Below are 72,089 nucleotides of genomic sequence, written 5' to 3' on the forward strand. Positions count from 1 at the left end.
GAAAGACTCCAAGGCAAGATTGATGAGATGGGTGTTACTACTTCAAGAGTTTGATCTAGAAATTGTGGACCGGAAAGGTAGTGAGAACTAAGTGGCGGACCACTTGTCCCGTTTGGAGGAGGAGGGGAGGCCTTGTGATGGCCTTGAGATAAATGATTCATTTTCCGACGAGCAACTCCTTGCGGTGTCAATGAATGGAATGCCATGGTTTGTCGATGTCGCAAATTATCTTGTTACCGAAATCATCCCGTGTGAGCTCTCTTCTAACCAAAGGAAGAAGCTCAGGATAGCTTGGATTTTTATTGGGACGAGCCATATTTACGGATGGTGTGATTCGATGATGTGTCCCGGAGGAGGAACAATTGGGTATTTTTGGAGGCTTGTCATTCCTCTCCCTATGGTGTCCATCATGGCGAGGCGAGGACGGCTTCTAAAGTGCTTAGTTGTGGATTCTATTGGCCTACCTTGTTTAAAGATGCGGGTGATTTTCTCAAGAGATATGATGAATGCCAAAGAGCCGGCGGAATTTTAAAAAGGGATGAGATGCCTCTCAATACAATTCTCGAAGTGGATATTTTTTATGTTTGGGGCATCGATTTCATTGGTCCATTTGTTAGCTCTTGTGGGAACACTTACATTCTTGTGGCGGTAGATTATGTCTCAAAGTGGGTTGAAGCCGGGGCTTTGCCCAACAATGAAGCCCGGAGTGTTGTGGCATTTCTTAAAAAGAGTATCTTCACAAGGTTTGGCACTCCTCGTGCGATCACTAGTGATGGGGGGTCTCACTTTTGCAACAAGGCTTTCGACACGCTGCTTTCTAAGTATGGTGTCAATCATAAAGTTTCTACCCCCTATCACCCTCAAGCTAGTGGTCAAGTGGAAGTCTCCAATAGAAAAATTAAGAGTATCTTGTCTAAAACTGTCAATGCTAATAGGACCGATTAGTCGAAAAAGTTGGATGACGCTCTATGGGCTTATCGGCTGGCTTACAAAACTCCGATTGGTATGTCTCCATATTGGTTGGTGTTTGGGAAAGCTTACCATCTTCCAGTTGAATTAGAGCACAAGGCCATGTGGGCTTTGAGGAAGTTGAACTTGGAATGGGATGTTGCGACAAATCTTCGGGTTGAACAACTTAATGAGCTCGATGAGTTTAGATTCCATGCCTACTCCAGTTCGTCCTTATACAAGGACAAAATAAAGTACCTTCACGATAAATATGCTCCGGGCAAGGAGTTCAAGGTTGGAGATAAGGTTCTCTTGTTCAATTCCCGATTACGTCTGTTTTCGGGTAAGCTCAAGTCAAAGTAGAGTGGGCCATTTGAATTTGTGTTCGTGACCCCATTTGGTGCTCTTGATATAAGGAACAAAAATGGTGAGGTTTTCAGAGTTAATGGGCACCGGGTCAAGCATTATCTTAGGAAATTTGATGACAGCCACGTGGTGGCACTTCTCCATCTAAAGTGATGTGCTGGTAACATGCGTCGTGCCGCGAGGTTAAATCAGGCGCTTCTTGGAAGGCAACCCATGTCTTTTTCTTCTTGTTTTCTTTGATTTTCTCTGTAGTTTAGGTTTGATTTTTGGACTAATTGGTTGTGAGATGTTGCAAGGATTGTGTTGATGCAGTGCAAAACATTTTGGAAAAATTGAACAGTCTCTGAAGTTGCCAGTATGGCCGCATTGCACTTTGTGTGGTCTGCACTGGTGAAGGCCAAGTGAGGTACTCTCTGAAGTTTGCCACCACGACCGTATTCTATTTAGTGCGGTCCGCGGTGGACCTCCGCGGTCGCGATCTGGTTTTGTGCGGACCGCGGAGGTTGCCTACTCAAACTCTTTTTGAACAAACCCAGCGCGGTCCGTGGCCCATTTTGTGCGGCCGCACTGGTAGGTGAGGATGGGTCCTACAAGTTTTCTATAAATAGACCTCAGGGGTCAACATTTACCCTTTTCAAAAATTTGACTCTCAGAGACCTAAATCTACTGTTCATCATCTCTTTTAGCATAATCCTTGCTTGCATTGATTATTTTCATACCATCTTCACAATCTGGTAACATTTCATCCATCTTTCTTTGATTAATTTTATAATTTCATTTTATTTTGCCCAGTATCCATAGCTTCTTCTTTTTCCCGTTTTTCTCTACTTTTTAGCTTAGATTAGTTTGAATTGCTGCCTTTTGTGTGCTTGACGTGCATAATGATTGGGAAATTGAATAGGGACAAGTTAGGTGAAAAATTTGAACAATAATACAAAATTTGAGAACCCAAACTTAGTGCCTGAAATAATCACCCCCCGCGGACCGCAGTAGCTTTTGTATGGTCTGCGGTGCCCTAACGCGGTCCGTTGTACCATTTTGTGCGGACCGCGGTGCTCATGTGTCTGAAAGTTGACTTGTACCCAGTGCGGCCGCATTGCACTTTGTGTGGTCCGCGCTGGCCCACCGCGGCCGCGATACCACTTAGTGCGGACCACGGTGGAGAGATTCAGAGAGGGGGTTTTCTAGACCCTACCCCAATGCGGATCGTGGTGGTTTTTATGCGGTCCGCGGTGCACCCAATGCGGCCGCACTCCTTTTTGTGCGGGCCACGATACACTATTTCTGCAACTTTTGATCTGCTGTTCTGCAAATCATTTTCATCATCTGTTTCACTACCTATGCTTAGACTAACAATGTTAGATGTGTGTGCTCACAAACAATGGTCAAACAAAGAGGTAGAGGTGCAAAACAACCCAGCCGAGGTGACTCCTCCCGGGGAGGCAAAGGAAAACAAGTTAAACACACTCCCCAAGCTAAACATAACATAAGGAAGGCAAGCAAGGCTGCTGATATAGCCGGTGACCAATCGGGAAGTGAGTACATGCCTTCTCAAGACATCTCCTCTGACTCAGTGCCAACTCACTCAGTTCCACCTTCACCCACTGCCCAAGCTCCACAACGTATATCTTCTGAGTCGTCTGAGGGCTCAGCAACCGGCAGCGGTGAGTACTCCACCTCCCCCATAGCTTCATTATTCGGGGAGAGTGCAGGCGGAGGTGATGAGGGTGGTGATGGTAGTGATGAGGAGCTGCCTCAGAGTGGTGTACCTCAGGTTGGGGGTGTTGACCGGACTAGGAACCCCGCAATCTGGGAAGACAGATTTGTCAGCCAGGTGGCTTTCCACAAGATCAGGGTATGGTGGGCCATTACGAAAGTTGATTCTGGAGAGAAGTTTTATTGACAGAGACCTGCTGCCCCTAAACCCAAATGTGCATAGACAGTTTCGAGCTCGAGTGGGTTGGGAACATTTTTAGAATGATTGTATAAAGGCTAATGAGAACATGGTCAAGGAGTTCTATAGCAATGTGACCCACATCGCGAAGGGCACAAAAGTGACCAAAGTGCGGAAAACAAATGTGGTGTTTACTGGGAAGGCACTAAATGAGTACTTGGGGTTCAATGATGAAGATGAGACCCTCTATAATGAAAAGTTTGCAATGGGCGAGGAGGTTCGTCCGTGGTTAGCTATGTACCTAGCAATCCCGGGTACTATTCTAGAGTGGTTACATGCAGGGGTCAGAATACTTCGGAGGACTCTCAATTTTGAGGCTAGGGGGTGGTTGACCTTTGTATGCAGTCGACTTGACCCCACTTTCCATGATCAGACTATTCTACTCGCCCGGGCTGTTCTTATTGCATCTATTATGGCGGGATACCCTATCAACGTGGGCAATGTGATGTCCCACATCATATCTGCAGTAGGGTTGAGCATGACCGAAACTACCCTTTTTCCAACACCCTCACTATGTACTTCTAGGACCTGAAGGTGGAGAAGAAGCCTTTTGATGTCAAGGTCAAACCAGTGGCCCCATTCTTATGGTACAGTTTAAAGGGGCTAGACAACCCCAAGGACAAGAATTACAAGCCACCTGCCTCTACCCCAACTGGCCAGTCTGAAGAGTTGATTGCGCTAAAGCCTTCCACTGAGCCCTCCACTGAGCCTGCATCTACAGTTGCAGACATGCCTCCCAGACCTTCCACTGCTGCTGGTCCATCTACTTTAGCTAGCCCGAGGATTCTATCTTTCCGGGCCCATCCTATCAGTGCCCACCAGCTGAGCTAGACACTGCATAGCTTGAACAACTGGATGGCAGCTGCGTCGTCCAAGTTGTCTACTATGTCTTCTTCCATTTAGGCTCGGTCAGCACCACAGACAGCTCAGATTCTGCAGTCCATTGAGGATATGTTGAAGAAGATCCTGGAGAACCAGGAAAAGATCATGAGTACTCAGACTGCCTTGTCTAAGGTAGTGGATTCACATGGCAAGGCTTTGAAGAAGCTTGCCCAGGAGCACAAGAAAATGCACAAAACACAGGCTTCCAAGGAGTCTATGAAGGAGCTCAAAGAGGATGTGGACAAGCTAAAGGCAGACCAGCTGCCTTTAGACTTGTTATTTGCGGATCCAGCTCCTGCAGCAGCACCAACAGTAGAGCCATAGCAGCAGCAGTCGTAGAGGCTTCCAAGGAAGAAGAGGAAGCTCCCCAGTGCAGATGAGGCGATCATCTAGTTGGCGGACCCACCGGAGGCCTCCTCCAGCCGGCCATAGGATGCTCCTAATATTCAGCCCGTCCAGGTCCAGGCCCGAGTCCCAGCAGCTGAGCAGTAGGAGACCGAGAACCAGTCTAAGGTTCTCGCGCATACAGAGGACCCGGGGACCACTCATGTTCCTATGCAGACTAATGAGGCTTAGGGAGTTCACATATCCTTTCCTTATATTTTTTGGTGCTTATTTGCTTAGTTGGCATTGGGGACAATGCCAGATTTTATTTGAAGGGTTGCGCCCTACATTTTATCTATTGGATAACTGTATATATAGATTGATTTAGTTTATGCTTACTTTTGATTTTCTATTGGTCTGTATATAACTTTACATTTAGTTACTTTTATCATACTTTTTATCTTCTCTTTGGTCTGTATATAAAGTTATATTAGTGTATATATTCATCCCCCGTTGTATATTCTAATACCCTATTGTAAATATTCATTCTATTTTCTATTTTCGTAAAAAAAAATCATTGTTAGCTTCGTAGATAGGCTCGTAGCCCTTTGTTTTGTTTTTGGCACTTTCAATAAGCCTTTGGTTTTCTTAATTCCACGGTTCTTTCCAAAGGTGGAGTAGTGTGTGAACCGGGTGGCTCTTCCCGATGATAGATGGCGTGACAACCTTCTTAAGGGCTTGAGTCCGTTTTTGTTTTTCTTTTGTTTTTGGTAGTTTATAGTTAAGGGTACCTCAAGTAAAGCTTCACTTGGGCCTAACACATTGGCCTTTGATCCCATGGTCAAAGATAAGTGGTTGTGTTTAGTATGGTGAAAGTAGTGACCTTGAGACTCTTGTGTTGACCAAACAATCATCATGTGGTCTTTCGGGACTATTGTGTGCTCAATCATGTCTAAGGTTGTTGTGGGCCCCCGACTCCATGTCTTTAGCAATCCTTGAGTTGTGTGGTGAGAAATCGAATTTTGAGTCCAAGTCCCGAGCCAATGGTCTAGAACTTGCCCTGAATGTTTGTTGAGGCGAAATCTTGAGTGAAATTTGGCTTAAGAAGTGATTATATGCTCTCCTTGATCCAAATGATAGTTGAACAATTTCATAGCCCACCAATGATATAATCCCTAGTTAACCCTTGTGAGCCTTAAACCTTTTTCTTTCAAGAACCAATGCTATAAGCCTATACTCATTCTAAATTATACCCTTTCTTGGCACCCGATCTTTCCTTGAGCAATGGCAAAAGTCTAAGTTTGGGGGGAGAGACAAGAAAGGAAACAAAGTGGTAAAAGGTACAAAAGCAAAAGAAAAGGAAGGCAATGAAAAAGAAAGAAAAGAAAAAGACAAAAAAAAGCCCAATGTGAAAAAGAATAAAAAGGGATTCAAGAAAAACAAAAGAGAAAAAGGTGTGGAAAAAGTAGAAAAAGGAGAAACGTTTTGAATTTCATAAGAAAGAGTGACAATGTGTCTCTCTAACCTCTTGAAAAGAAGTTAGTTACTCAAAGAGTCAAGAGAATTGTACCAAATGAATCAAAGAAGTGCTTAAGGAAAGATGGAACCCATTTAGACCAAAAACCTCTTGGGTCGTATTTTGTTTGCTTGAGGACAAGCAAAGGCTTAAGTTTGGGAGAGTTGATAAGTAGGGATTTTAACATGTTTATGCTCCTACTTGCCTATGCTTTGAATATAATTGTTAAAAAATAGTCCCAAAAGGTTCATAAGTTGTTCTTGATTGCAGGTTTGATCGACAAAGTGACGAAATGTCAAAGATCGGCTCAAAAGGAGTGAAATCTGCTCAAGTATCAAAGACCAAGTAAACTGAGGGCGAACAGGCCTAGTGTGGACCGCACAAAGTCGAATGCGGCCGCACTAGGTGGTTTAGATAGTTGGCAAAACAAGGCTAAGGAAATGCGACCGCGGTACAGTTTTAGCGGCCCACGGTGAAGGCTCTGCGGCCGCACTACCCTTTTGTGCGGTCCGCGGACAAGAGATTCAGAGAGATGGAATTTCCAAATCCAATCCATGCGGTCTGCGGTCCTGATTGTGCGGACCGCGCCAGCTCCCTCCGCGACCGTGGTCCATTTCTACGCGGTCCGCGGAGCCCAAGTTCAAAGAGCCCAGAATTGAAGTCAAAGAGCCTAGTGCGACCGCGGTCCATTTTATGCGGCCCGCACTGACCCCGCAGAGGTATTTTTGTCCAGTTTTTCTAGCTTAGTATAAATAGAACATTTTACCATTTTTAGGTTATCTGTTATCTCCAGTACTGAGCTGCGCTCGTGGGAACTCGATTTGTAGCCATTTTTGGCACCTTAGCTTCAACTTAACGATAGATTGTTGTATTTTCATTTAGTATTTAGTTAATATATCTTGTTCTTCCTGTATTTCTTTATTTTCTTTGTCAAGCATGAGTAGTTAAACCCATTAGTTAGGGTTGTGGCTCAACCCTAGTGTGGGTAATTGATGGGTGTTATCATCTAGGGTTAGATTGATTATGGGTGTTTGCTATTTGGGTTGATTTTATGTTTTAATCTAAGAATTGGTGGTTGCAAACACTAATTTGAATTTTGTAGACTTGACTCTTCTTGAGAAAGAGAGTCTATGTCTCCAAAATTGACACAACAAGTAACTGGGATGGACTCATGAGAAATGATAGTCTCAATTAACGGGTTAAACCTCGAGAGAGTAATCACCCTACTTGAACCCTAGTTGCTTGTTCTAATTTGCCTACCCATTTGGTCTCGAGAGAGTCAACTGGGCAAAATCGCTCTCTCTACCGAGAGGTGTGAGAGTGGGTAAAATTGTGCAACAGTTATAGCATTAGCCCCAATTATGTCAATCAAACCTTAGAAACATCTACCCGTCAATTAGCCACATAGGTGATGTCACGACCCTAGTGCCCTTCTTCCCATTAGATACAACTTTAGCAATCATCTAGTAGCATAATTTAGTTTCAATTAATAGTTTGATAATAATAGTTATAATTGAAAACCCAAAATATGTTGGAAGTGATATTTGGAGTAATTACACATCTCTAGGCTAGATAGATATTCCAACTCCACTACTAGCTCCCTGAGGAATTCGATCCCGACCCTCATATTGGGTAAAAGCTATTGCGACACGCTCTTCCTACCTTGGTGTAGCGATGAGTTAGCAGCGATCACTCTTTTGCTTATGCTGGGGGTATCTTGATTAACAGGTTCTTTTCGAAGTATTTTCAAAGTAATTGAAGGCTTGTGATTTTATGGCGACGGTCGGGCATCCCCGAGTCACGTTAGTTTGGACGGAGCCTTATGACTGTAGTCATTGTATTTGGCTGTAGCCTTTTAGTCCGCGAGTGAGGTAGCCTCAGCATTTATATCGAGGGTATGCCTTTTTAGGGGTCTTACAAGTTCGAATATATAGCCTTGACTTTAAGATAGGGATTATGCCTTTTGTAAGGTCTTATAAATATGAACATGCCTTACTTAAGGGTCTTACAGACAGGTTACTTGGTACAAGTATAATTCATGCCTTACTTGAGGTCTTATAGGTTTGGTATTGCCTTATGGAGGTCTTTCGGGCTCGAGGTTGCCCACTTGGGGTCTTACAGCCTGGAGTTTTTCATAGCTTGATGAGGTGACAATCGGCGACAATCCCCGAGATATCGAGAGTTTTTGTCTCTGGAGCCATTCTTTGATGTTGCCTCATTGAGGGCTTATGAGCTCAAAGTTTCCGGCCCGGAGGGCTTATGGCTTCAAGTTTTTGACGTCAGTTCCCGAGAGTTCGGGAAATTTCTGGCCCTGGAGCCGTTTCTTGTGCAAATAGCAAACTTCTTTGAAGCGCAAAGTATTTTGATGGTAAGAAATCAAAAGATATTCCTTGATTACTTGGTACAAGTATACATAGTTTTCATCGTCGAGAGTTCGATCATTCTATGAGGACACGGTTCTTTCGACTGTTTGGCCCGATATATCATTTTTCTATTGGGACCCTCTTTGGCTCGTCTTGACTTTTTTGGGGAGATGATCTCCCGAGGGGATATCCCCCAGTATTCGAGGTTGGTCGAAGAGAAGCCTTGAATACTTGTTAAGTTCTCCTTAGGTAGCATATAGATGTTGCCTCGTTAAAAACCTTGCCAGTAAAACCCTTCTTGGGATAAAATCCGATCGAAGGAAAAGAGTGCAACGCATGCTTTAAAACCTAAGGTCTTCAAGCTGGAAGGTGTTTCGATTCATCTTAACTAGACGCCTGCACAAAGGTTAGTGTAAGACGTAAACAAAAAGAGAGACGGTTATACCTTAGTTGTGATGGCGTTTGAGTCTTGATATGCTTCAACAGCTCGCTCAGGGAACGTGGTACGGTCCTTCGTTTATTTACTCGGATGTGGCCGAGAATGTAGCTTGCAATTGCTACTTCGATGTTTGCTTATCCTTTGGCTTCTTCGCTGTTGAAGGTGTCGATGTCGATGCCACATCGTGCACCGCGAATATCTCTCTTGCTACATGCTGCTCCCCGTATACAGTTCTTATTCTGTCCTTTGTTGGGAACTTTATCATTTGATAAAGGGTTGATGGTACTGCTCTCATGCAGTGTATCCATGGTCTTCCGAGCAAGGCATTGTATCACATGTCTCCTTCGATAACATGAATCTTGGCATTTTGGGTTGTGCCGGCCACGTTGACCAGGAGGGTGATTTCCCATTTCATTATCTCGCTCGCCATGTTGAATCCATTGAGGACTCGAAAGGCGGACACGATCTAGTCGAGTAGTCCAAGCTGCTCCACCACCCTCGACCTGATAATGTTGGTCGAGCTACCTGGATCCACAAGCAAACGTTTAATTTGAAATGTATTCTCAAGAAAAGAAATTACCAATGCATTGTTATGAGGTTGGGACAGGATCTCGATGTCCTCGTCACTGAATATGAGAGCGTCCTCGGGTATGTACCCTCGAGTTCGCTTTTCCCTGGTGATGGATATTTTTTTTCGTTTGACAATGGGTTCCTGTGGGATGTCGACTCCCCCAAAAATCATGTGGATGACCTGTTGTGGTTCTTCTGTTTCATTTTTCCTATTCGCCTCTCTTTCCCAAAATTGATTTTATGCTCGGTCGTTGAGAAACTCTCGAGGTGCCCTTTGTTAAGCAGTAGGGCTACTTCTTCTCGGAGCTGTCTGCAATCTTTGGTCCTATGACCGTCTGTGCCGTGAAATTTGCACATCAGGTTAGGATTCCTCTGCGACGGGTCTGATATTATGGGTTTTGGCCACCTGGTGTCATTAATTTTACCTATAACTGATACTATGTCTGAAATATCGATGTTGAAGTTGTACTCAGATAACCGGAGTGCCTCCATCGACCCTGTGTATGTGTCGAATCCGGCTCTACTCACGAGTCCCCGAGGATTCTGACCTCGATTTGCCCTTCGGTCGTTTCGGGGTATGTTACACCTTGGGGCGTTTCTTCGATCTTCAGTGTATGTTTGGTACCTTTCCTTGTTTGGCTTTGGCTCCTTTACTAGGAGCCTGCTATAATATACTGAGCCCGAGGGGGCTCCCAGTTGGTCGTTCTCGGCCCTAATTTTTATTGATACCGGTTGTGGACATTCGCCCAAGTCACGGCGGAATATTCAACCAAGTTCTGCTTTAGCTGCTTCGAAGCTACCGAGCTTCGTTCATTCAAACCTTAGGTGAAGGCTTGCACTGCCTAGTCAACAGAGATTGGCGGTATCTCCATTCGCTCCATTTGAAAGTGAGATACAAACTCCCTTAACATCTTGTTTTCTCTCTATTTGATTTTGAAGACGTCGGATTTCCTTGTAGCAACCTTGATGGCACCGGCATGTGCCTTTATAAAAGAATCTGCCAGCATGGTGAATGAGTCTATTGAATTCGGGTATAGGTTGTGATACCACATCATGGCCCCTTTTGAAAGTGTTTCCCCGAATTTCTTCAACAGGACGGATTCAATTTCGTCATTTCCCTTTACGGCACAAGTGTAAGTAGTGACGTGCTCTTTGAGATCCGAGGTTCCGTTGTACTTCGAGAGATCGGACATTCTGAATTTCTTTGGGATGGGCATAGGAGCCACAATTAATAGGATTGGCTTTTGTACGAATTTCTTTGAATCAACACCCTTCAGGATCGGGGGTGCGCCCGGGATCTGATTGACCCTCGAATTGTAGGTCTCCACCTTTTTATCATTATCTTTTATCTTCTTTTTGCCCGATTCAATCCTCTTTGTGAGGTCCTCGGGCATCTTCATAATAGCGGGGTCGACTGCTGACCCATTGTTGCTCAATCTTTCCAGTACCTGTTCGGCTCGAGGAGCCGTTTATGGTGCTCCTATGCTTGGGATTGTTTGGTGGCTTTGTAGTTGAGCAATCACCAGTTGTTGTGCCTGCAACATCTCAAAAATGACATGAAGTCTAACCTCTTGTCCCCCCTAAGCTGGGGTTTTCTGAGCTTTTTATTGGTTTTCTTGGCGTATACTCTCGTTAGTATGGGAGCTTATATCAACGTGTTGGGCATTGCATGAGACCACATCTACGGGGATTGGCTCTAGTGCATCCTCAGGGTTTCGTAGTGGTGCACCGACGCCTCGAACAGCTACACCATTCTCTCCATGGTCCTCAGGACCGTTGTTTTCATGTGCATTTACTGAGTTAGACATTTTGACCTGAAATCAAAGATTCTTGGGCAAGAAAAAGTGTAAAAAATAACTCGTGTTTTCAGTAAACCAGCACGAAAACAATCACTATTATTTTTAGCCCCACGATAGGCGCCAAACTGTTTACCTTGAAAATGGTAATTACGATTAGATTTGATTTTGTGGTTCTAAAAATACGTAATTTATTTTTATGCTAGTTGTTAGGCAATAGATGTTAAGTATGAGATAGGTAAGTAAAGTAAGAGTAAGGGTTAGTATGATTATTCAAACTGGAAGGCCGTGAATTGGGCCCCGAGCTGGCCTCGAGGTCGAGCTAGAGGGCTTGACTGGGGCTGACCGATGAAGGTCTAACAGTTCCAAGGGCCTCAAATGGATCTTTATGATCAATGATGAGTAATAAATGAAGAACAATCAATGAAACACAATAAATGTAAGCAATAAATCAAAGGGAAGACAGTAGAGAGTGTTTAAGTTAGAGAGCAGAGAATGTTCTAGTTCTTGTATTGAATATCATGTGTGCAAGAAATAACAAGGGTCCCCTTTATATAGGAGGGGAAATCCCAACATAGTACATATGCATTTATTACAAAGATATGAAGATGGTACAACTATTTAATGTCACGGTACGGACTTGTACTATTCTTGTAGACCTGGTCAGCTTTAGTCACGTGCCTATTGGAAATTTCCCGCTTGTCTAAGATAACCAACGATTTGAGCTGCCCCGAGGTAGAGCATTGGGAACCCTATGGGTCGAACTTCGAGCTATGCTTCGAGGCTTCTGAGGATGGGCTATGAACTGCCATGTGATAACAAAATTAGACTCTCCAATTTTAGCCATATACAATTTCTAAGTGATTTTGATTTCCAGCATTATGCATAAGCAGCGTTCAGGCAAATCCTATAGGCATGATTTCTAAGTGATTCTGGACTCCAATAATACATGGGCAGTGTAGTGATTTCTAGATTAATGCATAGGCAAATTGAATGTTACGAGTCCTATAGACATGATATCTAATCGTTTACATAAAAGTTAGTGAAAACAATCATAGTTCTGAATTACTTATGATGGTTTCATAGGCATGTCTTTTAAACAGGCGACAAAGTAATAGAAAACAATGGGAACGGTCGATTAGAATATTAGAACCCTATAGCCATGATATCTAGATGAGCAGTACACTAAAAGTAATTGAAGTAATTGATAGACTGATTATTCGAAGTCCTATAGGCATAATATATAGATAAGTGAAAACATTGCATTGTTGCGCCCTAAGACATGTTATCTAAGAGTGTTGAATAATAGATATGGAAATAGGTATAGCAAATACTGTAACTAACATGTCTTGACAAATTAAGTGAGGTATGTGCGGGACTCCTATAGGCATCATATCTATCAGTGTACAGAAATAAAGCATGCTAAACAAAAAAAAATAATTAGAGCACATAGATCCTATAGACATGTTCTCCACCCTTTCATGCAAGTACTACAATACCCTTTCTACCCCAATTTCACTAAATCCTCAATTGTTTGTTTACAAATTATTACAAGCCCAAGAAGAAATGAAAATAAGCCTCAGTATTACAATATTGAAATAACTACAGGCCCCACAAGTAGAGCAGGCCCAAGAGACAACCCAGGACTGCCCGAGCCTTCAACGAGCTTATTCTTCGCACTAGCAGCAAACCCAGACCCAAACGCAACTCGAGATTAAAGTATTCCAATTACAAACTTCAAACTCATATATAGACCCATACCAAGCAGAAGTGGAGAATTTACCCACCCAATAGTGACAGATGAACAACTTAACCAAACAAATACTTACTGAATTAGTTAAGAAAACACTAAATCCACACACTCAGTTCTTAGCAGTTATAAGCCAAAGGCACATAGATAGGACAACAGTAAATTGGAAGGCACATGAGACATATATGAGGCAGGTTCATGTTTGTATTTCCAAAAAATAAAGTTTAAAGCGACAATATTGAGCAGCATGAGCTAGCAGGCCATTCACACAGAGTGTCAAGATAAAACATGATTCAGAACCAACCTAAAGAACTTCAAATGACAATCTAGCATAATTATAGGCAGGAAGCAAGTTTAGCACAATTTTATATGAAGATTTTAACATGACAGTCTAATCAGCATAACAACGTACTAGTGGCACAGTTTGGCCGACATATCATTTGGTTGAAGATGAAACTCAACATGATGAGAATTGATCATAGCACAAAGATTCTAGAGAAATTTATGGCAGGTAAAAGAACATATCAGCTATACACTAAGATGACAAGCAGACATCAGGACTCCTGCCTGTTGATCACACATAGGAGAAGAAGTGGAATATTTATCCTAGAAGTATTAGGTAATGCTAAATATTACATTCATCAGGATTGCAAATAGCAAAGAAACATGTTTAGGCTAGATATTAAGACAGTATTGTATCACAGGATCCATATAGTTATGGCCAGTTTGTCAAGAATAATTTATTAAACACAAAACTCGGCATAAAGGAATTCATTCAAGCAAAGAGATGATCACCTAAGAGTTTCAATATAAGAAACCAAGGAAAGGCATGAGAAGGGTCTCATAACAAACAATAGGTGATCAAAACAGTCAAAGTCATTAAAATTGCACACATATAATAGGCATGCGTCGAAGCTTAAAGCTCAAACAGGTTCAGATGCTAGAAAACACATAGGCACATAATTGATTCCAAAGGAAAACAAGAATACCAACAGAGACGAACAACAGCACATTGATTCACAAAGGCCTAAATTACATGAGCATGAAAAGCATGAACACAAGCAAAAAATAAAATTATAAGAGTCTCAGTACTCACCAGTGTGCAGAAGTAATGAGCAAATATGGTAGAAAATTAAATTCCAACAGCACTTTAATCGTCAACAGCAAAGAACAACAAAACCTCCCAAAATTCCAGTGCGACAGAGTTCCCAAGGGTTTCAGGTGAACCCCGGGCAGTGCTCGCATTGAGAAAGAGCAATGATCGATTTTTTGGTGGCCTTGGCTTTTAGCCGGCCAAGGTCTCAAATTTTAAAATAGTATAGAATGAGAGAATAAGAGAGAGTGACAATCGTTAATTTCAGTGAAAGGTCCCTTTTAGGGGAATTAGGGGAGGGGTATATATAGTGTTGAAATTGAACAAACAAACAAGGAAAAGAATCAATTAAATATAAATAAGGAAAGAAAATATCGCATACAATCAGTAATAGAGCCAGCAAAGGAAGAAATCGAATCCCAAACCCTAATTGGGGATTGACGTTTGAAATCGGCCAACTGGCGTGAGGAATCAAGCCTCTCTTCATGTATATGGACGAAATATTGTCCAAATCCCCAAGATCAAAGGTGATCTAGCCCGATCTTAGAAAGTCACACTAACCAAAATTGCACAAGTACTCAAGTAATTCCACATATGTGTTCATAATAGCGAGGTATTACAAGTAAGGTAAGTGAATCACGAGATGATTACATTTCCCTGTCGGAATCGGAGAGAGATTGGTAAGGTGGTTATTAGGGATTCACAGAAGAGAGAAGAGGAGGATTTGGGGGCGTCTATTTAGGGGAACTCTCTCTAGGGTTTAGGGGTAAGGAATATAAGGAGAGTGAGGGGTTTATTGTGGGTCGTGGTCATTTGAGATCAACGGCCGAGATTAGAGGGTGCTAGGGTCAGGTAAAGCGGGTCGTTGATGGGGCAGGTCTGTTGGTTTGTTTGGTTTTGGGCTTCATGGGTTTAATCGAATGGGCTAGGTGCCTTGGGCTTGAATTTGGTTCGAAAATTAGCCTAAAATTGGGCTATAAATTAAAATATACGAAAATTGTTAATAAAATAATTTTTAAAACTATTTAATAGATAATAAAATATTACGCGTGCAATAAAGTGATTAAAACAATAACTCATTATTATAAAAAATATAAAATGCTATTTTGGTACAAATATTGTAATAGAGAATGTAATTATGCATGAACATAGGCTACTATTGCAAAATTATGCAAATAGCTCAAAAATACAAATATGCTTATATAAAATAAAGTTAAAATATTCTAGAACATATATGTAGATGCAAATAATAACATTGGGTAATTAAATCATCACAAAATAAATTAAGGGGTAACTAATTTAAATGCAAGAAATTTAATTTTAAAACCCTAAAAATTATGAAAAAATTATAAAAATATTGTATAAATATTGTAAATTAAATAATGATGCAAAATGATATTTTAAAAATATATATACTATTTGAAAAAATATGAGGGTAAAATTTGGTAACAACTACCCCTTAGCATTTGGGTTGATTGTATTATTTGTGTTATGTGAAAGTCTTGTATGCAAGGTGAGGAGTGGTATACGGGCTATATGTGGTATTTGACTGGTTTAGATTATCTAGACTCCTTCCGTGCCTTTAATTGAATTGTCATAACATGTCATATCTTTCATTGTTAATATACTCTTATATGCTCTATTTGACGTTGTTAGCACTTATTCTACCTCTTACTTGTTATTTTGCTCTTATATACTTTAGTTAAAGTTATTTCCTTCCTTATTGTCTTGCTACCTCTTAATTGTTGAATCACTTTTAATTGAAGTTGTTATTTCATGGAATATCATCTTTTTGAGTTATTGGTGTTGAAGTTGTAATAATTGTCATCACATCGAGGCGAAGTTGTTAATTGTTGAGATACCTTTTCTTGTTGAGAATTCTCATTCATTGTGTTATTTTTGAAATTCTTTTACACACTGTGGTTGAGCCATGGCTATTTATTGTGAAAATATTGGTGTTGTTGACTTTGTGGAAAGTTGTGGCAAGTTGTGGCATATTGGCACTTATGGTGTGAGTTATGATTGTGTTGTGAGATTGATATGCGGTGGTATAATGCTAGGTATTGATATGCATGCGGTGAGATATGGTGGGCTTAATACGCTTGTTTCTAGTAGGGGAACTACTTGAAGCCACGCGGTGAGAGAAGATGGGCTAAAACGCGTGTAGCTATTTTGACAAAAATGATTTTCAAAACTAAATGTAAGGCTCACGCGGTTATATAAAGAATGATTGTGATTGAACTAGTGAAATGTGAATACAAAGTGGTACCTCGGTTGTGATTTTCGTTGTACATTCCATGTTGGAACAACTTGTTAATTTGAATGGTCATTGTTCTTCCTTCAATCATCCATCCGCATTTTGACTGTATTTAGTTATGCGTTCTAATCTTGGTGTTGGAACGATTGTGGATTCATGTGTGAGTCATGCTTTCTAAGCGATTTGTTGTGTTGCTTTAACATGTCAATCTGTGACTCTGTTATAACTTGGTGAATTGATTGTCAATATGAATTTAATTATGTGGAGTCACTATATCATATTTTGTTGAGTTGTTGGTAATATAATGGTTTGAATAAAAGAATTATTAACATGTTTTATTCTATGTGCCTCTTAAGATAGAACTCGTTATCTCACTCGATGCCTTATTATTCTAAATGGTTATCGCACTTTCACTATAATTGGCTTCTCAAATTATACTCATCTCCCTATTAGATGTTACCTTACTTAAAATAGTTACCGTGTTTTTATTTAACAAGTTCTATATTTAATTCGTTACTTTAACTTATGTTTTTCTTTGTTTAAAACTCAACTCATCTTATACTCTGTTTCGTACAAATTGTATATTATTTTACTTTATTTAATTTTTAAATAAACTCATTATTTTATTTGACACCTTACCTTATTCAAGATTATTATTATATTTTTGTAGTGTCTAAATAAGTCTTTCGTTCATCTAAATTAATATTTATCACGGTTGCAAAGTACATGGTAGGACGTGGGCTTTGTTGTGCGAAGGTGATTGTTATTGTGGGCACGAGGTGCCATATGTGTAAGATTTGAAAATTGTAGTTAATGACTTCTGATTTATGAGGCGTGATGCCTCGGATAGTTCTTATTGTAAGTCCATGCGTTAGGAGTGATTTGATTATTTGAGTTGTCAACCGTTTTTTCCTTATTTGAATTCGTTTACATCTCATCGATGCTCTGATTATGTTGTTTATTTATTACTAGCTTATTACTTGCTATAATTTATGTTTCTATTACTTTATTATTGGTTGTAAATCAATAATTTTTCCATTGTTGGTCTTACATTGATGTTCTTTCCATTGTTAGCTTATGTATATCTTGAACAGGTTTCTATGTCTAGTAGGTGTCTTAACATGGCCTCGTCACTACTCTACCGAGGTTAGACTTGCTACTTATTGGGTCCTGTTGTGGTGTACTCATGGTATGCTTCTGCACATTTTTGTGCATATCCAAGTATTCTGATTGTGTTGTTGAGAGTTGTGTCTGCGCGGTGAGAGACTTCAAGGTATACCTGCTTGACGTTCGCAGGCCTTGGAGTCACCATCTTACTTCATTATGCTACTGTTAAATTGTAATTCAAAATAGTATTGTGTTAAGAAATTCTATTGTATTTTAGTAGTGCTTATGACTCCGTACTACCGGTTTTGGGAAATGTAAAACTATTGGCCGCTTGCGGCTATGTATGTGATTTAATGGTTTATGATAAATGATAAATAGCTCAATTCTGTTATTAAATCAGCATGTGTTACGCTTACCTAGTCTTAGAGATAAGGTGCCATCACGACATCCTAAAGTGGAAAATTGGGGTAGTGACACATGACATGATACTAATAACTTATAAAGCAAGTGACTCAACACATAACAAATGTGTGGCTTTTCTTTGAAAAGAAGATTCCAATAACATTGAAGACAATACTGCTTGCTTATCTCAATTGAAAGAAGGATATATCGGAGGAGACAGAATAAAGCACATTTCACTAAGTTCTTTTTCAGACGAATGATCTTCAAAAGAATGGTGATATCAATGTGCAACAGATTCGTTCAATTAATAATATGGCTAATTTGCACCAAATCTCTATCGACGTCAACCTTCAAGAAGCTAGTGTATAAGATTGGGATGCTCAGGCTCAAAGATATGAATTGATGCTCTCATTAGGGGAAGTTAATACGCGTTGTACTCTTTTTTCTTTATTAGATTTTGTTCCATTGGGTTTTCCTTGAAAGGTTTTTAAGGAGGCAACCAAAAGATGTATTTCTAAACATGTGTACTCTTTTTCTTTCACTAGAATTTTTTTTCCCACTGGGTTTTATTTTAGTTAAGGTTTTAACGAGACACATTATCTGTTGAATAGACATTCAAGGAGAAGCGTTATAAATAGAATTGTATTTAAGGTGTATGTCTATCTTTTAGAGAGTTTCTAGAATTTGTTACTTTGTGGCTAAGTAACTTTTCTCATATAAATAGAGAGGTTTTATCTCATTGTAATTGATCTCAAACCAATAAGAATTCTCTCTCTATTTCTCTTCTTCTTTTATTGTTTTATATAACATATAGTTAAATGTTTTGCTTTAACCTCCTCACGATGCCAAGGTTTTTATTATTGCAAACACAAAATAGAGACTAAAAATATCAAAATAAAGCCAAAGACATTTAGGAAAATGATAAATCCTTTTGCATCATAAATTAAGAATGCATAAATCTAAAATGAGACAGTACGTTACAGCTTCCAAAACTTAACTGTAATGATTCGATCTTAACTTCGAAGAAATAATGTGCCTTTTCGAGACCATCCTTTACTTTCTTTACTCTACGTTAAAACTAATTCTTCAAATAAAATACATTTCTCGGAAAAAATTCATCTCATATTGTATTCCCAAGAAAAGAATGGTGAACTTGAAAAACTATTTATTTCCGTCTTTGCTGAAAGATTTGAGTTATTGGCTTATTGGTACTTCAAAGCTTAGGGTTACTCGGGTTCAAGCCCTCAAAATGGAGAAATTGATGGTAGGGAGCGCTTCCCCCGCAAAGCTGGATTGGCTGGCAGCGGCGGAGGAGGAGGGGGGGGGGGGGCAGTGGATATCGAATACTAAATAATTAAAATAAAAAGAAGCTTAGGATTACAGGTATCATTGTATCACAGGTACATTAAGGTCTTCATGAAACTAAGACCAGCTTTTATCTAAGGACGAGAGATCGTTTCAAATTCACAATATTCTGAACACAGTATGGAAGAAGATCTAAAAGTCAAAGACAGAAAAAAAATCATAAGTTTCCTCTGTTTATACACGCAGCTTCTTTCCAGGTTGTATTTCACCGTCCTCAAGCATTTCACCTTTCTCCTTCTCCGTCTTCTTTCTGGTGAGTATTTTGTTTATCTTATGCAGCTCATTGGTAAGTTTCTGCTCTTTGTTTTGTTTCCTGGTCTTCCTACCATCCTGCATTTTCACTCCAAACTGGAATGCAGCTTTTGGCATTGCTTCCTTCTGCTCATTGTACGTTGCCCACTCCTCCTCTGTCTCAAAGTCCCATCGGTGAAGCCGACCCTTTGCCTGTAGAAAGATTAATCTTTTATCAAATACTATCCATCACAACAGAGGTTTCTGACTGACACCACCACGTTAAGTTGCAGTTGATTTCTCTGACAAGTGTTATTGATCAAGCAGATACAACTAAGAAGCGCCAACAATTTTCAGGCTTGTGAGGCAATAAATTCTTACCCTTTACACTGATCAAAATTTTTAACACATAATGTAGGTTCAAAAGGTGGCGGAAGGGGTAAACCAAGGAATGACGTGCAAAATTAATGGACTTGATCTTCAGCAAGAATAGAACATCACTTACACGTCCACCCATGTCCATTTTTGACAAATCAGCTTCATCATCACTGTCAACAATCTCACGATTGTACTCTTGGTAACCAGGATAGCACTCAGAATAGCTTTCAGAAATGAAATTAGGATCCTTCTCTCTGGCATCTCTCTCTCTCAGCTGTTGAAGCCTTTGATCATCCCTCTTGAATACTGAACCTAGCCCTCTATCCTTTTCCTCTTGACTCATAAATCGTGGATCCTGTAGAACACCATCATCAGCTTGCATATCATAATTCTGCTGGAGATATTGCTCGGGATAAGCCAGCTGCTCAGAATACTGATAATCTTGCCATTCTGGTTGGTAAACACCAGCTAGTGCTTGTGCTTGCATAGCATCATATCCATTCTGGACAGAACAAACAGATTCAACAATCAAAAGATGAATATCAGTTGCAACACATAGAGCCATCTAATTAAGGTAGTAATTACAGGAAAGTCGATGCTGGACAAATATGACGACAGCATCCAACTTCATCTTTTCTTCAGAGAAATGCAGAACAAAGATTGAAGCATGCAAATTTTGTTAGCAAATATTACGAAGCCTTTTTAACAGGAAAGGTCTAATTATGCTCTAAGACTCAAAACTGACTCACCGCCTGTTGCCAATCATGAGAAGGCTCAGATGGCGGGACTGGGCCATAGGCAGGTTCACTGAAATATGAGGTCCTCTCTTTGTTTCGAGGAGATTCTTCCATATCCTCCGATACAGGGCTTTGACCCATATCTCCAGCAGGAATAGAGTAGTCAACACCTTCCCCTACAAAGATATCTTCCTCTTCAACTCTAGCTACAGCAGGTCCCTGATTCTCTTTTCTTTCTAAATGGTTCTTTTTAGGAAGCGGTGCAGATTGAGGCACAGTTTCTGTATCATTTTGGCTCTTTGATGCATCAGACTTCGATACTTCGTCGTAACCATTGGATATAACAGTCTTCCCTGCACAATATTAAAAATTATTGTCAGAACAAGGGAACCGGAAGCACATCCCTTCATCAATTAAGAGAAGAGATAACAAAACCCCCCAAAAGCCAAAAGTACAAAGCCCTGCCCTTTACCAATGAATAGGAGACCCCAAAAGCCCAAATTCACTTCCGAGAAACACATAATAGACTCCAGCGAACCAAATGATTTTGTTTAATCTCCATGGAAATACGGAATAATATACCTACATATCTAGTAATCAACTACCGTTGTGCCCCACATGACATTCCTCTAATTTTTACCCTGTGCCCTAGTAATCAAAGATGAATAAAGCAACATTCTATCCCGCCTACAAACATTCTACTTCTTTATAGGAAACCAGGCCCAAATTCACTTTTGTGAGCAAGAATATAATAGATATACCAAAAGCATGCAGCGGCACCAATCAGAAATCAGAGAAAAGGTTTTCACCAAATAAATTGGATATATGAGAATCTACATCACATTCAGACTATGAGCAAATGTTCAGAAAATACAAGTAAAGGTTAAGAGGCATGAATGCTAAGCACCTTTGCCATCTTTTTCCTTCTTCTTCTTCTTGAGAACTTTTCCTGATGATCCAAGGCGGAGATAGGACATGATTTTAGCTATTCGGTCTAGAACAGAACCATCAACACTGACTGTAACCATTTCCTGCAAAAAAGAGGTGAGGTAACCCATTTAGATGGAAAAGTAAGTCATTGCCTGACAGCAGTGGAATATGGGGAAAAAAGAAACACCTCAGGGACTGGACAGTCAGCTTTGCTCCTGTGTAGAGTGGTCGGAATATCAGTGTTGTATCCACTCTCCTGCCAGACAAACATGAACCATAAGCATGAGAAGAAAAAGAGACCACGAAAGAAAAAACTCTCACAGTAAATGCAAGCATTAAAATAACAGAATAGTTCACAACTTTTTCACCATGCAGATTACACATCTGTTCACCATGTATTTTAGCATTAAAATGATGCTACTTCAATGATTTTAGCATTTAACTCCCAACAACCCCCCCCCCCCCCCACACACACACACACACACGCAAACACACAAACAAAGAAAGAAAAGACCTTCAGCATATACTTGACAAGGACAAGACAGTACATCCCAGCCATAAGAAACAAACTCTAATTTCCCTACAGCATTTTCCCTTCTTTTACTTGGGAAAGCGGGGTGGGTAAAGAGGAGCTGTATGGATAAAATGGCTGCACCCTTTTGCAAAACAATAACTATGATTGAATAAAGAACTTATCAAGCTTCTCAGCTAGCTACCACAAGCACAAAATTTCTTTTACTATTATCATGTCCAACCGCCATATGAAAAAGATCTTAGGGCACAAAGCAGTATAAGAAAACTCAATCAGTGGTCTGCGAAAATGATCCCTTCTCGGGCAAATAGAATCCTGGAATCACACAAATAAGAGGAGAGGAAGTAAAAAAGAGAAACATACCATATTAAAAATAAAAGACATCCGTCCAGGAAGAAACATTTCATTGGTCTTTATAACAGTCTGAGGCTTGATCATCCATTGGTATACTGACTGCAACCCAAAGCTTACCAATCACTCTATTGAAACATAATAACACCTAGCAACAACTATAGATATTCGAGACTCTGAAGCAATTAAAGAGCTAATGCACCTTGGCAGTTGCAGTACGGAATGACATCTGCTGATCTTCCTTTGATGCTCTGCTAGCAAAAGAGATGGAATGGAATAATTAAACAGAACATTATCCGGACCAATTGCTTCTTAGACATGGTATAGAAAAAAACATTTCACAAAAAATGCTTGTTAGTTCATAAATAAACAAAAAGATGTTATCAAGTCACACAAGCATCTCATGATAGTGGTCATAAATCAAGGGTAATGCAAGGAAAACCTATAGGAACATCTACAAAAAAACCTCGTATCTGAAACTATTGTCTTACGCATGGAAACTACACATGGATCAACTTTATTAGCTCAAAATTGCATCAACCATTCCAGACAAATTGACAGGCCCTTAGACTGTCAGTTGCTTATGCCTTAATTTTAAAGTCAAGGAATCTTGCATCCAGTTAAGCGACAAAGCAATCAGTAGTTACCTAGGTTTTCCCTCATACTCATCTCCAGCATCTGGCTTCTTATCTATTTCACTTCTCACTTTGTGAAGTAAAGCATAATCTAACCCTTTAACCAAATGTGTGTGTTCCACATCACCTGATACACGATCAGTCAAAAAAACGGTTGGTCAGCTGAACAGAACAGCTAAATCAATTAGAACATATATCAAGAAAACCGAGCTGAAAATAAGCCAACTCGTTTGGGCATACAATTAGAAATATACCCTTCCATAATAACACGAGGAAACTCTCTTCTTTAAGTTAGCTGTTCTATAATATCTTCTTAATTCCAAAAGCAAGCTGGAAAATCAGAAATACTCTTTACGTATTGTATAGAAACAGCAGTTTAGCAGGCAGACTAACCTCCAAGATACTTGCTCTTCTCAATAGATAATTTGTGAGCATCAGCAGACCTGCCAACAAGTTTTAAAACATGAAATGTGTATGAAAATACTCTTTTACCGTCAACTATATCCAAGGCAAAAACTACAGCAACTTCTAATGTTGCTCCTTTGGTGACCTAGGTCACAAGTTCAAGGCACGGAAACATACTCTTTGCAGAAAACTGATGGCAAGGTTGCGCACCATTTTTGCCTAAAAAATTTCCTTGCGTCCAGTGTTTGCACCAATTCAATAAATACATGACACGTGTCTTCATATACACTCTAATAATACATATTTTCGCCTTAATTTATTACTTAACCATACTAAATTAGAATACTTTGGTGTAAACACCGGGTGAAGGAAGTTCTTCCCCCTACCCTGCACTAGCACCGAAGCACTTCGTGTGCAGGGCAAGGCCCCTATATAGCTAGCTCTCAAATAAAGAGCTGGAAAAACAAAAAGGAATATACAAAAAAGAAAAAAGGGAGTTGAGAGATATTACAGAAGATCAACATTGCCGGGAGGAGCGACAGCATGAAAAGCACCCAATTCAGTGAGTTCATAATCCGGATTTTGGTCTTCTCTCCTTTCTTTAGCTCTGTCTCTGTACTTTGGTAGTTCCGGTTCTTCCGCCTTCTCTTCTCTGTAATAAAACTTCTCACTTTTCAGCAATAGTTACCAAATTATGGAGCTATTCAAATTCCACAGTTCCAAATTCAATTGAGATTTTTACAAAAACTCACACAACGCCATAATAATAGAAGAAATGAAGAAAAGTTAAATTTAAAAAAAAAATGGATATCAGAGAATGGAAAACGAACTTCTTGTGACGAATTATCTTTTCCTTGTGATTTCGTTTGGAGGAAGACATGGTTTTGAAAGCTTATTCCCCAAATTGCAGATTAGGGCGAAGAGCGAGGAGGAAGACGATGACTATAGAGCCTATAGATTGGTAAAGAATTGAAAAGACAAAAACAACCTTCAGCTTCTGTATAAGCGTCATTAAAATATGGGCCTACCCGAACAGTGTAAAAGGCTTTTAATGGATTTCACATTTGGGCCACAAGGAGGGTGATTTGCAGGGAGAAATTTAAAAATAGCCAGATTTACAACTGATCATTCAAAAATAGCCCAGTTTCAAAAGTAATTAAAATTTAGCCACTTTTCATGTAAAGATAAATCTGAGCGAAAACACTGTTTAAAACCCCGGAAAATACGCCCGTATATTATACTGGAGTTCCAGCATAAGTATGCTTGAACTCCAGCATATTATACGGGAGTTCCAGGATAACTATGCTGGAACTCCCGCATAATATGTTGGAGTTCCAGCATAAGTACACTAGAACTCCAGCATAATATACTGGAGTTCCAGCAAGTATAAATGTCCAGTATAATATACTGGAGTTTGGAGCACCGGTGCTCCAGTCTTCCGTATATTATACAGGAGTCAGCAAAGTATATCGGTCCAGCATAATATGCTGGAGTTCGTACACAGATGCACCGAACTCCCGTATATTATGCGGGACCGATCTCTGTTGCAGCAAAATAGTGGTTATTTTTCATTGACTTCGTAAACCGTGGCTATTTTTGAATGACCAGTCCGAAAAATGGCTATATTGTGCTATTTTAACTGATTTGCATGAAGTGAAAATCTTAGTTTTAAACATTTTAAGCCCAAACTATTTACTTTTTAATACTCAAGCCTAAACTATTTGTTTTTCATATCCATGCAATCCAGACTATTTTTGCGGCCCACCCATTAGCAGATTCTCATACCCAGCTCAAGCTATTTCACCTAGCAGCCCACACAATTAGCGAATTCTCAAACCCACCATCATTTAATGCCTCATTTAATTTGTCTTCATCCTTTATCGCTATAGACTTAGTTTCAAAACCTCCATAGCCAAATCATGGGAACCCATATTTCACCCAGCATTTACTGATTCTATTTTTGCATTTTTCTTTAGATTTTGTTCCATCTCTTCGTCTAATAGTAATTTTTGAGGGAAATTTTTGGATGTGAAAGTACATTTTAGTGAAAGTAATTTTCAAAATCATAGAATGTTTGTGTTTTTCTTTGTACTTTTGTGAATCAATGTGTGTGAGTTATTGTTTTCACTATGGGTCGGAAGCATTGTTCGCATAGATGGTGGCGTCGTGCACACACATTATTCTTCAACCCAAGTAGCTGCTGAATATGTTCCTCAGTCATGCCCGGTCCTAATTTTTTATTATTTTCTGATTCTCTGGCGGTGTTTAGTCCTAACCCAGCAGTATGCGTGTTGAAAACGTAATTGAAAATATAGAATTAGAAGGGGGCAAGGCAACAATATTGATGCTTCGTCAGTTGATGAAACTCCCTGTCAGTAATTACCCAAAATAAATTCTGAACTAGTCATAGCTGGTATTGCGGTGAATGATAAGGGAAAAGCTAAAGTTGTTGAGGATTCTGAGTTAGGGGAAAGCTAACGTGAATCCATGCCTGAAATAGAGACTCAACCAATCGATGTTGATTGTAGTGATGGTTCTTAAGTAAAGAAGAAAAAGATTGGTGTCGCATCCAAGAAGGTAATTTTCTTAAAATTAGGATATGTGCTTTTGAATATATAGCACATTGTTATTTTTTGATTTCCTAGTATACTTTTATATTATATTATAGTTATACTTAGTTGTGGAAACTGGAAATGAACTCATACAATTGTATACCTGGTTAGTATAGCTATATAATACATTGGTATCATATGTTTGTTGGAACCTCAGTTGCGGGAACGACCCCATATAACTATATACCCTGTTGGTATAGCTATATACTGTATTGCTATTATACCTTTTTGGCAGTATTAACTTCCTTTAATTGGCACGCTATCTGATTTTTCTTTAATAATAGTAGTAGTACCGTACAATATCTTAAAATAGTATATTATATTAATATGTGGTACACTATTTTTTGATTTTTCACTTTATTCATATGTGTTATGTAATAGTAGAATAGTCATACATAGTTGGCGGGAATTAACCAGTAGAACTATATAATATGTTGGTATAATTATATGTCATATTGGTATCATATGGTAGTTGTAACATTTTTTTGCTTGTTTTAGCTATATTTTTAAGTGAATTCTATTTCTAAAATTATTTATATGCTCATGTTTTGCATTGTTGAGATTCCCTTGTGCCTATGGACATAGAGTATATGTATGCAATAGTTTTTATAGTTATAGGCAGTTGTTGGAACAACCCCGTACAACTATATACCATGTTAGTATAGCCGGTCATTTTGATATATTGGTGTCATATGCTTTTGGATCCTTTTTTGGTTGTATTGGCTGCATTTAATTGGTACACTATTTATTTTTCCTTTAATAATAGTAGTATCGTACAGTATCTTAAAAATACTTAGCTGCATACCTTTTTTATTTTTCTCTTTATACATGTCTGTTATGTAATAGTAGTATAGTCATTTATAGTTGTCGGGAATTAGCGAGTAGAACTGTATACCATGTTGGTATAGTTATATATCATATTGGTATCATATGGTAGTTATATCATTTTTGGTTGTTTTAGTTGCATTTTTAAGTGAATTATATTTCTAAACTTATTTATACGAACATGTTTTGCGGTGTTGGGATTTCCTTGTATCTATGGACAAAGATTATAAACCAAAGGTAGATTGGATACCAACTGCAATGCCATTCGTCTGTTGAAAGAGAATTTAACAAAGACGCAACTTCGAATGTTTAAGAAAACATGCTTTGGATATTTTTTTGATCTGCCACCAGTTACTGTACAGATTCGGGTTATGCACCATTTACTTATTAGAGAAGTACATCATGAGGTGAAAAATGAGATGCAGTTTCTAGTGAATGATTTTAGGTTGCACTTTGGTTTGGGTGAATTTGCACTCGTTATTGAGATGAAATATAAGGGTGATACAGGTACAGAGAGCGTACCAGAGAATAGATTGATTTCAAAATATTTTGGGACAACATCTACAACATTGGTCAAACTAGTAGACTATTTTACGAAGAAGAAATAGAAGATAAATGATGATGTGTTGAAGATAGCAGTTCTTTATTTTATGAACAACTTCTTGCTTTCTCTACTCAAAACAATGGTTATTTTACGATCTTACATTGACTTGGTTAAGTCCGGTGATTTTAATAGTTATTCCTGGGGTATAGATGTTTATAACGCCACAATCGACTTGTGTTCCAACAAGTTTCAAGATAAGCCTTCTTTTAATAGACTCGGTGGCTTCCCGTTGGCTTTACAAATTTGGTTGTATGAATGCTGCACAAGTTTGGATGGTCACTTTGTTGATCATATTGGAAACAACCTTCCACGAATTCCGAATTGGATAGTCAAAGGTCAAATACAGAATGAGCGAGTTGCTTTGCGAATGTTTAGCTTGCAATACGAACAATTAATTTTCTCATTATTTTATTACATCTTTTAATGTTTTGGTACATTAGTTTAGTCACAGGTAGTTGTAGCAATATCCAGAGCAATGATATACTCTGTTGGTATACATGTATACCATATTAGTATCATATGGTAATATGAATCTTTTCTGCTACTTATACTTTTATTGCTACTTATACTTTTAATTCTCATACTTTTATTGCATTTTTTAATATTTTTGTACAGTAGTTTAGTCACAGGTAGCAATATCCCAGAGCAATAACATACTCTATTGGTATACATGTATACCATATTGGTATCATATGGTAATAGGGATCTTTTCTGCCACTTATAATTTTATTGCTACTTATACTTTTAATTTTCTCATACTTTTATTGCATCTTTTAATGTTTTGGTGCAGTAGTTTAGTTACAAGTAGTTGTAACAATATCCCAGAGCAATGATATACTCTACTGGTATACATGTATACCATATTGGTTTATCTTTCCATGCTTTATTATAACTTCTATTTCTAACTTGTGTCATTAATAAGTAGCTAAAGAACAACACCCTAACTGATGCAGAGAAGCAACTATTTGATGTGTGCGGTCTAAACTTTGAAATTGAAGCTGATTGCATAGACAGTTAACCTGATAGCTTTCAGATTTTTGGCACTCAATTGCCAAAGAAACAAGTATGCATAAAATTACTGGAGGTGATTCCAAGCCTACAAATGCTGAGGTAATAAAGGAGTTACAAGGTTTGAAGCTTTTTGTGGAGACCAAGTTTGAGGAGGTGCTTGCAACTATTGGTAGGCAGTCAATGAGACCAGAGGGAAATTCAGCGATATTGCTCTTTTATATAATATAATTCTGTAGTATATTGTTCAAAAATGCAATATATGCTTATAGGATATTATTCCATTCTTTACTTTTAGTGCACATAGTATTCTTGTAATATACATAATAATAAAATTGTTATTTTCTCATTTTCAGCATAAGCAACAGGATAATAATCCTTACTTTGGTGAGATGCATAAAGATTATGATCAGTTTGAATGGGGCGACAGTGGAAGGATCCTGTAGTTACTGGAGATAGCACACCCAAAGCGCCTTCTAGTATGTAAATCACAAATTTTGTTTTTTTTTTTAAAATAGTACTCTTCATTATACTTTTTTATGTTTAGTGTTTGGTTTTGGTAGGGTTGGTCGAGAAGGCGGTGTCAGTGGTGCCAATATGAATAACGTCACAGCAAGGCATGACCGAAGTTAATGATGATTTGCGTTGTGATAAGATGTTGCATATGCAATTTTTATTTCTTTTTTATTTATTTAACTATATGTATTTGCGTTCACTAACCTTTTTTAACTTTTTTCATCCCCTTTTGTAAATGAGCATGATCTTGGGTTGGATTCTAACTTTGAACTGTATGCATATGTAATTGATCAAATCACCGTCATTACATAACATAAAAAAAATAAGCAACCATCTCATGATGTTAAAAAGTGTGGGCCTGCTCCGTTGCCATCAGAAATTCCTGCACAGACACGACCATATATTGTTATTGAATCTAAAACTCCTTATTTACAATAAAACACTACTCTACAGGGTACGATTGTCGATGTTACTAATTCTGAAGTTGGTATGTAAATGAGAGATTTTTAATAGTTTTTTTAAAATTTAATTAGTGATGTTGATAATGCTTTTAGGTGTTCAACATCTCGGGTTGATGGTGTTGGTCAAGCGAATGACGGTGGTAGTGTTGATACCTAATTTTTTCTCTATATATTTTTATATAAAAAATACTTTCAAAATAGCATGTACATGCATATATAAATATGACGAAGAGTTTTGGTATTTTTCCCTAATTTTTAGAGATTTTAAAATTAATTTATTGTCTATTTTGTAGTACAAAATCCAATAATTATTCCCAAAATTATTCTTTTGGTGAGTAATTTATTTCTATTCTCATATTTACACCAAAATATAATTAATTTAATTTTTTTTATATTTGTACAAATTTATTTGGTATTTTTAAAGCTAAATTGCATATAATTGCAATTATAGCCTATTTTTACGGTTAACAACATTTTACAGTTATAAAATTATTTCCAATATTTTAAGATTAATATTTATATAATATTTGATGGTTCGGTATTTTTAATTCACTTTGAAAATCATTATTACTCTTTTATAAAAATAAGAGGGGAAATGGGCTATTTAACACATAACCCATTTCTATTTCAATTACAACCTTATTTCTTTTCAATTTTAGCCTCAATTTGACCCCAATTCCGCCCCAAATCAAGACCAGCCCAATTCCAATTTTAACCCAACCCACGACCCGATTTAAAACCCACCCGGCTCCCCTTTAATCTAGGTCGTTGATCATTTTGATCAACGGCCGAGATTCCCCCTTTCCATTTTTAATTCCTAATACCCCCTTAACCTAGCTCATTCTATCTGAGACGCTGCCTTTGAAACCCTCTTCGTCTCTCAAACTCTCTCTAGCCTCTCCGAAACCCTTGTCGTCTCCCACCTCGTTCTACCACGATTCCGCCGGAATCCATGGTATTCCAGGCCATGGATGACTTATGCTCACCCTATCTCACCATTAAACCTAAGCTACTCATGGTTCTGAAGCCCGACTTTGATGGCTCTCTTCAGATCCTCTCAAGATTTGTAGACCTATGGCGGCTTCGGCCATTTTCCGGTATTTTCAAGCAATATGAGTCTTTTCGACTTAGGATCTGACTTTCCTCAAGACCTTTCTCATTTCTAGGGTTTTCTCTATAACCCTAAGCTAGTCGAGGTTCTTTCTTTGTTTGTTTTCTTAGATCTGTGATGTATTTGTGTTCTACTGGACATTTTAAAGGTTTTCCCCAAATTTCCTCTTTAAAATCGTTCAAATTCGATTTTAGGGTTTCTGAAAAGGTTTCTTCAAATATTTTTGATTCTTTCTGTTGTCTCTTCATGTGTGTTTATCTATGCTTTCTTTTCTACCATGCTTGAGTTTGCTCTCTTGTTTCTTTTCTGTTATGCAAGACTTTTCTGTTCTTTGTTGTTACTCTCATGCTCACATATGAATTTGTGTTGTTTTTTTTACTCTTTGCTATACGTATTTATGGTTGAGTTCTTTGATTTTGCTCACTTTACTAAGTTCTGTTCGTGTTCCTACTAAGCATATTTTTCTCTACTGTTGTTTAAAAACTCACATCATCTCATGGTCTCATGACCTTGAATCAGTGTTCTTTTATTATGTATGCTTGTCTCTCATAAGTCTTTGAAAAAGACTTCTGAGCCTCTTTCAATGACCTCGTTTTCTCACCTCTATGTCTAACTCTATTCAAGGCCCTAGGTCTTCGGGGTTTTCTTTGACAAGTGGTACTAGGGTTCCACTTTGGGACCCTAGGCTTTCAGACTCACTGTGAGTCTGTAATTGAACTTGGATCCCTTTTGCTTGTGGCTATGAGACTTTCAGTGTTAATTCTTTTTCTAAGTAATCTAATGACTCTTTTGTTTGATCTGTGTGCTTTATATATGAGAAAAATTTCTCTTTCAAAAGTTTTCACCAACTAAGTGATTGATTCTGAAATCCCTCTAATAAGGCTAATGATTTGTCACTGATTTTTTCTTCGATTGGACCTCCTTTACCCTTCTTGACTTGGTTCATTCAAATTGAACTTGTAATTTTTGGTTTCATGGCTGTTTAATTGATTCCCTTACCATATTTGGCACAAACCGTGTACCATTGATTGTTTTCCTTAAATAACTTCTATGTACTTACCCTTTTTGTGCTACTTTGAAAGATTTTAATCAAATTTTCTTTCCTTAACTAATTTTCACCCATTGGAATCAAAATCCCTTAACCAAAGGGAGTCTGATTTCAATCATATTTCCTTGCCTTTCTTACTTGTTTCTCTACACTATAAAAGGGGCCGCCCTTCTGCACTTTTAACACACTTCCAATTCAATACTTTCATCCACACTTTAAGTTCAATACCTTAGAACTGCACCTTACACTTTACGATTTTCATCTTCACACCACCTTCACTACTAGTCTTCCAATTCAGTACTGGCACACTTGCAAATACTGTTTTGAATTCAACACTCTGCTTTGCTTGAGACCTTTTGGAACTGCTTTGCTTGCAACTTGGCTTTTCAAAGACTACTGTTTTCTTACTTGTTTTTCCCTTGAAGCTAGTATGTTTTTCATTTAGTTTTCTGCCTCACCCCTATGTGTTTACTTTACAATTCCAGCTTTCTTGTTTACTTTACTGTTCATGTTCAATGATTTATGCTAATTATGTGCTTTCTTTGCATCTGTTTCTATTGTGAATCCCTACCCCTATTCCCTTCTATATGTTTGAGTTAAGGTTCTTGGTCTGGCAGTATCATAATTGCTGCCCAGGCCATAACCTGATCCACGATGGATCTGAACTCCTAAGTTGGCTAACAGGCTAGTCAGGGGTGTGCCAGCATTCCCAATTGATGGGCATGACCACCAGCCTGCCATGGCCTCTCCCTGATTCCTCTCTATGCACTTACACTTGTTCTTAGATTCTTAAGTTCTGCCCCCTCTTATTAGCCTTGCTTTGGGACCTTGAGTTCCCTCTGAACTTGGACATCTGAGGGCTGGCATTTTCACACTGCACTATGATCTTAATTCTGCAATATGTTTGGGGTGTAAGTATTTCCCGGAGCCCTTGAGACTTTTGGGAACTTTAACACATCCCAAATGTGAGAAAGTCTTTTGGAAATCTGATCCTGGAAGTTGGTTTATCTCATATTGTTGGACTTTGAGTCTGAATTAGGCTGTTTGGATGTAGTTGGAACTTTTGATGTAAGTTTACTTTTCTTTTCTGATTCATTTGGGTCTGTAATAATTTGTAATAACTATTGGGGATGGGTAGTGGAAAGGGATGGGGATGAATGCATGCAAAGGGTAGAAAACTTGCCTATAGGTTATTTATAATTTCTGCATTCTGCACTTTAGAACTCATGCCTATAGGTTTTCTGCACTCCTACATTTTAGAAATTATGTCTATAAGTTCTGCACTTCTGCATTTTAGAAATCATGTCTATAAGTTCTGCACTTCTGCATTTTAGAAATTATGCCTATAAGTTCTACATATAGAAATCATGATCTTAGGTTTCTGCACTTCTGCATATACATGCCGTTAGGCAAACAATCGTAGGTTTAATAAATAATCAACTTCATTCTAGATACCATGCCTATAGGACTCTTACATTTATGTAATCGTTTAAAACCAATGACGCTTAGAAATCATGCCTATAGGAGTAATTAATTGAACTAGCTTCGTCTATTTCGTCTATAAGTCTAAAATTAGTCATAAGGTCGTTAAAATTTGCAGATCTTTTGTTTATATAACCAGCAACCTTTTTTCCTTAAAATCAGTATGCTTTGTTAGATGTCATGCCTATAGGTCTCACTTAGGCAAATTATTAGGTAATTAATTAACTGTGTCAGTTTTTGATAACTACATCCAGACAAGGCTAATTCGGACTCCTCATCTGAGAAATATGTGATAAATCAGCCTATCCTATGCTTTAATTTAATTCAGACCAAAACCACTGTTTGAAGTCATGCTATATTTGCTCTTTTAAGTGAGGAGGCCAGTGTGAGCCTTAATTGCTATTTGTTTCCCCCTAACTGTTTATGTGTTTTTGCTTGTCACCTAGACTTTAATCCTTTTAAAACTCTGAAAAGCCCCGACTCCCTTCCCTTTAGGACTAGTAGTCTTAATGCCTCCGGGACTGATAGGATTGAGACGGGTAATAGCATGCAATAAGTAACGATACTATCCCGCGCTTTAATACCTTAACAGGGTGGGAAGGGTAGATATAGATATGATGACCGATGCGCTAATACCTCATGTAGCCCCTCTCCTGAGGAGTGATTACTGGGTATTGCATTGACGTGATCCATATTAATCATAAACCTCAGACCCCCTCCCTTTTACGTGCTTTCGTCTTTTTTTTTAGAATTGTTTAAATCTTTCATAAAATTTCTGCCCTCTTTACCTTTCCTCAAGTTTCAACTTATTTGCAATGTTGTATGCGAATCCCTCCTATTTGAGCCCTTAATTTCTTACTTGATTATGTGAAGTCACAATTATAATATGGCCAGGAACCACACTAGTGGATCTTGAAGGGTTCCTAACACCTTCCTCTCGAGATAATTTCTAGCCCTTACCCAAACTCTGGTTCTTCAAACTCAAACCTTTCTTAGTGTCCTAATGCACTTAATCATTAGGTGGCGACTCTTCAAACTCCAAAACCCAATTCCCGAAAGGGAACGTGTTGTCCTCCCAAATGTCATAAACCCGATTATGCTTTTAGAAAAAGGGGGCGCAACAGCATGGCGACTCTGCTGGGGACTCTTTAAGGCTTTTACTATTTCATATTATTTGTGACTTTACTGCTTCTTTATTGCCTTTATTTAATGTCTTTACCTCTTTTCTGCTATGAAACTGACTTGGCTCTTTGTTTCTTTTCTTTAATGCTTTCTTTTACCGCTTTCCTTCAATACTGTTGTAATTATGAGCAATTATTGTAATCATTACTTTATGAACGTGCAAATACATGAAAATTTGTTTCATTCTTGTAATTGCATATTCAACATCATATTCCACTCGTGCCAAACAAAATACCATAGCAACGCTTATAATGAGTGGTTAAGCCCTTTCAATATTATCAACCCCTAAATTTGGCAAAGGCGTATTTGCGGTAAAACCAGTCGATCAGCGGTGCAGTTGATAGTTCCGTGTCTTTCCCTCTTGAGTTGTCCGCTCAAGGTTACCGGTCTAACACATAGAAACCTTACTCTGTTCAATTGTGCATGCATCACTGTCAAACCTAGTCGAGTCAGTTATGTTGTCCGCATAATGACTCTTTAAGATAGCCTTGTCCAAAGTCCACTGGGTTTCCCTGAAACCCAAACAGACGCTACTATGTCTGTGCATTTATTTGGACAACTAAATGTTGCTCATGCTAATTGTTGATATTTAAATAGTCGAGTCCGACGGGGGTAAGGGTCTAACACTTTGTTTTGCAGAAAACGAGGCACGAAGTCCCCAAATTCGGCATGGTAACCAACATTCACCCAAGGTTGCTAAGCTGGTGGGAAGACCTTCACTCTAGTGATCAGACCCTCATCCACAAATATTTGGGAAATCTGCCTTCTCTCTTGGAAATTCAACCCGTCAACAAAATCATAGAGGCTGCAACTCTATTTTGGGATGGGGATAGATCAGTGTTCCACTTCGGGGACCTTGAAATGACACCTCTGCTCGAAGAAATAGGAGGATTAGCTGGTATTCCATGGGAGACTCCGGGTTTACTTATGCCAGAAAATCGCAAGGGTAAGGGTTTTCTCAAAATGATGGGACTAAAGAAGAACAAAGACTTGACCTGCTTGAAAGATTCCTACATTCCTTTCGACTATTTGTACAAAAGGTACGGCCATAGCAAGTCTTACCACACTTACCCAGATGAATTCGCCCTCACCTCATTGGGGCATATCCACAGAAGAGTCTTCATCTTTATGTTCTGCTTTTTGGGGATGATACTATTTCCTATGAAGAAGGCTAGGATCCATACCAGACTGGCCATGGTCACTAAGACTTTGATGGAAGGAATTGGCGGGCAACCTTTTAGCATAGTATCTATGATCGTTGTTGAGATATACCGAGCCCTGAAAAACTGTCAACGAGGGGCCAAATACTTTGAGGGTTGTAACTTACTGCTCCAACTCTGGCTCATGGAGCACCTCCAAAAGGGTGAATATCGGTAAGAGATTCTTCGCACAGACTGGGATGATCATATCGCCTTCCATCTGCCAAGGCGAATGAACTATATGCCTAACATGTTTGCTCAAACAGAAGATGCTAAAGAGTGGGTAGAGTTGTTCGAAAATCTGAAAGAGGACCAAGTGCAGTGGATGTTCGAATGGTTCCCTACTGAAGAGTTCATTGTCCGATCTCGGGATGCACCATTTCTTATACTCATTGGTCTGAGAGGAACTTATCCTTATGTCCCTATCCGATTCATGAGGCAGGCAGGAAGAAAGCAGGTTATACCAAGGTTCGACAAAATGAGCCACTTCAGGGTCGACTTTCATGACGACGATAGTCCATACAAGTGTCAAGCTCAACACATGTGGCATTGCAAAATCATCCTGGGAAAGGATTCTATAGAACCAGATAGGTGTCATGCTGGTTATACTCCATACTATCCAAGTTGGTTGGAAGACAATCATAATGGGTTAGGACAACCCGGGCTTGTTCGAGGTCACAGAATCATCGACGAAAAGGCTGAAGTACAGGTTAAGTACAACCAATTATGCAAGATGATCTGGGAATGCGAATTACGAGGACCTTTGTATTCATCCAGATGTCAAACTGTCCGAGGGGTACAAACCTCCCAAGTTCGAGATGTTTGATGGCACAGGGGATCCTAGAGTCCATTTGAGGACATATTGCGACAAGCTGGTTGGAGTAGGAAGGGATGAAAAGATTTGAATGAAGCTCTTTATGAGAAGTCTGAAAGGGGATGCTCTATCTTGGTACATTAGCCAAGACCCAAAGAAGTGGTCGAACTGGGTAAGTATGGCGTCCGATTTCATGGACAGGTTCAGATTCAACACGGAGAATGCGCCGGATGTGTTCTATATCCAAAACTTAAAGAAGAAACCCACGGAGACATTCCGCGAGTATGTTACTTGTTAGAGATCAGAGGCTGCCAAGGTCAGACCGGCTCTGGAAGAAGAACAAATAAACAGGTTTTTCGTCCGAGCTCAAGACCCACAATATTATGAGAGGTTGATGTTGATTGAAGGCCAGAAATTTTCCGACATCATTAAGCTAGGGGAAAGGATCGAGGAAGGTATTAAAAGTGGTATGGTCACAAACTTTGAAGCATTACAGGCCACCAACAAGGCTCTACAGTCTGGTGGCACGTCCAAGAAAAGGGATGTGAGTGCCGTGATGGTTGCACAGAGAACAAAGTCCCCAATCAAATACCAAACCTACCCATTACCTCCACTCACATATCAGCCTACCCTAAATTACCAAACACCCTCACCCTCTTACCAAACTCCACCACCTACTTACCAATCACCTCCACCATCCACATATCAGCCCACTTCACCCAGATACTCTCAACCCGCACCTGTCTACCAAGCTTACAACACTCAACCCTCTCGCTATCAATCACCTCCCACTCGCCAAAATTTCCCTAGACCCCGACCAAACTTCGACCGTAGACCTCCCAAACAATACACCGCCATTGCCGAACTGATTGACCAGCTATATAAAAGGCTCAAAGCTGCTGGTTATGTCACCTCTATCCTTGCCATAAATCCTGAGAACCCCTCCCAATGGGTCAACCCAAACAAAACATATGCATACCATTCCGGCATGAAGGGGGCACACCATTGATGAGTGCCGCTCTCTGAAGGATAAAATCCAAGCTTTAATTGACAACAAGATTATTGTCGCAAAGGAGCCTACTCCAAATGTTCGCAACAACCCTCTGCCTGACCACAAAAGGCGGAGGCGTTCACATGATTGAGACAGAAGATGATTGGGACCCTAAAGGATCGATCGGATTGATCACTGAAGGTGACGAGCCAAAGAAACCAACAGTCACACTTAATCCGATTGTGGTCCAGATCTAGCCTTCTAGGGACGGTGAAGTGAACATGTCCATACCACTTGAGTTCAAAGAACCTTCTTCTGTAAAGACGCCAGAACCAATTGAGGTCGAGTTTGGATCCCCAAAGGCACATGTACCATTCGAAGTGGCTGTGTTACCTTCCAAAGCAAGAGTACGCATTCCAGTGGCTATGTAAGCCATAACACCATTCCATACGAAAGCCATCCCTTGGGATTACACAGCCGAGGCAAGGAGGAAAGGGAAATCCAAATTCAAAGAAGCAATCACAACACAGGGTTTGACAAGAACCGACAGGGTTTATACTCAGGAGTATCTAGCTGAGTCTAGTAAGCAGGCCTCCGGACGACCAACCATCACTGAAACTGGGCATGATGATCTCTGGAGGAAGATACAAGCAAAGAAGTACTTAGTCATCGGTCAGCTGAACAAAACATCATCACAGATCTCCATCTTAGCTTTGCTGCAAAGCTCTGATGCACATAAGAATGCCTTATTGAAAGTGCTGAGCGAGGCATATGTGCTCAATAACATAACTGGAGGAGAAATGGAAAACATGGTAGGACAAGTGTTGGAGAGCCACAAAATCACTTTCCACGAAGATGAGCTGCCACAAGAAGGGCTAAGCCACAACAAGGCATTGCACATCACTGTGCAGTGCGAAGATTATTTCATCACCAGGATTCTGATTGACAGAGGGTCCAGCCTCAATATTTGTCCATTGGTGACTCTCAGAACATTGGGAAAGAGCCTGCATGAGATCAAGGATGGAGCCATCAATGTCAAAGCTTTCGATGGTTCCCAAAGGTCCACTATTGGGGAGATCAGTTTGTGTCTGCAAATGGGACTGACTTGGTTCGACGTTGACTTTTAGGTGATAGACGTCCCAATATCCTACAACTTGCTGTTGGGACGACCCTGGATCCATGCTGCTGGTGCTGTGGCATCAACCCTACATCAGGTAGTGAAATTTGAGTGGAATCACCAAGAGGTGATTATTCACGGCGACGGTACCCCATATACAGTCGCCAGTCCATCCCAGCAATCGGAGGAAAAAGGAAGATAGGCGAAGAAACTTACCATCACATTGAGTGAGTCAATGCCGTTGATAAGGACAAATGGTGGGATAACAAAATTGAAAATATACTGAACTGGTGTGGGTATGAGCCTGGCAAGGGACTCGACAAGAATCTTCAAGGGATTGCTAAGCCTATCAAGCTGAAGAAACATGGTACCACTTTTGGTTTAGGATATGAATACACTTGGGATGAGTTCAACCACTGGTCGCCACCATAGCGCAGTCCCCACTACCGCTGGAGCATCCGATACCTTGCTTGGAAGCCGATGTCATATATGGGTCGGAAGAAGAGGAAGCACTGGCGGCAATGAGGAACTTGTTTTTGGAAGATGATAATATGGACTGTTGTGTCATTTTCGAGGAGGAAGGGGAGGAAGGCCCTTCTATACAAGCTGTGAGTCGAGGAGAGCGCCTCAACAATTGGTCCATCAGAACCACCAGGGCCCGGAGAGCTTCGGGGTAGCAAGGCTGAACAAAGCACCATGCATTATCTTTATTTTTCGCTAGTTGACTTTCATTCTGCATTTTTAATTCCGAAATAAGAGCTCCAATTTCAAAACAATTATGAAATTTATCAAAGCATTTCAGTTTCTTATAAATCTTGCTCCTATTACTTTTTATCGTTTACTTTATTTTACACAGTATTACTATTACTTATCTTGATAAACCGACGATTGTGACTTGCAATGAGACAACGCAACAAACAGATATAGACTCAAAAGAAGATGACATACCAGAAGAGTTTGTTAAAGAGGTTGAGGATTTTGAGAATAGACCTAAGTCTAACCTGGACGAGACCGAGGTTGTCAACTTGGGAGATGCAGAGAATGTCAAAGAAACACGTATCAGTGTTCATCTATCACCATCAGATAAGAAAGAGTACACAGAATTTCTAAGGGAATATGAGGACATATTTGCTTGGTCGTATGATGACATGACTGGTCTCAGTACATCTGTTGTAGCTCACAAACTGCCAACCGATCCGACATGTCTCCCGGTAAAGCAGAAGCTCAGGAAGTTCAAACCTGACATGAGTTTAAAAATTAAAGAAGAAGTCACCAAGCAAGTCAAAGCCAAGGTTCTCAAGGTAGTAGAGTATCCAACATGGTTAGCCAATATTGTGCTAGTACCGAAGAAGGACAGGAAAGTTAGAGTCTGTGTCGACTATCGGGATCTCAACCGGACCAGTCCAAAAGACGACTTCCCCTTACCAAACATACACATTCTAATTGACAACTGCGCCAAACATGAACTACAGTCGTTCATTGATTGTTTTGTTGGGTATCATCAGATATGGATGGATGAGGAATACGCGAAGAAAACGACTTTCATTACACCGTGGGGGATGTATTGTTACAAGATGATGCCGTTTGGGTTAAAGAATGCTGAGGCCACCTACATGAGGGCCATGACTATTATTTTTCATGACATGATACACAAAGAGATCGAGGTGTATGTAGATGATGTCATCATCAAATCCAAGAAAGCCACTAACCACATGGAAGATTTGAGAAAGTTCTTCAACAGACTGAGAAGGTACAATCTGAAGTTGAATCCCGCCAAGTGTGCATTCGGGGTTCCTGCTGGAAAGCTACTTGGGTTCATTGAGAGTCGCTAAGGAATACAACTGGATTCGTCAAAGGTTAAGGCCATTCAAGAATTGCCACCGCCAAAGAACAAGAAAAAGGTTATGAGTTTCTTGGAGAGACTTAACTACATTAGCCGGTTCATAGCTCAGTCCACTGTCATTTGTGAGCCAATCTTTAAGATGTTGAAGAAAGACGCCGCTACCAAATGGACTGATGATTGTCAGAAAGCCTTCGACAGAATCAAGGAATACCTGTCAACGCTGCTAGTTTTAGTTCCGCCCGAACCAGGTAGACCCCTACTGCTCTACCTTACAGTATTAGATGGAGCATCAGTTGTATTCTAGGACAGCATGACGAAATGGGGATAAAGGAACATGCCATCTACTATCTCAGCAAGAAGTTCACCCCGTACGAGGCCCAGTATTCTCTATTGGAACACACCTTTTGTGCTCTAACTTGGGTAGCTCAAAAACTGAGGCACTATTTATGTGCCTATACTACTTATGTCATATCAAGAATGGATCCGCTGAAGTACATCTTTCAAAAGCCCATGCCCACTGGCAAGCTGGCCAAGTGACAAATCTTGTTAAGTGAATTTGACATTGTTTATGTGACTCATAAAGCAATCAAGGGACAGGTATTGGCAGATCATCTTGCTGAAAATCTCGTGGACGGAGAATACGAACCCCTAAAATTGTATTTTCCTGATGAGGAGGTATCCTTCATAGGAGAAGACATTGTAGAATCCTATGATGGTTGGAGAATGTTTTTCGATGGAGCAGCAAACTTCAAAGGAGTTGGCATAGGAGCAGTCCTAGTATCAGAAACTGGCCAGCATTATCCAGTGTCTGCCAAGCTCAGGTTCCCGTGCACCAACAACATGGCCGAGTACAAAGCCTGCATCTTAGGGCTCAAGTTGGCCATTGACATGAACATTCAGGAACTGCTAGTGATCGGGGATTTAGACTTGCTCATACATCAGGTCTGAGAAGAATGGGCAACCAAGAATTCCAAGATACTCTCCTATCTGCATCATGTACAGGAGTTGAGGAAGAGATTCACAAAGACAAAGTTTCAGCATGTCCCCAGAGTACAGAATGAGTTTGCCGACGCATTGGCTACCCTATCATCTATGATTCAGCATCCAGATAAGAACTTCATAGATCCTATTCCGCTGAAGATTCATGATCAACCAGCTTACTGTGCTCGTGTCAAGGAAGAAGCAGATGGAAAACCTTGGATTCATGATATCAAGGAATATTTGGCAACATGAGAATATCCAGAACTTTCAAACGCTACCCAGAAGCGCACACTTCGAAGATTATCCAATCATTTCTTTCACAGTGGAGGAATCCTGTATAGAAGGACTCCAGATTTGGGGTTGTTAAGGTGTGTCAAAGCAAAGGAAGCATCCAGGCTATTGGAGGAAATTCATGCAGGGACCTGCGGTCCACATATGAACGGCTTTGTGTTAGCCAAGAAAATACTCCGAGCAGGTTATTTTTGGATGACTATGGAAACGGACTGCATCCAGTATGTCTGAAAGTTCCATCGCTGTCAGATACATGCAGACATGATAAGGGTGCCTCCAAATGAGCTTACTGCAACAAGCTCGCCATGGCCGTTCGTCGCTTGGGGAATGGATGTTATCGGACCAATCGAACCGGCCGCATAATGGGCATAGGTTCATCCTAGTAGCGATTGATTATTTCACCAAATGGGTCGAAGCAGCATCATATAAGCCAGTGACTAAGAAAGTCGTGATAGACTTTGTCCGTGACCGTGTCGTTTGTCGGTTCAGCATCCCAGAGTCAATCATTACTGATAATGGTTCCAATCTCAACAGTGACCTGATGAAAGTGATGTGTGAAACATTCAAGATCAAACACAAGAATTCTACAACCTATAGGCCTCAGATGAATGGAGCTGTAGAAGCGGCCAACAAGAATATCAAGAAGATACTAAGGAAGATGGTAGAAAAGCATAAACAGTGGCACGAAAAGCTATCATTTGCTTTATTGGGATACCGTACCACGGTCCGCACATCAACCGGGGCAACTCCTTATATGTTGGTTTATGGTACAAAGGCAATCATTCCCGCCGAGGTAGAAATTCCCTCCTTGAGAATCATACAAGAAGCAAAACTCGATGATGCAGAATGGGTGAAAAGTCGCTACGAGCAGTTAGCTCTTATAGATGGGAAAAGAATGAATTCAGTTTGCCATGGTCAATTTTATCAAAGTAGAATGTCCAGAGCCTTCAACAAAAGAGTCAAGCCGAGACAGTTTACACCGGGGCAGTTGGTGTTGAAGAAGATTTTTCCTCATCAAGATGAAGCCAAAGGAAAATTCTCTCCCAACTGGCAGGGTCCATACATGGTTCACCGGGTTCTGACAGGAGGAGCCCTCATACCTGTAGAAATGTATGGAGAAATTTGGTCGAAGCCGATCAATTCAGATGCAGTCAAATGATACTATATGTAGCATTTACGATTTCCTTATATGATGTAATTTGAACTACGCCCGACCTAATTCCCGTTTAAGAGGGGATACGTAGGCAAGCCTTATGTGTTTGGTCACAATTCAATAAAAAATTTCATTTCCCCCGCCATTGGAAACTAGGGCAGAATTTTGAGAAGGACCCTCAAAATTCCGAAGTAAATTTCAGCCATTTGTCGCATACAGTCATCAGAAGCAGCAACCTAGTAAACTGGGGCAGAATTTTGAGGAGGACCCTCAAAATTCCGGAGCGAGAGAGGTTGCAATGTCTTGAACCGCGCCGCAGTCGTCGGTTCATCAAAGGAAAACTATTTCCAATTATGTATTTTTTTACATTTTTTTACTAAATCATGCATGACTATTATCAAAATTGCTCTGTTTAGCAACGCTACCCCAATGATATGCAACGCCAAGCAGGACAAGCAAAGTTCATGGGGAAACAAACTAACCTTCCCCCTTTTACAAAACTCACAATTTTTCTTTGGATGCAGGCACCTAAGGCATAAATCATCAAATACGATTACACACTCGTACTTTTTCAGGAACACGACTCTCAAAATCATTACCTATTTACAATTGCTATCCGCACACAACATCCCCAGCAACCACAATATCATAATCATCTATCAGCTATCATCTATCAGCTAAGAGATTTCATTACTATTCGCCTTTATTTTCTGCATTGCATAAGGCTACCATTTTGCCTTCCGAGGTTAAGCTCTACATCCATCTGCATTTTTCTGCATTGCATAAGGTTACCATTTCGCCTTCTAAGGTTAAGCTCTACCCCCATCTGCATTTTTCTGCATTGCATAAGGCTACCTTTCTGCCTTTCGAGGTTAAGCACTACCTCCATCTGCATCTCTGCATTGCATAAGGCTACCATTTTGCCTTCCGAGGTTAAGCTCTACCTTCATCTGCATTTTTCTGCATTGCATAAGGCTACCATTCTGCCTTCCGAGGTTAAGCTCTACCTCCATTTACATTTCTCTGCATTGCATAAGGCTACCTTTTTGCCTTCCGAGGTTAAGCTCTACCTCCATCTGCATTTTTCTGCATTGCATAAGGCTACCATTTTGCCTTCCGAGGTTAAGCTCTAACCCCATCTGCATCTTTGCATTACATAAGGCTACCATTTTGCCTTCCGAGGTTAAGCTCTACCTCCATCTGCATTTTTCTGCATTGCATAAGGCTACCATTTTGCCTTCTGAGGTTAAGCTCTACCTCCATCTGCATTTTTCTGCATTGCATAAAGCTACCTTTCTTCCTTCCGAGGTTAAGCTCTACCTCCATCTACATTTCTCTGCATTGCATAAGACTACCTTTCTGCCTTCCGAGGTTAAGCTCTACCTCTATCTACATTTCTCTGCATTACATAAGGCTACCTTTCTGCCTTCCGAGGTTAAGCTCTACCTCCATCTGCATTGCATAAGGCTACCTTTCTGCCTTCCGAGGTTAAGCTCTATCTCCATCTGCATTTCTCTGCATTGCATAAGGCTACCTTTCTGCCTTCCGAGACTAAGCTTTGTCTCCATCTGCATTTCCTGCATTGCATAAGGCTACCTTTTTGCCTTCTGAGACTAAGCTCTGTCTCCATCCCGCATGGCTAAAATATCGCCACTTTATTTCTCTTGCATGGCTGAAATACCGCCACTTTATTTTTCTTGAATGGCTGAAATACCGCCACCTTTCATTTACGTTTTGCATCGGCTGAAATATCGCCACCTTCTGCATTTCATGGGATGAAAGATCACCAAATTGTCCAAAGGTGTCATTGTTCGGAGGAACCATTTTCATAGCCTGAGAACGCCATGCCATGGCCTAAGGACCCCATTTTATCTTTTGCATATCATTATTCAAAGGCATCATGCTCATAGCCTGAGAACATCATCTCATAGCCTGCGAATCCTTTATCATACACTTCATGGCCCAGGACGTCATCCTAACCGTCCGAAGACAGCATTCATGGTCCAATGGGAACTTGCATCACGTTTAAATTTACGCACAATATATGTTAGTATTATTCATTTGCAGGTACCCTGGCTAGAAACGGCCGTCTCAGCAGGAGAGATCCCGCTCCCATTCCCGCAGCCTATCAGACTCTGACCATCCTTCTCAACCTGAACATCGCGTCCACTTTTCGAAAATCTCCATTGGCATGTTCCGCCAATGGACCCTGAACTACATATGGCCTGATTCCTGTAAGACCAGGGATATGTAGGCAGCTCAGGAACCAGAGCTCGGTCAAAATTCTTCAAATCGTTTCATTCGGTCAAAATTGGCCATCATATCTTTACCCGACAACTCTTTCATCCTTCCCGGGTAAAGAGGGGCAGCTGTTGATACCCAATTTTTACCTATGCATTTTTATATACAAAATACTTTCAAAATAGCATGTACATGCATATATAAGCATGCCCAAGAGTTTTGGTATTTTTCCCTAATTTTTAGAGATTTTAAAATCAATTTATTGTCTATTTTTGCAGTACAAAATCTAATAATTATTCCCAAAATTATCATTTTGGTGAATAATTTATTTATATTCTCATATTTACACAAAAATATAATTAATGTGATTTTTTTATATTTTTACAAATTTATTTGGTATTTTTAAAGCTAAATTGCATATAATTGCAATTATAGCCTATTTTTATGGTTAACAACATTTTACAGTTATAAAATTATTTCCAGTATTTTTAGATTAATATTTATATAATATTTGTTGGCTCGGTGTTTTTAATTCACTTTGAAAATCATTATTACTCTTTTATAAAAATAAGAGGGGAAAATTGGCTATTTAACACATAGCCCATTTCTATTTCAATTACAGCCTTATTTCTTTTCAATTTTAGCCTCAATTTGACCCCAATTCCGCCCCAAATCAAGACCAGCCCAATTCCAATTTTAACCCAACCCACGACCCGATTTAAAACCCACCCGGCTCCCCTTTAATCCAGGTCGTTGATCATTTTGATCAACGGCCGAGATTCCCCCTTTCCATTTTTAATTCCCAATACCCCCTTAACCTAGCTCATTCTATCTGAGACGCTGCCTTTGAAACCCTCTTCGTCTCTCAAACTCTCTCTAGCCTCTCCGAAACCCTAGTCGTCTCCCACCTCGTTCTACCACGATTCCGCCGGAATCCATGGTGTTCCAGGACATGGATGACTTATGCTCACCCTATCTCACCATTAAACCTAAGCTACTCGAGGTTCTGAAGCCCGAATCTGATGGCTCTCTTCAGATCCTCTCAATATTTGTAGACCTATGGTGGCTCCGGCCATTTTCCGGCATTTTCAAGCAATATGAGTCTTTTCGACTTAGGATCTGACTTTCCTCAAGACCTTTCTCATTTCTAGGGTTTTCTCTGCAACCTAAGCTAGTCGAGGTTCTTTATCTGTTTGTTTTCTTAGATCTGTGATGTATTTGTGTTCTACTGGACATTTTAAAGGTTTTCCCCAAATTTCCTCTTTAAAATCGTTCAAATTCGATTTTAGGGTTTTTGAAAATGTTTCTTCAAATATTTTGGATTCTTTCTGTTCTCTCTTCATGTGTGTTTATCTATGTTTTCTTTTCTACTATGCTTTAGTTTGTTCTCTTGTTTCTTTTCTGTTATGCAAGACTTTTCTGTTCTTTGCTGTTACTCTCATGCTCACATATTAATTTGTGTTGTTTTCCTTACTCTTTGCTATACATGTTTATGGTTGAGTTCTTTGATTTTACTCACTTTACTAAGTTCTGTTCGTGTTCCTACTAAGCATATTTTTCTCTACTGTTGTTTAAAAACTCACATCATCTCATGGTCTCATGACCTTGAATCAGTGTTCTTTTATTATGTATGCTTGTCTCTCATAAGTCTTTGAAAAAGACTTCTGAGCCTCTTTCAATGACCTCGTTTTCTCACCTCTATGTCTGACTCTATTCGAGGCCCTAGGTCTTGGGGGTTTTCTCTGACAAGTGGTATTAGGGTTCCACTTTGGGACCCTAGGCTTTTAGACTCACTGTGAGTCTGTAATTGAATTTGGATCCCTTTTGCTTGTGGCTATGAGACTTTCAGTGTTAACTCTTTTCTAAGTAACCTAACGACTCTTTTGTTTGATCTGTGTGCTTTATATATGAGAAAAATTTCTCTTTCAAAAGTTTTCACCAACTAAGTGATTGATTCTGAAATCCCTTTAATAACGCTAATTATTTGTCACTGATTTTTCTTCGATTGAACCTCCTTTACCCTTCTTGACTTGGTTCATTCAAATTGAACTTGTAATTTTTGGTTTCATGGTTGTTTAATTGATTCCCTTACCATATTTGGCACAAACCGTGTACCATTGATTGTTTTCCTTAAATAACTTCTATGTACTTACCCCTTTTGTGCTACTTTGAAAGATTTTAATCAAATTTTCTTTCCTTAACTAATTTTTACCCGTTGGAATCAGAATTCCTTAACCAAAGGGAGTCTGATTTCAATCATATTTCCTTGCCTTTCTTACTTGTTTCTCTACACTATAAAAGGGGCCGCCCTTCTGCACTTTTAACACACTTCCAATTCAATACTTTCATCCACACTTCAAGTTCAATACCTTAGAACTGCACCTTACACTTTACGATTTTCATGTTCACACCACCTTCACTACTAGTCTTCCAATTCAGTACTGGCACACTTGCAAATACTGTTTTGAATTCAACACTCACCTTTGCTTGAGACCTTTTGGAACTGCTTTGCTTGCAACTTGGCTTTTCAAAGACTACTATTTTCTTACTTGTTTTTCCCTTGAAGCTGGTATGTTTTTCATTTAGTTTTCTGCCTTACCCCTATGTGTTTACTTTACAGTTCCAACTTTCTTGTTTACTTTACTGTTCATGTTCAATGATTTATGCTAATTATGTGCTTTCCTTGCATCTGTTTCTATTGTGAATCCCTACCCCTATTCCCTTCTATATGTTTGAGTTAAGTTTTTTGGCCTGGCAGTATCATAATTACTGCCCGGGCCATAACCTGATCCACAATGGATCCGAACTCCTAAGTTGGCTAACAGGCTGGTCAGGGGTGTGCCAGCATTCCCAATTGCTGGGCATGACCACCAACCTGCCATGGCCTCTCTCTGATTCCCCTCTATGCACTTACACTTATTCTTAGATTCTTAAGTTCTGCCCCCCTCTTATGAGCCTTGCTTTGGGACCTTGAGTTCCCTCTGAACTTGGACATCTGAGGGCTGGCATTTCCACACTGCACTATGATCTTAATTTTGCAATATGTTTGGGGTGTAAGCATTGCCCGGAGCCCTTGAGACTCTTGGGAACTTTGACACATCCCAAATGTGAGAAAGACTTTTGGAAATCTGATCCTGGAAGTTGGTTTATCTCATATTGTTGGACTTTGAGTCTGAATTAGGCTGTTTGGATGTAGCTGGAACTTCTGATGTAATTTTACTTTTCTTTTCTGATTCATTTGGGTCTATAATAATTTGTAATAACTATTGGGGATGGCTAGTGGAAAGGGATGGGGATGAATGCATGCAAAAGGTAGAAAACTTGCCTATAGGTTATTTATAATTTTTGCATTCTACACTTTAGAACTCATGCCTATAAGTTTTCTGCACTTCTGCATTTTAGAAATTATGTCTATAAGTTCTGCACTTCTGCATTTTAGAAATCATGTCTATAAGTTCTGCACTTCTACATTTTAGAAATTATGCCTATAAGTTCTGTATATAGAAATCATGATCTTAGATTTCTGCACTTCTGCATATACATGATGTCAGGCAAACAATCGTAGGTTTAATAAATAATCAACTTCATTCTAGATACCATGCCTATAAAACTCTTACATTTATGTAATCGTTTAAAACGAATGATGCTTAAAAATCATGCCTATAGGAGTAATCAATTGAACCAGCTTCGTCTATTTCATCTATAAGTCTAAAATTAGTCATAAGGTCGTTAAAATCTGCAGATCTTTTGTTTATATAACCAGCAATTCCTTAAAATCAGTACACTCTGTTAGATGTTATGCCTATAGGTCTCACTTAGACAAACTATTAGGTAATTAATTAATTGTGTCAGTTTTTGATAACTACATCCAGACAAGGCTAATTCGGACTCCTCATCTGAGAAATATGTGATAAATCAGCCTATCCTACGCTCTAATTTAATTCAAACCAAAACCAGTATTTGAAGTCATGCTATATTTGCTCTTTTAAGTGAGGAGGCATGTGTGAGCCTTAATTGCTATTTGTTTCCCCCTAACTGTTTATGTGTTTTTGCTTGTCACCTAGACTTTTATCCTTTTAAAACTCTGAAAAGCCTCAACTCCCTTCCCTTTAGGACTAGTAGTTTCAATGCCTCCGGGACTGATAGGATTGGGACGGGTAATAGCATGCAATAAGTAACGATACTATCCCGCACTTTAATACCTTAACGGGGTGGGAAGGGTAGATATGGATATGATGACCGATGCGCTAATACCTCATGTAGCCCCTCTCCTGAGGAGTGATTACTGGGTATTGCATTGACGTGATCCATATTAATCATAAACCTAGGACCCCCCCTTTTACGTGCTTTCGTCTTTTTTTTAGAATTGTTTAAATCTTTCATAAACTTTCTGCCCTCTTTACCTTTCCTCAAGTTTCAACTTATTTGCAATGTTGTATGCGAATCCCTCCTATTTGAGCCCTTAATTTCTTACTTGATTATGTGAAGTCACAATTATAATATGGCCGGGAACCACACTAGTGGATCTTGAGGGGTGCCTAACACCTTCCCCTCGAGATAATTTTTAGCCCTTACCCAAACTCTGGTTCTTCAAACTCAAACCTTTCTTAGTGTCCTAATGCACTTAATCATTAGGTGGCGACTCTTCAAACTCCAAAACCAAATTCCTGAAAGGGAACGAGTTGTCCTCCCAAATGTCATAAACCCGATTTCGCTTTTAGAAAAAGGGGGCGCGACAGGCAGTAATGTGAATTTGCGTTTTGGTAACGTCCTCTATATATAACTTTTCATTTTTTTTTAAAATTTTTCTTAACTTTGTATATTTGTTCATTCACTAACATTTTGTAATTTAAGCTCTCTGTCGACACGAGGGTGATATTGGCTTGGATTCTGATTTTGAATATATTGAGTCTCAACATGATCTAATTGCTGCTATTACACAAGGAGAGAGATGTAATATAAATCAATCTGGAAATGAACTGACAACTCGTGATGTAAATGAGTCTAAAACTAATCAGTCGATATCAAGAACTGTTGTCTAGACACTAGCAGATGTTGAAGAAACTCTTACAGTGTTCACACAGAGAAGGCACCCGACAATTGTAAACAGTCGCAGTATAGGACTGACTGGCAATCTGGTGTTCGTGCAGTTAGGGATTCCTTGGAGGCTATCAAAGAAAGATTTTTATTTGTAAATGATATTTCAGTGGTTGTTAACTATAAGCTTACGATTGCATTCTCAAACTTTGTTGAAGCAGACATGCAATTGGGAGAGTGCGTATTTATTTCCATGTACTTCTGTTTTCCTTAATTTTTGTTGATGTATTTCTTATCCATATTTTTTTACGAAATAGGGAAGTGTATTTACATGGTGATCGGAAGCTGGGCCCTTGTTTTTACTTTGAAGTTGAACAGATTGATGATAAGACGTATTTCCTCACATTAACTATTCTGGCAGGCCGCTGTCTAGTTCGGTATGTGTACTATTTTTTATTTTTGTTTTTGTATTTGTTCATGCATATTATTAGTGTTAGTCATGTTTTCTTCCTCTTTTTTTTTGCAGCACTTGAATATTATATTCTACTATCTTAGGAAGAAGGCAAAATATGAAATTAATATGCCAATCAAAGTCACAACTACATATACTCTTTTTAATAATATTATTCAAAGGGTTTACACAGAATTTGTAAAATATGGAAACAAGATCATTTTGATTGATAGATCAGACAATATCATGGAGTACATGAAAGGATTTAGATGCATTGCAACACTTCATGTCACCAGGTTGATCATGTCCTCTTTTCAATTAATTTAGCAGAAATGTGGCATTGGATATTGGGGTGTGTATCATTCCATAAGAGATATTTTTATGTATATGACTCGCTACGTAGTCGAAATCTCAAAGAAGCTATTCAAAAGGTGGCAGAGGCATATGCTGTGTTGATCCCTCTGTTTCTAGTTAGCATTGAATTTTATAACCAAAGAAGTAACATTGTAGTAGAAAATGGTCTACACATGGGAAAGAACTTGACTGATCGATTTGAGATTGAACTGATTACAAATCTCCCAACACAGCGAAATTCGTAAGAATAATTATTTTTTTTTATTTTCCTCATTCATATTAATATTTTTCACTAATAATCAATTTTTATATTCTATTTATTTGTTTTATTTCAGAGATTATGGAGTATATGTTGCATGCTTTTGCTGAGTACATTAGTGAAGGTCTTCCAATTCCTGTTATTAATTTTGATGTGGATGGTCTTCGAGCTAGTTTTGGTATACTAATGAGGCACTATGGGAGGAACAAGCAATTGCATGGTGAATCAAGTGAATCTGAGGCTCCATTAATAACAAAAAAGACTCGCGAAAAAAGCGCAAGAAGTAGTATAAGTCACTTTTTTTTAATTGATCGTAACATGAAAACTTTATAGGATTTTAATAGTTTTTGATGAAGTATGGTATTTTGCATTATTAGATTGTAAAAACACTAGCTTTTAAAAGTGTGTTCTAGTAATACAATTGTAATAGTACAATATGTTGCTACAACTATTTTAATATTGGAATGTATCTTCAGCTTGTTTCATTTTGGAAAACTATAGGAGTTTTAATTACTAGAATTAGGAGTAATAAAATTACATCTTTTTTCCTCTCGAGGATTCAGATTAGCTGCTGAAGGAGAGGAAGAGTCGAAAGAAAATAATTTTCCTTCATATTTGGTAGATTTTGTTCTTCCATAGTGGGCAATTTTCATTTTTCTTTGAACTTGAGCGGTTGCAACTTGTTCCCTTCTTGCTACTGCTATGCTTCCTGGAGCCTCCACTACCAACGAGGATGAATATTTAAATAAAGAATTCTCCAAAGAAGAGGGTGAAGTTATTTTTAAAATGAATTTTACGTTCCGAGGGTTTAAAAACCTCTTCTAGCATTACTTCGATTTCCGTGCGCAGTTTGGACGCGTAATCGGAAAGCTTATATGTGAAAATATGTGAAAAATAATAATTTTTGGCTATAAAATGAATTAATTTGACTTCGGTCAACGTTTTGCGTAAACGGACACGGACCCAGACCCATGATTTGACGGTCCCGAAGGGTCCGTAGGAAAATATGGGACTTTGGTGTATGCCCAGAATCGATTTCTGAGGTCCCAAGCCCGAGAAATGAATTTTTGAAGAAAATTATTTTCTGAAATTGTTTATAAGGTTTGGAAATGAATTTTGATTAAAACTTGATAGTATCGGGCCTGTATTTTAGTTCCGGCATCCGGTACAGGTCTTATATATGATTTAAGATAATTCTGTAAAGTTTGGTAAAAAGCGAACTTGAAATGGCGTGAATCGGATAGTTATTGAGAAAATTTGGTAATTTGAAGTATTGAGAAAGTTTCATGATTTTGATGCTAAATTCATAGTTGTTGATGTTATTTTAGTGATTTGAATGCATGAGCGAGTCTGTATGATATTTTTAGGGTGGTGTGCATGTTTGGTTTGGAGCCCCGAGGGCTCAGGTGAGTTTTGGATAGGCCACGGGGTGAAATTTTGGACTTAAGGAATTGCAGACCTGCATGTTTCGCATTTCCCAACCTCCCTTCGCAATTCCCAGTTCGCTTTTCCCAACCCCCCTTCGCAATTCCCAGTCGCATTTCCCAACCCCCCTTCGCAATTCCCAATTCGCATTTCCCAACCTCCCTTCGCAATTCCTATAACTGCAGCCTGCAATTTTTTATACTTAGTCGAAAAACAACCCCTCTTCATATCTTTTCAAAACAAAAACTCCCTAGGGCGATTTTCCAAGAACAACTCTTCTTCCAAATCGATTATAAGTTCATTTTAACTCATTTCCTTCAATCATTAACATCTTTTAACCTGATTTCAATTTAAAATCAATGATTTTCATGGAAAAAATTAGGTGTTTTGGGTAGAACCTAGGTTTTTTTATAAATTAGAAATTTGGACCTCGATTTGAGGTCCGATTTCAAAATAAATTATATATGGGTACGTGGGGGAATGGATAATCGGGTTTTGGTTCGAACCTCGGGTTTTGACCAAGGTCAGGGGGTGATTTTTTGACTTTTTGGATAAAATTTTGGAAAACTTATTTTTATGCATGAGGGTTGATTCATTTAGCATTTATTTATGTAATTAAGTAACTTGTGACTAGATATGAGCGAATTGGTGGTGGAATCAAGGGGTAAAACTATAATTAAATCGTGAATTGTGTTCGTGGCATCGAGGTTAGCGTTTGGTCTAACCTTAGCTTGAGGGATTAGGAGTTGTGTATATTTTGTGGAGTACGACGTATAGGCATGGTGACGAGTATCTATACGTCCGTGTCAAGCATGCCCGTAGGTCTTGTGTTATAAATTATTATGACCCCGTTGTGGTTAATTGTACCTCACATGTTATTATCATCATTGTTTCCTTGCCGGGATATTTTTGAAATATTATTGTTCCCTTGTCGAGATCTTTGTCTGATATTATTGTTCCCTTACCAGGATATTATTGAGATATCATTGTTCTCTTACCGGGATGTTATTGAGATATCATTGTTCTCTTACCGGGATATTTGTTTGATATTATTGTTCCATTGCCGGAATTCCTTGTGATCATTGTTGGCTTGTAACTGGGAGTGAGTGGTACGCCTACCACAAGTTAAAATGAAATGGGAGCGGGTGGTACGTCTACCACATGATAAAATAAAATGGGAGCGGATGATATGCCTATCACAAGATACAATAAAATGGGAGCGGGTGGTACACCTACCACAAGATATAATGAAATGGGAATGTTTGGTATGCCTACCAAAAGACAAGTGAAAAGGGAGCGGGTGGCAAGTTTGCCACGAGATACAGGAAGTGGGATCGGGTTGCACGCCTGCAACAAGATGTGAAAAGAAAGTGAAATCTGCCTTTGTTTTCCTTATTCTTGTTAGTGGTTGGATTTTGATTCCTTAATAATTTTCTTGATATTCTGTTTTTACCTGTTATTTCCCGAAGCATGTTTCCCCCTCCCATCTTTATTTGTTATTTATGCTTTACTTTCCACTGTATATTATATAACTGCACAGGTTTATTTGGTAGTCTGGTCCTAGCCTCGTCACTACTTCGCCGAGGTTAGGCTAGACACTTACCAGCACATGTGGTCGGTTGTGCTGATACTACACTCTGCACTCTTTTATGCAGACCCCAGTGTTGTGGACTTCAGACCGCTGTGAGATTGCTGATTCTTGATCATCAAGCGACCCGAGGTAGTCCTGCAGGCGTCCGCAGACCTTGGCATCTCCTTCTATCTACTATTCATGTTTCTTTCATGCAAATCTAGAGACATTGTTGTATTTATTTCTTTCAGACCCTTTATTTGTAGTATTCTTAGATCGTCTGTGAAACTGTGACATCAGTTCTGGGTAGTCGAGACTCAAACAGTTGTATTAGATATTCATGTTCAGATAGTTTATTATTTTTTTTATTCTGCTTATGTTAATTTCCGCTATTTAAATGTTATTACTTCGAAATTATTAATGAATATAAAATGGGTAAAAAGGTAAATTGTGCAATTAATTGGCTTGCCTAGCTCGTATTAGTAGGTTCCATCACGACTTTCGAGGATGAAAAATTCGGGTCATGACAAGTTGGTATCAGAGCTCTAGGTTACGTGGGTCTCACAGTTCACAGACAAGCTTAGTAGAGTTTGAGGGATTGGTACGAAGACGTCTGTATTTATCCCTAGAGGCTATAGAGTTAGGAAAACTTCACATCTACTCTTTCCTGTCATGCGATTTTGATCTCTCAATGCTAAACTGAAACCTCTACTCTTGTCCTTTCATGAATGGCGAGGTCACGTACCACTTCTTCAGTTGAACAGCAGCACAGACCAGTGATAGATCAGCTACGTCTTCGGAGGCTTTGTGGAGATTGGAGAGGTTTCACCAAGCTCATCACTACTACTTTCAGCAGTGTATCTTCTGAGGATCCCCAGGATTTTTTTTGACAGCTGTCACGAGGTTCTCAGGAACATGGGGATAGTTGAGACCAATGGGGTCGATTTTTCTACCTTTCGCTTGTTTGGATCTGCCAAGACTTGTGGGAGAGATTATTGTTTGGATAGACCAGTTAGGTCATTAGCTTTGACTTGAGAACAGTTCATGTAGCTATTTCTGGGGAAGTTTCTCCCCATGACTCAGAGAGAGGCATATCGGAGGCAGTTTGAGCATCTCCAGCAAGGTTCTATGGCTGTTATCCAGTATAAGACCAGATTCATCGACTTGGCTCTTCATGCCCTTATCATACTTCCCATCGAGAGAGAGAGAGAGAGAGGGTGAGAAGGTTCATTGATGGACTTATTCAGCCGATTCGTCTTCAGATGGCTAAGGAGGCTGGGAGTGAGATATCTTTCCAGGAGGCGGCCAATGTGGCCAGGAGAGTGGAGATAGTTCTGTCACAAGGAGGTGGTTATGGGTCGGACAAGAAGCCTCGTCATTCAGGCAGATTCAATGGTACCTCGTCTGGAGGTATGGATTCGTATGGTAGAGGCCATCATCCTAAGCCTTTTCAGTCGTCACTCCAGGTTTCTCACGGTGCTTCAGGTGGTCGTGGCCCTCAGATGCAGTATTCTGATCAACAGTCCTACAGTGCACTACCAGCTCCTATCAGTGCACCGCCGCTTCAGAGTTTTCGAGGTGGTCATTCAGGTCGTCAGGGCCAGCAGTCTCAGCAGCCGAGGGCTTGTTACACTTGTGGTGATATGGGACACATTTCTAGGTTTTTCCCTCGAGCACTGAGTAGCTCTCACCATCAGGGTTCCTATGCCATGGTTCAGGCACCAGGTGTTCTAAAGCCTACCCAGCCAGCTAGAGGTGGGGGTAGATGTGCTAGAGGTGGAGGTATAGGTATTAGAGGTGGAGCTCATGCCGCTAGAGGTGGAGGCCAGCTAGCAGCAGGCTGTCCTAGAGATGTAGTTCAGGGTGGTGGGGCCCAGCCTTGATGTTATGCTCTTCCAGCTAGGCCCGAGGCTGAGGCTTCAGATGCAGTTATCACAGGTATAGTTCTGGTTTGTGATAGAGATGCTTCAACATTATTTGATCTAGGGTCTACATACTCGTATGCGTCATCTTATTTTGCACCATATCTGGTCATGCCTAGTGATTCTTTGAGTGCTCCGGTTTATGTGTCTACACTGGTGGGTGATTCTATTGTGGTAGATCGAGTCCATCATTCATGTATAGTTGTGATTGGAGGTCTTGAGACTCGTGTAGATTTGCTTCTTCTGGACATGGTCGATTTTGATGTCATATTAGGGATGGACTGGTTATCACCTTAACACGCTATCTTGGACTGTCATGCCAAGACTGTGACCTTAGCCTTATCAGGTTTTCCTCATTTAGAGTGAGAGGAACTCCTGGTCATTCTACCCATAGTGTGATCTCTTATGTGAAGGGTCGGTGTATGGTCGAGAAGGGGTGTTTGGCCTATTTGGCATATGTTCGTGATTCTAGCGCTAAGGTTCTTTCTATTGATTCTGTGCCCATTGTTCGTGAGTTTCCTAAGATTTTTTCTTCAAACCTGCTGGGTATGTCACCCGATAGGGATATTGAATTTTGCATTGATTTGGCTCCGGGCACTCAGCCCATTTCTATCCCGCCGTATCGTATGGGCCCGCCTGAGTTGAAAGAGTTGAAGGAGCAGTTGCAAGACCTGCTTGAGAAGGGTTTCATTAGGCCGAGTGTTTCTCCTTAGGTGCGCAAGTGTTGTTTGTTAAGAAAAAGGACAGATCGATGAGAATGTGTGTTGATTACTAGTAGTTGAACATCATTACAATCAAGAATAAGTATCCATTATAGAGGATTGATGATTTGTTTGATCAGCTTCAAGGTGCCAAAGTATTTTCGAAGATTGACTTGAGATATGACTACCATCAATTGAGGATTAGGGCATCCGATGTCCCTAAGACACCTTTCCGCACTCAGTACGGGCATTACGAGTTCTTGGTTATGTCATTCGGGTTGACAAATGCCCCAGCAACTTTTATGGATTTGATGAACTGAGTATTCAGACCCTATTTGGATTCGTTCGTGATAGTCTTCATTGATGATATTTTGATATATTCCCGCAGCTGGGAGGAGCACGAGTAGCATCTTAGAGTGGTTCTTCAGACCTTGAGGGATAGTCAGTTATATGCTAAGTTCTCGTAGTGTGAGTTCTGGTTGAGTTCAGTTGCATTTCTGGGTCATGTTGTATCAGCAGAGGGTATTCAGGTTGATCCGAAGAAGATTGAGGCAGTTAAGAACTGGCCTAGACCAATATCAGCTACAGAGATTCAGAGTTTCTTAGGGTTGGCAGGCTACTATTGTCGGTTCGTAGAGGGGTTTTCATCTATCGCAACCCCGATGACCTGGTTGACCCAGAAGGGTGCCCAGTTCAGATGGTCGGACGAGTGTAAGGCGAGCTTTCAGAAGCTCAAGACAGCTTTGACTACGGCACCAGTGTTGGTTTTGCCCATAGGTTTAGGGCCTTATATAGTTTATTATGATGCATCTCATATTGGGCTTGGTGTAGTGTTGATGCAAGATGGCAAGGTCATTGCCTATGCTTTACGGCAGTTGAAGATTCATGAGAAGAACTATCTGGTTCATGATTTGGAGTTGGCAACCATTGTTCACGTGTTAAAGATTTAGAGGCAATATATGTATGGCGTGGCATGTGAGGTGTTCATAGATCACAAGAGTCTTCAGTATTTGTTCAAGCAAAAGGAGTTAAATTTGAGGTAGAGGAGGTGGTTAGAGTTGTCGAAATATTATGATATCACTATCTTATATCATCCGGGAAAGGCCAATGTGGTGGACAATGCTTTGAGTAGGAAGTCAGCCAGTATAGGCAGTCTTGCTTATATTCCGGTCGGTGAAAGATCACTTGTTTTGGATGTTCATGCTTTGGCCAATCAGTTCGTGAGGTTAGATGTTTCTGAGTCTAGTCGTGTGTTAGCTTGCACGGTCGCTCATTCTTCTTTATTGGAGCGCATCCGTGATCGGCAGTATGATGTTCCCCATTTGTGTGTCCTTAGAAACACGGTGCATCACGGAGGTGCCAAGCAGGTTACCTTGGGTGATGATAGAGTTTTGAGATTGCAGGGTCGAGTTTGTGTGCCTAATGTGGATAGACTTCGAGAGTTGATTTTAGAGGAGGCCCATAGTTCCCCATACTCTATTCATTTGGGTGCCGCGAAGATGTATCAGGATTTGCGGTAGTATTATTGGTGGCGAAGAATGAAAAAAGATATTGTTGCATATGTGGCTCGGTGTTTGAATTGTCAGCAGGTTAAGTACGAGCATCAGAGACCCGGTGGTTCATTTCAGAGGATTGAGCTTCCCGAGTGGAAGTGGTAGCGGATCACTATGGATTTCGTTGTTGGACTCCCACAGACTCGGAGGAAGTTTGATGTAGTATGGGTTATTATTGATAAGCTGACCTAGTCAACGCATTTCATTCCTATGGCAGTCTCCTATTCTCCCGAGAGGTTGGCTGAGATATATATCCGAAAGATTGTTCGCCTTCATGGTATGCCCGTGTCTATCATTTCGGACCGAGGTACGCAATTTACCTCACGCTTCTGGAGGGCAGCTTTGCGAGAGTTGGGCACATGGGTTGAGTTGAGCACATCATTTCATCCTTAGATGGACGGGCAGTCCGAGCGGACTATTCAGATTTTGGAGGATATGCTTCAAGCTTGTGTCATTGACTTTGGAGGCTTGTGGGATCAGTTTTTGCCTTTAGCAAAGTTTGCCTATAACAACAACTACCAGTCGAGTATCCAAATGGCTCCGTATGAGACTTTATATGGTAGGCGGTGTCGGTCTCCGGTTGGATGGTTTGAGCTGGGAGAGGCTCGGTTGTTGGGTACGGATCTGGTTCAGGATGCCATGGACAAGGTCAGGATCATTCAGGATAGGCTTCGTACAACTCAGTCCAGGCAAAAGAGTTATGCCAACCACAAGGTTCGTGATTTGGCATTCATGGTCAGTGAGCGGGTATTGCTTCAAGGGTCGCCTATGAAGGGCGTGATGAGATTTGGGAAAAAGGGCAAGCTTAGCCCTAGGTTCATTGGCCCGTTTGAGATTCTTGATCGAGTGGAAAAGGGTGGCTTATAGACTTACATTTCCACCGAGCTTAGCAACTGTGCATCCAGTGTTTCATGTGTCCATGCTTCGGAAATATCACGACGATCCATCCTACGTGTTAGATTTCAGCACTGTCCTGTTGGACAAGGACTTGTCTTATGAGGAGGATCCAGTAGCTATTCTAGACTGGCAGGTTCGTCAGTTGAGATCAAAGAGTTATCCTTCTGTTCATGTTCAGTGGAGAGGTCAACCTCCTGAGGCATAGACCTGGGAGTCCGAGTCCGATATGCGGAGCCGTTATCCCCATCTTTTCCCCGACTCAGGTACTTTCTCCTTCTGTCCGTTCGAGGACGAACGATTGTTTTAGAGGTGGAGAATGTGGGTCATCACTTATTTTTAAAATGAGTTCTACGTTCTAAGGCTTTAAAAACCTCTTCTAGCATCACCTCGATTTGCGTGCGCAGTCCGGGCGCGTAGCCAGAAAGCTTATATGGGAAAATCTGTGAAAAATGATAAATTTTGGCTATAAAATGAATTAATTTAACTTCAGTCAAAATTTTGGGTAAACGGACTCGGACCCATGATTTGACAGTCCTGGAGTGTCCGTAGGAAAATATGAGACTTGGGTGTATGCCCGGAATCGAATTCCTAGGTCCCAAGCCCGAGAAATGAATTTTTGAAGAAAATTGTTTTCTGAAATTGTTTATAAGGTTTGGAAATGAATTTTGATTAAAACTTAATAGTATCGAGCCCGTATTTTGGTTTCGGCGCCCAGTACATGTCTTATATATGATTTAAGATAATTCTGTGAAGTTTGGTAAGAAACGGACTTGAAACAACGTGAATCAGATAGTTATTGAGAAAATTTGGAAATTTGAAGTATTGAGAAAGTTTCATGATTTTGATGCTAAATTCATAGTTGTTGATGTTATTTTAGTGATTTGAATGCACGATCGAGTCTGTATGATGTTTTTAGGGTAACGTGCATGGTTGGTTTGGAGCCCTGAGGGCTCGAGGTGAGTTTTGGATAGGCCACGAGGTGAAATTTTGGACTTAAGGAATTGCAGGCCTGCAGGTTTCGCATTTCCCAACCTCCCTTCACAATTCCCAGTTCGCATTTTCCAACCCCGCTTCGCAATTCCCAGTTCTCATTTCCCAACCCCCCTTTGCAATTCCCAGTTTGCATTTCCCAACCTCCCTTCGCAATTTCCAATTCGCATTTCCCAACCTTCCTTCGCAATTCCCATAACTGCAGCCTGCAACTTTTTATACTTAGCCGAAAAACAACCCCTTTTCAAATCTTTTCAAAACAAAAACTCCCTAGGGCAATTTTCCAAGATCAACTCTTCTTACAAACCGATTGTAAGTGAATTGTAACTCATTTCCTTCAATCATTAACATTTTTTAACCTGATTTCAACTCAAAATCAATGATTTTCATGGGGGAAATTGGGTGTTTTGGGTAGAACCTAGGTTTTTCAAAAATTGGGGATTTGGACCTCGATTTGAGGTCCGATTTCAAAACAAATTATATATTTGGGTTCGTGGAGGAATGGGTAATCGGGTTTTGGTTCGAACCTCGGGTTTTGACCATGGGGGCCCGGGGCGATTTTTTGACTTTTTGGGTAAAACTTTGGAAAACTCATTTTTATGCATTGGGGTTGATTCATTTAGCATTTATTGATGTAATTAAGTAACTTGTAACTAGATACGAGCGAATTGATGGTGGAATCAAGGGGTAAAGCAATAATTGAATCCTGAATTGTGTTCGTGGTATCGAGGTAAGTGTTTGGTCTAACCTTAGCATGAGGAATTAGAAGTTGTGTCTATTTGCTACATGTTAATTGTGGAGTACGACATATAGGAATGGTGACGAGTATCTATACGTCGGTGTCAAGCATGCCCATGGGTCTTGTGTTATAAATTGTTATGACTCCGTTGTGGTTTATTGTACCTCACATGTTATTATCATCATTGTTTCCTTGCCAGGATATTTTTGAGATATCATTGTTCCCTTGTCGGGATGTTTGTCTGTTATTATTTTTCCCTTGCCGAGATATTATTGAGATATCATTGTTCCCTTACCGGGATGTTTGTTTGATATTATTGTTCCCTTGTCGGGATTCCTTTTGATCATTGTTGGCTTGTAACTGGGAGTGGGTAGTACGCCTACCACAAGATATAGTATAACTGGGAGCGGGTGGTACGCCTACCACAAGATATAATGAAATGGGAGCGGGTGGTATGCCTACCACAAGATATAATGAAATGGGAGCGGGTGGTACGCCTACCACAAGATATAATGAAATGGGAGCGGGTGGTACGCCTAACACAAGATATAATAAAATGGGAGCTGGTGGTACGCCACCACAAGATATAATGAAAGGTGGTACGCCTACCACAAGACAAATGAAATGGGAGCGGGTGGCACGCCTGCCACGAGATATAGGAAATGGGATCGGGTTGCACGCCTACAACAAGATGTGAAAAGAAAGTGAAATTTGCCTTTGTTTTCCTTATTCTTGTTAGTGGTTGGATTTTGATTTCTTAATAATTTTCTTGATGTTCTGCTTTTACCTGTTATTCCCTGAAGCATGTTTCTCCCTCCCATATTTATTTGTTATTTATGCTTTACTTTCCGCTGTATATTATATAACTACATAGGTTTATTTGGTAGTCTGGTCCTAGCTTCGTCACTACTTCACCGAGGTTGGGCTAGACACTTACCAGCACATGGGGTCGGTTGTGCTGATACTGCACTCTGCACTCTTTTGTGCAGATTCCAGTGTTGTAGACTTCGGATCGCAGTGAGATTGCTGATTCTTGATCATCAGGTGATCCAAGGTAGTCTTGCAGGCATCCGCAGGTCTTGGCATCTCCTTCTATCTACTATTACCGTTTCTTTCATGCAATTCTAGAGACAGTGTTGTATTTATTTCTTTCAGACCCTTTATTGTTAGTATTCTTAGATCTTCTATGAAACTGTGACACCAGTTCTGGGTAGCCGAGACTTAAACAGTTGTATTAGATATTCATGTTCAGATAGTTTATTGTTTTTTTTCCGCTTATGTTAAATTCCGCTGTTTAAATGTTATTACTTCGAAATTGTTATTGAATATAAAATGAGTAAAAAGGTAAATTGTGTAGTTAATTGGCTTGCTTAGCTTGTATTAGTAGGCTCCATAATGACTTCTGAGGGTGGAAAATCCGGGTCGTGACATCTTTTCTTAGGCTTCTTCAATAAAATTGTTGGTTTATTACCAGTGCCTTTTGGTGACAAAATTTTCTCAGCACTTGAAGTCAAGCCACTAGGATCAATATTCTTTCTTTTGATAGTTGGTTGTCTAGGCGATTTCATTTTAGGAGAGACCGGTGAAGTTTTTAATGAAATCTTAACTTTAGTACTGCCATTTGTAGTAGGAGTAGCACTGTTAGTTCGTTGTAATACAGCAATAGAAGTTGTTTATTGGAGGTGTCTTTTTAAGGGAGTTACGACGTTCAAAAAGAGGAACTATGTTTGGTTGAAGAATAGGGCGACCATGGATTTGAATGAGAAAAAATATTTTTAGAAAGCGAATTGATTTTGGATTTGTATTGAGAGCAATTTTTAATGGTAGTTGTATCTAAGAAATTCTATGCAGATTTTGCTTTGGTGCACCAGTTGTATTTTGCAAAGATTTTTATGTAGGTATATTAGTGCAATAGAACTCAGGTATACATATCTACCATTTTGGTATCACGTTGTATTTGAGTACAATTTTTCCTGCAACAACTATGTCACAACCCAAGTTCTCCCTCCGTAAACTGTCGTGACGGCAACTAGTCTGTACGACTAGGTAAGCCTAATATTTTGCGAAAATTAAACAAGGATATGAAAGCTAACAATTTAACAGATAAATATAATAAAGAAGTTTAAAATGCCGCTCGACATATACAATAAAACACTCTCGAACTAAACATAAGCACTCCCAAAACCCGGAATCTCATGAATCACAAGCTAAAGAAGTACATAGTGTGTCTAAGCTCCAGAAATCTATCAATGAAGAAAATACAGGAAGTTTATAACTTGAGGAAGAATAAAGAGGGACTTCTAGGTCTGTGGACGCGGCAGATATACCTCGAAATCTCTAAGATCGCCTCGCTTCACTGGAAGTATGGCTAAGAAGAGGTACCGTGATCTGCACAGAAAGAAATATCGCAGTAAAGAAGTAAATACTAAAGTTTTAACCAGGAAATAAGCATAGAAGAACAACAACCCAAACACAGCAATAGCAACAGGGAATCCCCCGGGATACCGTCCTGCAGTCCCAAACGAAAATATGCAGGGGGATCTCCTGGAATACCATTTCGTAGTCCCAAACATAAATATGTAGTGCTGGGGGGTCTTTCGATATAATGATTCGTAGTCCTAAAGTAAATATGCAGTATAGGGAGATCTCATCGAATACCGTTCCGTAGTCCCAAAGTAAATATGTAGCATAGTCAATACAAACAACATGTATATCAGGGAATAAGGAAAACAGGAAAAATTTCATTAGAACATGTTGCACAGATTCAAATAGACAGTTTAACACGTAAACATGCTTTTATAACCTAATCAAGGTAATAACATATGCTAATGTAGTTCAACAAAGAGAAACAAGTTAAACCTTAGTGGAAAATGGAGTTTTACAATAAATAGCCTGTATACGCACTCGTCACATCACTTATACGATGCTCATATATCAACAATATCAAAATCCTAAAGGGAGTTCCCCCACACAAGGTTAGGCAAACCGTTTACCTCGAACCAAGCCCAAATCAATCCGAAATCACGCTCTTGCCACCAGTATCCAACTTCGAGTGTCCCAAATCTAGTCAAATCAATTACACAACGTAAATATAACTACAAACAACTAATTTAGCTAATGAATTTAAAGCTAAGGCAACAAAATAGGAAAACGCCCAAAAATCCTCCATGGGCCCATGTCTCGGAATTGGGTAGAAGTCACAAATTTTGAACACCTATTCACTCACAAGATCACTCATCCAAAAATTATTCAATTCTGACGCTTAAAACCCGATCAAAACCCAACAATTCGATTGGAGAACTTTCCCCCAAATTCCCATTTTCCCACTCAAGTTCCTTGATTACATGGAGGAAATTACTATACATTGATGAAATAAAAGCGAAATAGGGTTAGGAATCGTTATCGACTGACTTCCTCTTCAAAATCATCACAAAATCATCACAAAATCACCTTCTCCCGAGCTAAAAATCGAATTTCTTGCAAAGTGTGCACATTTTGTTGAGGAAGTATATACAAATGTTGTATTGTTTTTGGTCTCCCGAGCTAAAAATCGAATTTCTTGCAAAGTGTGCACATTTTGTTGAGGAAGAATATACAAATGTTGTATTGTTTTTGGTGGACCACTTGTATTTTTGCACATATTTTGGTTTAACCATATTAGTGCAGTAGAACTATATACCAATCAGGTATACAGATATACTATTTGGGTATCAGCTGTATTTGAGTACCTTTTTTCCTGCAGCAACTAGATGTAACTGCTGACATGAGTTGCAAAATATGTACAAATGTTACATTTTTTTGGTTCACCACTTGTATTTCTCCACATATTTTGGTTAGACCATATTAGTACAACACAATTATATAACAATAAGGTATACAAATATATCATTTGGGTATCACATTGTATTTGAGTACCTTTTTTCCCTGCAGTAATTAGATGTAAATGGCTTTCAATTTGTTATACTTCAATACTGACATGAGTTACGACCCAAAATCCCTCTAAATGAGTCCTGATGGCACCTAGTCTCTAAAACTAGGTAAGCCTAACACATACCGAACTGATAACAAGTTCTACTAAACATATATTAAACATGAACCTAAAATTTATAAATAAGACAATAATCTCAACATGATACAATATCCAAAAACTAGTAACACAAGTCATAATGGCTGCGCATATCCTACTCAGTCTCCCAAGTCACCTCCTCGACCGACTGACCCCGCCACTGAACCTTTACTGAAGCGATGCTCTTTGATATCAGCTTTCGAACCTGCCTGTCCAATATAGCCACTGGCTCCTCAACATAAGATAGAATCTTGTCCAGTTGGATTGAATTGAAATCGAACACGTGAGACGGATCGCTGTGATACCTTCGAAGCATCGAAACATGAAATACCGGATGAACTCCAGCCAAGATGGGAGGTAAGACAAGCTCATAAGCAACCTCCCCAACACGCCACAAAATCTCAAAAGGACCAATAAACCTTGGGCTCAACTTGCCCCTCTTTCCAAATCTCATAACGCCCTTCATAGGTGAAACCCGAAGCAAGACCTGCTCTCCCACCATAAATGCAACATTGCGAACCTTTCGGTCTGCATAACTCTTTTGTCTGTACTGGGATGTGCGAAGTCTATCCTGAATCACCTCAACCTTCTCCAAAGTGTCCTGAACCAAGTCTGTGCCCAATAATCTAGCCTCTCCCGGCTCGAACCAACCCACCGAGGATCTACACCACATACCATGCAAAGCCTCATACAGTGCCATCTGAATGTTGGACTGATAACTGTTTGTTGTAGGCAAGCTCCGCAAGTGGCAAGAACTGATCCCCAAGAACCTCCAAACTCCATCACACACGCATAGAGCATATCCTTAAGAATCTGAATAGTGCACTCGGACCGACCGTCTGTCCGTCTGGGGGTAAAATGCTATGCTCAACTCCACCCGAGTACCCAACTCCTATTGAACGGCTCTCTAAAATTGTGATGTAAATTGAGTACCTCTATCTGAAATGATAGAAACTGGAATACCATGCAGGTGAACAATCTCTCGAATATAAATCTCAGCCAATCGCTCTGAAGAATAGGTAGTACACACAAGAATGAAATGTGCGGACTTGGTCAGCCGATCCACAATCATGCAAATGGCATCGAAATTCCTCAAAGTCTATGGGAGTCCACCTACAAAATCTATGGTGATCCGCTCCCACTTCTAGTCCGGAATCTCTATTGCTGAAGCAAGCCACCCATCACTTATGCTCATACTTCACCTGCTGACAATTGAGACACCAAGCTATAAAGCCAACTATATCTTTCTTCATCCTCCTCCACCAATAGTGTTGCCTCAAATCCTAGTACATCTTTGCGGCATCCGGATGGATGGAATACCGCGAGATGTGGGCCTCCTCCAAAATCAACTCCCAAAGACCATCAACATTGGGCACACATATCCGACCCTGTATCCTCAATACCCTATCATCACCAATGGTCACATCTCTAGCATCATCATGCAGGGCCTTGTCCTTAAGGACAAGCAAATGAGGTTCATCATACTGACGCTCTCTGATATGATTAAACAAGGAAAACCAAGAAACCACACACGCTAGGACCCAATTGGGTTTCGAAATATCCAATCTCATAAACTGGCTGGCTAAGGCCTAAACATCCATCTACATGGGCCTCTCTGCTACTGGTAGATAAGCCAAACTCCCCAAACTATCTGCCCGGTGACTCAAGGCATCAGCCACCACGTTGGCCTTCCCCGGGCGGTACAAAATACTGATATCATAATCTTTAAGAAGCTCTAACCACCTATTCTAATGCAAATTAAGGTCCTTGTGCTTAAACAGATGCTGCAAACTTCGATGATCAATGTAGATCTCACAAGGATCACCGTACAAATAATGACGCCAGATCTTCATGGCGTGAACAATAGCAGCTAACTCGAGATGATCGACAGGATAATTCTTCTGATGCACCTTCAGCTGTCTGGACGCGTAGGCAATCACCCTACCATCCTGCATAAACACCGCTCCAAGACCAATCCTTGAGGCATCATAATAGACAGTATAAGACCCCGAACTTGTAGGCAATATCAATACTGGGGCTGTAGTCAAAGCTGTCTTGAGCTTCTGAAATCTCTCCTCACACTCTTCCGTCCACCTAAATGGAGCATCCTTCTAGGTTAGCCTAGACATAAGTGTTGCAATAGATGATAATCCCTCAATAAATTGATGGTAATAACCTGCCAAGCCAAGAAAATTATAGATCTCTGTAGCTGAGGATGGTCTAGACCAACTCTGCACATCATCCACTTTCTTCTAATCCACCTTGATCCATTCACTCGATACTACGTGACCCAAGAATGCCACAGAGTCCAATCAGAACTCACATTTTGAGAACTACGCATATAATTTCTTTTCTCTCAAGGTCTGAAGCACTGTCCTCAGGTGTTTCTCATGATCTTGCCGACTCTGGGAGTATACTAGAATGTCATCAATAAAGACAATGACAAATGAGTCAAGATATGGCCGGAATACACTATGCATCAAATGCATAAATGCTGATGGGGCATTGGTCAGCCCAAATGACATAACAAAGAACTCATAATTGCCATACTGAGTCCTGAAAGTACTCTTCGGGATATCTGGCTCCCAAATCTTCAACTGATGATAACTTGAATGCAAGACAATGTTAGAAAACACTCGAACACCCTGTAACTGATCAAACACGTCATCAATACGAGGCAAAGGATACTAGTTCTTTACTGTAACTTTTTTCAATTAGCAATAATCAATGCACATACGCATAGAACCATCCTTTTTCTTCACAAATAAGACAGAAGCACCCTAAGTGACACACTAGGCCGAATAAAGCCCTTATCAAGCAATTCCTGTAACTATTCCTTCAACTCCTTCAACTTAGGAGGAGCAATACGATAAGGAGGAATAGAAATGGGCTGAGTGCCCGGCAATAAATCAATGCCAAAATCAATATCTTTGTCGGGCGGCATGCCCGAAAGATCAGCTGGAAACATATTAGGGAAATCTCATAGTACTGGGACTGAATCAACTGTAGGGGTATCAAATCTGACATCTCTCACATAAGCTAGATACGCGTCACACCCCCTCTCAACCATTCGCTGAGCTTTAAGATATAAAATAACTCTACTAGGAGTGTAATCTGAAGTACCCCTCTACTCTAATTGTGGTACACCTGGCATAGCTAGTGTCACAGTCTAGGCGTGACAATCAAGAATAGCATAATGGGGCGACAACCCATCCATGCCCAAGATAACATCAAAATCTACCATGCTGAGCAATAATAAATCAGCTCTGGTCTCAAAACTAGTAAGAGCAATCAAATATGATCGATAAACATGGTCCACAATAAGAGACTCTCCCACATGAGTAGAAATATAAATAAGGGAACTCAAAGAATACCGAGATATGCCCAAATACAGGGCAAAATAAGAGGACACATAAGAATAAATGGAGCCTAGATCGAACAGAACCGATACATCTCTATGACAGACTGGAACAATACCTATGATGACAGAATCGGAGGCAACAACCTCAGTACAGGCAGGAAGGGAATAGTATCTGGCCTGGGCTCCCTCTCTAGGGCGACCTCTACCTCCCCGACCTCCACATCTAGCTGGCTGAGCAGGTGCTGTAATCATAGCCTGGGAACTTTGTGGAGCACGGTGTGGCTGAGAAGTCTGTAGAGGTGCACCCCTCATAAGTCTAGGGAAATCCCTCACTATATGTCGTGTGTCACCATAATCAAAATAAGCTCTGGGAGGGCGTGGCGGTTGTGACTGAATCAGGCCAGGTCTGCTGGACTGACCATTGAAAGCACCCCATGCAGGAGGCACACTAGATACTGGAGGTGCATAATAAGTCTCTTGAGGTCTAGGAGGAGCTAGAATACCACTAGCTGCTGGAAGAGCTGAATGAATAGGGCGACTCACATAACCCCTACCATGACGAACTGCAGCTGGGGCACGTGCACTAGAATAATGGCCCGACTCTCGAGACCTCTTGGTCTTCCTCTCCTCCCTATCCTGAGCAAGCATGCCTTCTACTCTCCTAGCAATACTCACCACCTGTTGATAGGCGATATCCATCTCTAACTCCTGGGCCATGCTAGACCTGATGCTGGGAATGATCCTCTCAATATATCGGTGGACTCTCTCATGAACCGTAGAAACCAAGGCCGGTGTATGTATAACCAAGTCACTAAAACGGACAACATGCTCAGAAACAATCATAGTACCCTAGCGCAACTGTTCAAACTCTACGTACAAGCATCCCTAAGGCTCTACGGGGCATACTTTCTAAAAAATATATCAGAGAACTGAGTCTATGAAAGGGAAGCTGCCTCAGCCGGACTGTCCAACTCATAAGTCCGCCACCACTGATAGGCTGCCCCTCAAAGCTGAAATGCAGCGAAAGGGATCCCACTCGAATCTGCTATGCCCATAGTGCGGAGAATACGCTGGCACTCCTCTAGAAATCCCTAAGCATCCTCTGAGGCTAGGCCATTGAATGTAGGAGGCTTGTACTTCTTGTACCTCTAAAGCTGCTGCCCTAACCTCGGGCTGAACTGGGGCTTCAGGCGGTACCGGTATAACCTCTGGGATCTGATCAACCTAAACTCGCTGCTCTGGAGTGCGAGTGGCAGGAGTCTGTGCTCCTCCTACGGTCTGAGAAGCGGCTGCAACGAGGGGAATCAACCCTGCCTGAGCTAGAGTAGTATACATGATCATGAACTATGTAAGGGTCTCCTGGAGAGCTGGAGTAGTAGTAGCAGTAGGCGTATCAGGTACCTAGGCTTCGGCTAGAGCTGCTGGTGGCTCTTCTGTAGCAGCTCGCGCAGGTGCTCTGGCTGCACCACATATGCGTCCTCGGCCTATGCCCCGGCCCAGGCCTCTGGCGGCTCTAGCAGCGGGCACGGATGCCTGCTCATCTCAGATAACACGTGTCCTCACCATCTATGAGAGAATAGAAGAGAGAGGTTTAGAATTTCAAAATCAATAATCTCGCACGACACAGAATCAAATGAAGTGGAATTTTCCTAATAGTTTCTTAGCTTCTTGAAGATAAGTACAAATGTCTCCGTACAGATCCGCGAGACTCTAATAAACCGGCCTGTGACTCATGACTCCTATGAACCTAGAGCTCTGATATCAACTTATCACAACCCAAGTTCTCCATTTGTGAACTATCGTGATGGCACCTAGTCTCTACGACTAGTTAAGCCTAATGTTTTGCGGAAATGAATCAAGGATACGAAAACTAACAATTTAATAGATAAATATAATAAAGAAGTTTAAAATGCCACTCGGCATATACAATAAAACACTCTCGAACTGAACACAAACACTCCCAAAACTTGGAATCTCATGAATCACAAGCTAAAGAAGTATATAGTGAGTCTAAGCTCCAGAAGTCTATCAACGAAGGAAATACATGAAGTCTATAACTTGAGGAAGAATAGAGAGGGACTTCTAGGTCAGCGAACGTGAAATGTATACCTCAAAGTCTCTAAGATAACATCGCCTCACTGAAAGTATGGGTGAGAAGAGGTACCTTGATCTGCACACGAAAAACATCTGTAGGAAAGGACATGAGTACGTCTCACGACCCCAACCCCGGTCGTGATGGTGCCCAACACAATGCTAGGTAAGCCCGACCAACTAACACTGCAAGTCCCTTTTTTTATTAGAGTTTAGTACCGATTAACAGAATTTAAATACCAATCTGATATAAATAGGAGTCTGATGTAAAAGATGAAATGTGTGGAAGACATAATAATAATAATCTCTACAATGGCCCACCGATCCGGTGTCACAAGTCAAGAGCCTCTATTACACGAGTTCAACAGTCTAATACAGAAGTAGTCTAAAATGCGGAAAAGTAATCAAAGATAGAGGGAGAGATCGGGTCTGCGGATGCCATGCAGCTACCTCGATAACTCCGATGGAAACTGAATAGCAGGAAAGCTCGCACTACGCCTCAGGAACACCTCGATCTGCACACAAGGTGCAGGGAGTAATGTGAGTACTCTGACCTAGTGAGTAATAATCATAAATAATGGCTGACAGTATGATATCACGTAAAGGCACTAAGCAGTTCTATATTCAAGCAGTGAAACCATTTAAACAACAAATAATGAAGAAATCAAGTGAAATTCCTTAAACCAGGTAAAACAGGTAGCTTAACAGGTATTAATCAAGTATAAATCCGCTCCTCGAGCATACTGTTCATTTATTTATTACTTATACTCAGTACCCAATCCATATAATTTTCACAATAATCGAAATCAAACTATACCGCTGCGGCGTGCAGCCCGATCCGTACATCGCTGTGGTGCATAACTCGATCCATATAAATTAGTCGACTGCGCTCACTGGGGGTGTGCAGACTTCGGGAGGGGCTTCTATAACCCAAGCGCTATATTGTTGTAGCATGCAGCCCAATCCACATGTACATTTGCTGCGGCATGCAACCCGATCCATATAAATATTTGCTGCGGCGTGCAGCCCGATCCATAACATATATAACATTTGGGTTCTCAACCCCTCTCATTCATTATAATCAAAGCCTCTCGGGCACAATAATATAAGGTAGGGATCTCAGCCCACATATTTCTTTCATTTAGGATTAACATTTCAAAAACCGGTTCATATTGTTTTAAACAGTTAGAAGCATGACCGAGGATATGATTTTTAGCAAGTAAAGTGAGGAAAATCAGTAAAGATCCCCCTAAGGGTTCTACGGGTCGGCACAAGGCCCCAAACATGGCAACTAGCCCAAATCATAATGATAATACATAAGTCTCAGTCAAAAATGTAGTAAAAGTATCAATCAGGATGGACAAAGTCACAATCCCCAGTAGCAATGGACCCCACGCTCATCACACAGCGTGTGTCTTAACTCAGTATAGCACTACGTTGTGCAAATCCAAAGTTTCAAACCCTTAGGACATCATTTACAATCATTACTCACCTCAAGCAGGCCAAAGCTCTAGCTCGCTATGCCCTTGCCTCTCAAATCGACCTCCTCGCGCGTTGAATCTGACCAAAATCACAACGAATACGTCACAATATGCTAAGGAAACAATACCCAATCGAAAATAATCGAAAAATATCAAAAATCCCGAAATTGGCAAAACCCGAGCCTCGGACCCACTTCTCGAAACTCAGAAATTTTCACAACAACGGGTTCCTTATCTCTCCACGAGTTCATACATATCAAAAACTCTCAAATCCAACCTCAAATGACCCTTCAAAACCCAATTTAAAATCTCAAAATCCCAAGCCCTAGTTCTTCCATTTTTAGTTAAATTTCCATGAATTTCAAGGATAATTTCACAATTA

General features: G+C 40.1%; 1 protein-coding gene across 2 annotated transcripts; it reads right to left on the reverse strand.

The window, feature by feature from the left end:
• Nucleotides 1-19,121: 19,121 nt before the first annotated feature.
• Nucleotides 19,122-24,310, reverse strand: LOC107791032 (suppressor of mec-8 and unc-52 protein homolog 2). 2 transcript variants are annotated; one of them, XM_016613021.2, is made up of 11 exons: nucleotides 24,162-24,310; nucleotides 23,843-23,983; nucleotides 23,320-23,369; nucleotides 22,939-23,053; nucleotides 22,494-22,542; nucleotides 22,304-22,393; nucleotides 21,596-21,664; nucleotides 21,386-21,509; nucleotides 20,491-20,831; nucleotides 19,869-20,243; nucleotides 19,122-19,576 (listed from the first exon to the last, which is right to left on the reverse strand). In XM_016613021.2, the coding sequence occupies exons 1-11, from the start codon at nucleotides 24,209-24,211 to the stop codon at nucleotides 19,307-19,309; spliced, it is 1,674 nt and encodes a 557-aa protein (XP_016468507.1). In that variant the 5' UTR covers nucleotides 24,212-24,310; the 3' UTR covers nucleotides 19,122-19,306. The 2 variants fall into 2 exon arrangements, with proteins under 2 accessions (XP_016468507.1, XP_016468506.1); XM_016613020.2 differs by having other exon boundaries at nucleotides 22,494-22,545.
• Nucleotides 24,311-72,089: the final 47,779 nt, after the last annotated feature.

The sequence above is a fragment of the Nicotiana tabacum genome, chromosome 18 (genome assembly GCF_000715075.1).
Source record: "Nicotiana tabacum cultivar K326 chromosome 18, ASM71507v2, whole genome shotgun sequence".
Lineage (NCBI taxonomy): Eukaryota > Viridiplantae > Streptophyta > Magnoliopsida > Solanales > Solanaceae > Nicotiana > Nicotiana tabacum.

Coding starts and splice junctions, on each gene's coding strand:
- LOC107791032 (XM_016613020.2), bottom strand. CDS start 24,211: ATGTCTTCCTCCAAACGAAATCACAAGGAAAAGATAATTCGTCACAAG. Junction 23,054..23,319: donor GAAGAGCAAGTATCTTGGAG/GTTAGTCTGCCT, acceptor ATCGTGTATCAG/GTGATGTGGAACACACACAT. Junction 21,510..21,595: donor CTGACTGTCCAGTCCCTGAG/GTGTTTCTTTTT, acceptor TCTTTTTTGCAG/GAAATGGTTACAGTCAGTGT.